The sequence below is a fragment of the Malaclemys terrapin genome, unplaced genomic scaffold (assembly GCF_027887155.1).
Source record: "Malaclemys terrapin pileata isolate rMalTer1 unplaced genomic scaffold, rMalTer1.hap1 scaffold_82, whole genome shotgun sequence".
Taxonomy (NCBI): domain Eukaryota; kingdom Metazoa; phylum Chordata; order Testudines; family Emydidae; genus Malaclemys; species Malaclemys terrapin.
The window spans coordinates 1-67012 of record NW_026530228.1 but is presented as its reverse complement, the minus strand read 5'-3'; the positions used below and the strand labels follow the sequence as shown (position 1 = coordinate 67012).

Here is a 67012-nt window from a genome sequence, read left to right as displayed (position 1 = left end):
TCTGGTGGGCGGGGCTCACTCCTCTCTCTCCCCCCCTCGTGCAGGAGGAGCAGCGTCACATGAAGATCATCGATGAGACCATGGCCCAGCTGCAGGACCTGAAGAACCAGCACCTGGCCAAGAAATCAGAGGTCAACGACAAGAACCACGAGATGGAGGAGATCCGCAAGAAGCTGGGCGGGGCCAACAAGTGAGTGACAGCCAGGGGGTGGGGCCAGGGAGACCATTTCCATGTGGGGTGGGGCCACTGCACTGATAGCTCACCATTGGAGGCGGGGCCAGGGAGTGAGCTGTGCATGGTAGATGCCCATTGGAGGTGGGTCCAGTCAGTGATCTGGCTCCAGGGGGGCGTGGAAGGGGGCAGGGCCAGCACATGACAGACAGCCATTGGAGGCGGGGCCAGCAGTGACCCCGGGCCGCCCCCCTGCCCCGCAGGGAAATGACCCACCTGCAGAAGGAGGTGACGGCCATCGAGACGAAGCTGGAGCAGAAGCGCAGCGACCGCCACAACCTGCTGCAGGCCTGCAAGATGCAGGACATCAAACTGCCCCTCGCCAAGGGCAGCATGGACGACATCAGCCAGGAGGAGGTGGGGACGGGGGGGCTGGCCGCGACGCTTGGGGGGGGGGTTTGGGGGTACAGATGGGGGCTGGAGGAGTGGGGGAGACGGGGGGGCCGTGACGCTGTCGGGGGGGGGTTTGGGGGGGTATAGATGGGGGCTGGAGGAGTGGGGGAGGCGGGGGGGGCCGTGATGCTGTGGGGGGGGGTGGGGGGGTATAGATGGGGGCTGGAGGAGTGGGGGGGCGTGGTGCTGCGGGGGGGTTGTGGGGGTACAATTGGGGGGTGGGGGAGGAGGGGGTGTGGTGTTGCAGGTGGGGGTTATGGGGGTACAGATGGGGGTGGGGGAGGTGGGGGCGTGGGTGCTGCGGGGGGTTGTGGTGGTACAGATGGGGGCTGGAGGAATCGGAGGTGGGGGGGCGGGGAGCGGAGGGGGCTTCAAAGGATGAGTGGCACTAGGGGGAGGGGGAGGGGCTGTAGAGGGGGAGGGCTCTGTGATTCCTGGTCCCTCCTTTGCTCACCTCTTCTCCCCCCCCCCCCGTCTCCTCCCCAGGGCGGGGCGCACGGCGAGGAGCCCGTCAGCAGCTCCCAGCGCACCTCCAACATGTACGCCCGGGAGGCCCTGATCGAGATCGACTACAGCGACCTGTCCGAGGACCTCAAGGTGGGCGGGGCCTGCGGGACTCCCCAGCGCACAGGGCTTGGGGGCGGGATTTCCATGGGCGGGACCTGCGGGACTCCCCGGCGCACAGGGCTTGGGGGCGGGATTTCCATGGGCAGGGCCTGTGGGACCCCTCGCCACTGGAGATCCCGCTGCAGCAACCTTGCCCAGATTCCCTTGCGGGACTCCTCGCCACTGGGCAGGGGTTGGGAGGGTTCCTTGGCCAACGAGGGTCTCCATGGCGACGATCGGTTGGTTGTAAAACAGATGAGGGGTCTCAAGTCTCCGCCCTCCAAGGCATAAGCCCCGCCTCCCTAACTGATGGAGGTGGAGCCAGAAAGAAATGCTCCTCCCCCACCCCCAGTGTCAATTGCACCTTCCTCTGAGGCCCGTGAGATGGATCGGGGGGAGGTGAGCTATGGGGCCGGAGGGGCCCATGGAGGGAGGTGGGTGGGGCATGAGAGTGGCTGGCTCCACTCCCCCTTTCTGCCCCGCCCCCCAGGACGCCCAGGCGGAGGACGAGATCAAGCAGGAGATGAACCAGCTGCAGCAGAAGCTGAATGAACAGCAGAGCGTCCTGCAGCGCATCGCCGCCCCCAACATGAAGGCCATGGAGAAGCTGGAGAGTGTCCGGGACAAGTTCCAGGAGACCTCCGATGGTACCGGACGCCTGGGTCCCATCCCGGGGCGGGGGGGCTGGGAGCCAGGACTCCTGGGTTCTCTCCCGGCTCTGGGAGGGGAGTGGGGGGGTGGGGGGTTAGAGCAGGGGGGCTGGGAGTCACGACTCCTGGGTTCTCTCCCCGGCTCTGGGAGGGGAGTGGGGACTGGTGGTTAGAGCAGGGAGGGCTGGGAGCCAGGACTCCTGGGTTCTCTCCCCGGCTCCGGGAAGGGAGTGGGGTCTGGTGGTTAGAGCGGGGGGAGGGGGGTGGGAGACAGGAGCCCGGATGCCTGGGTTCCCATTCTCCACACCCCCACCCCGCAGAGTTTGAGGCCGCCCGGAAGCGCGCCAAGAAGGCCAAGCAGGCGTTTGAGCAGATCAAGAAGGAGCGATTTGACCGGTTCAACGCCTGCTTCGAGTCCGTGGCCACGAACATAGACGAGATCTACAAGGCTCTGTCGCGGAACAGCAGCGCCCAAGTGAGCTCCGTGCCCTCTCTGCCCCCCCGCCCTCGCCTTCCCTGCCCCATCTGGGACCCCCTGTGACTCCGTCCTGACCCCACCTTCGTCCCAGAAAGGCAGCATCTGTCCTCTGAGAAGGTAGCTGGCGCCCCCACCCCTCAGCCATGCTGGGTTGGGAGTTAACCCCCATTGAGATGCATGTGGCAGTTCACACCTCTGCGAGTGATCGGCTCAGGCTCTCAGCAGGCTCAGGCACCGTCGCCTTTTTGAGCTTTTCTCCCCAGTCACGAGGACTAGAAACTTTAGTATTATTGTAATCTGAAAATTGGGATGTGGGGCTGGAGGCTCCGCCTCATTCGGGCCCCACCCCTTACTGCCTCTCCCATCCCCCCTCTGTAGGCGTTCCTGGGCCCGGAGAACCCCGAAGAGCCGTACCTGGATGGAATTAATTACAACTGTGTGGCCCCTGGCAAGCGGTTCCGGCCCATGGACAACCTGTCCGGAGGGGAGAAAACTGTAGCAGCCTTGGCCCTTCTGTTTGCTATCCACAGGTAGGGGACGCTGGGGCCCAGTGGGGTAGAGTGGGGGGGCTGGGAGCCAGGACTCCTGGGTTCTCTCCTTGGCTCTGGGAGGGGAGTGGGGTCCAGTGGTTGAGAGCAGGGGGCTGTGGGGCAGGGTCATTGGCGAACTCCCCATCACCCCCTCGTCTCCGGTCCCTCCCCAGCTACAAACCTGCCCCCTTCTTTGTGCTGGACGAAATCGACGCTGCGCTGGACAACACCAATATCGGGAAGGTGTGTGGGGCTGATGGGGGGCCAATAGCGAGGGGCCTCCATGGGCCATGTGATGGGAGGGAAGCTGGGGGGCAAGGCAGCAGCTGGGGGTTGGGGTAGAGGAAAGGGAAGTGGTTTGGGGGGACGCGGGGGATTTGGGTGTGATGGGGCAGGAGAGTTTGGGGCTGGGGACTCTAGGGAGAAAGATTTGGGGGAGGTGGTCATGAAGGGGGTGCCCTGTTGACCCCCGGTAGATTAGAGGGTTTGGGGGGAAGATCTGGAGCTGGGTCTGGGGGGAGGGAGTGGGCTGGCGGTTTTAGGGGACCCCCATTGACACCTCCCCCTGATCCCCCTCACAGGTGGCCAACTACATCAAAGAGCAGTCCACCTGCAACTTCCAGGCCATTGTCATCTCGCTGAAGGAGGAATTCTACACCAAGGCCGAGAGCCTGATTGGGGTCTACCCTGAGGTATGGGGGGGGCTGTCCCCCACTTCTCTGCTGGGGTCCGGGGCGCTGGCCAATCCATCCAGCCCCTGGGGGTGGGTATGGGGGGCCTGTCTCTGCCTGGATCCGGGGGGCAGAGGTGCGGGGGGATGGGCAGGGCATTGGGGGGGCAGCACGGACCACCGGCCCTGCCTGGGGTGGGGGGTGCACACATTCAGTGGGGGGGTGCGGGTAAGTGACCCCCTTTTTTGATCCATCTTTGACCCCCCCCTTTCCCCCTCTCTCCACAGCAAGGGGACTGCGTGATCAGCAAAGTGCTGACCTTTGACCTCACCAAGTACCCCGACGCCAACCCGAACCCCAACGAGCAATAAGCCGGCTGGATGCTGCCACGGGGGGGTGGGGGGTGGGGGGATGTGATGGGTTAACCCCCCCCCCCATTTATTTTTAACCATTTCATTGCCTCTGCCAATGCCCCTGTCCCCCCGGACTGCTATTAACCCCCCGTCTCTAGGGTGGGGGCCACCTGACTCCACATCACTGGGGGGAGCGGTTTTATCCCCGGGGGGGCCTCAATTCCCTCCACCCCCTCCGATGCTATTTTTAGAATCGTGCTATTTAACTTGCTTTTTAAAACCAGCCCCTGGGGGATCAGCCTGGGAGGGCTGGAATTAGGGGGCAGTTGGGGGGCGGGAAGGGGGGGGGGTCACCAGGCTGCTGCTTTTCGAGTCGTGTGTGTGTGTGTGTGTGTGTGTGTGTGTGTGTGTGTCAAATGTGTCTTTTTGCAACAAAATAAACCAGATTTTCCCTTCCCTGGATGGCTAGTGGGTCAATCTTTGGGGGCTGGGGTGGTGTGGGCATGCGCCCCCTGCTGGCGGGGATCAGACCTGCTCTGTGTGGGATATCCCCCTGCCAGGGGGGCATGTGTCCTGGAGTGAGGCCCTGGGTACCAGCCAGGGGGCTGTGTTGGGAGGTGGGCAAAATGGGGGTGCTGATCAGATGGGGAGGGGTACTGGGGGCCTGGTCTGGGAGATGTGGGGCAGGCTGGGCCTGTGGGTCTGATTTCCGCCATCGCAGCCCTCCGGGCACGGAGCTGTGAACCGGGCATGGGACGGGTACCAGAAAGTGCCAACCCTGGCCTAGATCCGTGAGGTGGCAGGAAATCAGGTGAGACCGGCCAGGTGCTGCCAGCTCCCTGCTCATGTGACTTCCCCTACCGGCACCCCAGAGCGGCTCAGCCCCCCGTCCTCTGTCCTGGTGCCAGGGCAGCTTGGGGGCGGAGGGACCCAAATAACCTGCCTGACCCCTCCAGGCACCCGCCTGGCCCCCTGAAACATGAGAGTGGATTGGAGTCCATTATCGTCATCCCGAGCTGCGAGGGGTAGGAGCGTATGGGGCAAGCGGGGTGTCCCCAAAGATACGTTCCCCCAGACAGGAGCCCCTCGCGTGGTGGGATGTCGGTCTCTTCCCCGGCTGCCCCACCCCAGAGCTGGCTGCACTAGGCGAGCTGTCCCTCCGCAGTTAACTGCAGTGTTTAAGGGTTAAATCCCTAATTAGCAGTAAAGTTATTCGCATTTTGTTTCTGTGGTAACAGGGCCCCTGGGTGCCTGCATAAACTATTGGCTTGGGGGTGGGGAGGGGAGGGTATAACCTTTGAACTTACTTTTCCCGTCAGCCATTCCCTGATGTGTGTGTGAGGGGCTGGGAGCCAGGACTCCTGGGTTCTCTCCCCGGCTCTGGGAGGGGAGTGGGGGCTGGTGGGTTAGAGCAGGGGGGGCTGGGAGCCCGGACCCCTGGTTTCTCTCCCCGGCTCTGGGAGGGGAGTGGGGGCTGGTGCGTTAGGGTGGGGGGGCTGGGAGCCAGGACACCTCATTTTGCCATAAAATCCATAGGGGCACGTTCACCTCCTGTATTTGTGCCTCAGTTTCCCCTGGACTATGCATGGGATGAGTCTGGGTATATTTTTTTTGGGGGGGGGGTTTAGTCCTGGTGTCATTCCCCCCCACAAACAGCCACACCCCCTGCCTGCCTGACTCAGCTTCCCCCCCCCCCCCATGCACATGGCTGCTGGTGATTATAGGGTACCAGCCCCTGATGCACCGGGGGGGGGGCTGAATGTCGCTGCCCGCCCTCCCCCCAACACACAAACCCAGGCCGCTGGCTCAGGATGTTGGGAAGGGGGGCAGGGAGGGACACAGTTTGGGTGGGGTGAACGGTCCTGAGGGGTTGGGGCATTTTTGGCAGATGAGTTCTGGAAGTGGGCTGGCAGGAGGAGATTTTGGGGGAGAGAACCCCAGCGTCCTGGCTCCCAGCCGTACCCCGCTCTGACCACTTGACCCTACTTGGGGGGCAACAGGGCCCCCCTAAGATAAGGACAGAATGCAGCAGTGCCGGGGGAGGGAGTGCTCTCCCCTGGCAACCAGCAGTGGCTGCATCTCCGCACTGGGCGAGTCCTCCCTGTGGGGTGTTATGTGCCGCTGTTCCCTACCCCAGAGGTGGCTGCATCTCAGCACCGAGTGAGCCCTCTCTGCCCGGCGTGTATGGCTGTTCCCCAGTGGTGGTGAAGGGACTCGCTGCTGTGGTATGTGCATTGGAAATAGGAGACTGATTCATTCATTAGCCCAGATTAATCAATCAGTCCCTAGAGGGGGGTGGAGCTGGGTTCCCCCCAGGCCTGGCTGCTTTGCCCTCCTGCCCGGTCTTCACCTCTGACCCCTCTAAGCCATGCCCGGGCCCAGGCCTGGGACACCTGACATCTGGAAGGAGGGTCAGGACTCCTGGTTCTTTCCTGGCTGTGGGAAGGGAGTGGGGTCTGGTGGTTAGAGCAGGGGGGTGGGAGCCAGGACTCCTGGGTTCTCTCCCTGGCGCTGGGAGGGGAGTGGGGCTGGTGGTTAGAGCAGGGGGCTGGGAGCCAGGACTCCTGGGTTCTCTCCTGGCTCTGGGAAGGGAGTGGGGGCCAGGGGTTTAGAGCGGGGGGGGGGGGCTGGGAGCCAGGACTCCACCCTGCATCGTGTTTTTGGGCCCAATGCCTCAGTTTCCCCTCTCCATCCTGCCTTCCAATACTGCCCCCCACCGACCCACGCACACTATGGCAGTGGAATTCACCCGTTATCTAAGCAGGGAGAAGCCGGGTACCCCAGGGGTGACAGATCTGATCCCGACTAAGCCCCCCAGGTCCAGCCCTGTGTTCCTATCCCAGTCCTGTCTCCTCTCTGGCCGGCTGGCCCCAATCCATGAGGCCTGCAGGGCTGGGCCGACGACTCACCCCAGGAGCAGGGGACACCCCACAGGCTGGGGCTCCACCCCCAGGGCAGCCCCCTGACCCCCAGCTGCGGGCCCAGGCCCCTCTCCCTGGGCTGTGGGGCTCTCTGTTTGGATCAACTCTGGCCTGCCCCCCTGGGGATCCCCAGCTCCACCCCCCCCTACAGCTCAGGGCTTGCCCTTGTCCCCCCATCTCAATTGGGGGCTCCCCTCCTGCCCCCCCCACCCTCGGCTCAGTCTCCCCTCTCTCCCAGGCATGTCTCAGAGCACCCCCAGGCTTGCCCCCCCCCAGGCTCGCCCCCGGGCTCGCCTCAGTCCCCCCAGGCTCGCCCGGCTCGGGGCTCCCCCCCCCCGGCGGGGCTCGGGCTCGCCGGGGCTCGCAGGGCGGCGCGCCGCGCCGGCAGTGCGCAGTGGGTTGTGCGCTGCGGCGGGCGGGCGCTCCGGTTGCCGTCGCTCGGCGGAGGCAGCAGCCGGGGCGGCCCCCCCCCCGCAAAAGGCCCCTCCCCCCGGGGCTCCCCGCAAGGCTCCGGCGGCGGCCGGGACCCTGCAGCCCCCTGGGGGCTCGCCAGCCGGCCCGGGGGGAGAGGCAGAGCGGGGCGGGTCGAGGCCCCCCCCGCCCCAGTCCCTCTCCATCATTGCGGGGCGCAGGGCGCACGGCTCCGGGCGCAGCCTCCTGCGGGCGTCCCTCTCCATGGAGGGGGGACCGGGGGCGCCCGGGGCCGACAGCCCGAGCCGGGCCGTGGAGTACCTGCTCGAGCTCAACAACATCATCGAAAGCCAGCAGAAGCTGCTGGAGACCCAGCGGCGCCGGATCGAGGAGCTGGAGGGGCAGCTGGAGCAACTGAGCCAGGAGAACCGGGACCTGCGCGAGGAGAACCGGGAGCAGCCCAGCCGGGAGCGGGAGGGGCCGTGCCACCAGCACCCGGGCCGGGAGTACGAGAACCGGACACAGCGGGACGGGCAGTTCCAGAACCGGACGGAGCGGGAGGGCCAGTTCCAGAACCGGACAGAGCGGGACGGCCAGTTCCAGAACCGGACAGAGCGGGACGGCCAGTTCCAGAACCGGATGGAGCGGGACGGCCAGTTCCAGAACCGGGAAGGGCAGTACCAGAACTGGGAAGGGCAGTACCAGAACCGCGGGGAGCGGGACGGGCAGTACCAGAACCGGGAGGGCCAGTACCCGAAGCGTGGGGACGGGCCGTACCAGAACCGGGACAAGGAGCGAGAGCCGCACCCCGGGAACCGCGAGGGGCCCTACCAGAACCGGGACGGCCACTACCGAGACCAATGCCAGCTGCACCGAGACAGCGGCTCCCTCCGGGAGCGGAGCGGCCCCCACCAGAACCGAGACAAGGAGCGGGAGTACCCCCGCCCGCCCCGGGAGAGGGAGCGGGGCCCGCTGAGCCGGGGCGTGTCGCGGAGTTCCAGTCCCGGAGCCGGCGGGGGCCACAGCACCAGTGCCAGCACCAGCCCCGCCACCACCCTGCAGAGAAAGTAAGGAGTTGTGCCCCTGCTCTAGAACCCGCCCCTGGTCTAGATCCCAGGGGGTCCCCATGCCTGGATCTCTGCTTTGCTCTGCATCCTTGGGCCTCTTTTCTCTGGTTTCTGCTCTAGATCCATCCCCTCCCTGCTCTGGATCCCGCCCTAGATCTCTCTCCCCCCGCGCTAGGTCCTGGAGCCACCCTGCTCTAGATCACTCGGGAGATCTGCTTCGGATCAGTCTGTGCTCTAGGAGTCTGGAGTGTCCTGTTCTGGATCCCTCTCTTCTCTGATGTAGATCCTGGATTAACACTGTTCTGGGTCTCTGGATCTCTGCTCTGACGCCCGCTCTAGAGCCCTCTGCCTATGGCCTGGTTCCCTGTTCTGGCTATGATCCATGCTCCCTGTTCTAGATCCTTGGATCCGTCTCCCTCTGCTCTAGATACCTCTACTTTCCCCACTATTGCAAGTGTCACCTGCCCCATCTCTGGACTCCTCATCTCCACCCTGCTCTAGAGTCATCTCCTCCCAGCCTACTCTAGACCCTCCTCTGCTTTCTTCTATCCACCCCTCCACCTGATCCAGAATAGACCCCTTCCCTTTCCAATAGATCCCACCTCTCCCTCTCTATCTCCCTGGAACCTGTCCTGCTCCCCATCCAGGCTTCCTAGGGTCTTCCCTGAGCCTTGCAGCAGCAGGGGCTCTAGAGCTTCCCCTGATGTGTCTAGAAGCAAGGGGTTCTCCATGTCTCAAGGCAAGGGATTCTGGAGCCTGGTCTCCTGAAATCTAGAAGAAGGGGTTCCAGAGCCAGGATCCAGATGCAACAAGGAACAGTGGATTCTAGAGCCTTCTTTCCAGGACCTCTGAAAGTATGATGTTCTAGATCACACCCCAGACATGCCTAGAAGCAGTGGATCATAGAACCTGCCCCAGGTGTGCTCCTGGCAGCGGGGGGTTCTCAGGCCTGCTCCTGGAAGCAGGGGTGTTCTGGGCATCCCGCAGTGCATCTGGAAGCAACAGTTCTAGAGTCTCCTCTCAGCACTTCTAGCAGATGGGGGCTCTAGAACCTGCTCCTCTGACCTGTCTAGATGGGGGGGGGTCTGGTAGCAGGAAGTTATAGAGATGACACCCCAATGCATCAAGGAGCAGGGGGTCATGGAAGTTGAGGTTCTAGAGCCTGGTCCCCTTATATGGATGTTCTAGAGACACCCAGAGCATGTCTACATTCATGAAGACTAGTAACTGGTTTCTAGATCATGGTCCCAACCTACCTAGTACCATGAGGACTCTAGAGCAGCATGGGCCTTCTAGAGCACAGACTCTGGCACCTAGCAGCTGGGGTTTGAGAGCTACCTTTGCCACTCCCGGTGGTTCTAGATCATGATCCTGCCATGGCCATCTGCAGGTGGGTTCTAGAGCCGGCCACAATACTCCTGGCAACATGGGGGGGGGATTGAGACCTCGCATCAGGGACTTCAAGCCCCAGAGGGTTCTAGAGACACCCTGACAATCAGGGGATCTAGAGCCTGCTCCTGAAACTGCTAGCAGGAGGGAGCTAGAACGTGCTCTGGACTCTCTTGGCAGCAGGGGGGGTCTAGAACCTAACCCCGATGCATGTGTGGGAGGGTCTCCATCTGTAGATTTGCTTTGTCCTGGTACCCCTGGTCCCTTCTCCCTGCTCCCCCCCCCCATGAGTACATGGCTAATGGGGTGGAACAAGGCTGGATGATGGGGTAATGGAGCCTGGATTGGTTGGTGCACTTGGTGGGGGGGGGGAATGGCCAGATACCCCTCCTTCCCCTGGGAGTGGGGAGCAAAGTGTCACACGTAAGAGCAGGGGGCTTGGGTGATGGGCAGCTGGGGGATAGCAGGGCCTTGCGTGGGTTCTCCTGAACTCCTGGGTTCTCTTCCCAGCTCTGGGAGGGGAGCATGGTCTAGTGGTGAGAGCAGAGTGGGGGCTGGGAGTCAGGACTCCTGGGTTCTCTCCCTGGCTCTGGGAGGGGAGTGGGGTCTAGTGGTGAGAGTAGAGGGGGGCTGGGAGCCAGGACTCCTGGGTTCCATTGCTTTAGTGTCCAATTAGGAAGGAATCTGATTCCAGCTGCAGTTTGGTTTCTGAAGGGATCCCAGCCCCGCGTCGGCTCTTCCAAGGCCCGGATCCTTCCCCCTGCCCTGTCAGCCCTCTCCGGTCGGGGGGCCTGTCCGTGCTTCCGTTTGTCACTCCAAGACATCGCCCCGATAAAATCCAACCCCCCACTCCCACCACTTCTGAGTTGTAGGCAATCTCCTCCTAGGTTGGGCACAGTGTGAGCTGGGGGCAATCTGGTGATCCCCAGGGGCGGGGAATCTGGGGGACTTGGCAAGCTTGGGGGAGGATCTGGTGATGTTTGGGGGATCTGGGGATCTTATGGGGGATCTGGCAATGTCATGGGGATCTTGTGATCTTACAGGGGATCTGGTGATCTCAGGGAGGATTCTGTGACCTTGGGATGGATCTGGGGACCTTATGGGAATCTTATGGGGATCTGGTGATTGTAGGGAGGATTTGGCAAGCTTGAAATGGTTTCGGTGATCTTACGGGGGATCTGATGGCCTGGGGATGGATCTGGTGATCTTATGGGGGATCCTGTGGCCTAAGGATGGATCTGGTAATCTCATGGGAGATCTGGGGATCCTGGCAAGCTTGCGTGAGGCTCTAACGTCGCTTGCAGGGATTGGATGTGCTTCGTGAACTTTGGGGACGATCTGGTGAGCTTGGAGGCCCCAGGGGGATTTTGGGGGAGGCCTTTGGGAAGCTCTGCAGGCTTTGGGGACCCTCCCCGAGCCCTGCCGGCTGGGCTGCGCCGGGCAGAGCCGTGTGGGGCGTGCGAGGTGGGAATTGATGGCTCCAGCCGCGTGTTCTCTTCTCTTCCCAGCACCGCCTCCTCCCGCAGCTCAGAAATTAGCAACGTGGTTTGGATGCTGCTGCAAGTGACTTAAAGCAGCACAAATCTGTCTTGCTTTTACCGCCCACTCTGCACCGAGGTGTTCATCAGAACCCGGAGTGCGAGCGCTGAGGGGGCGGGCGGGGGAATGCAGGGGCCTGAGCTCCCCCCCTCCCAGAATCGGGGAGAGAACCCAGGCGTCCTGGCTCCCAGCCCAGCCCCCCGCTCTAACCACCAGCCCCCACTCCCCTCCCAGAGCCGGAAAGAGAACCCAGGAGTCCTGGCTCCCAGCCCCCCCCGCTCTAACCACCAGCCCCCACTCCCCTCCCAGAGCCGGAGAGAGAACCCAGGAGTCCTGGCTCCCAGCCCAGCCCCCCGCTCTAACCACCAGCCCCCACTCCCCTCCCAGAGCCGGGGAGAGAACTCAGGAGTCCTGGCTCCCAGCCCCCCCCGCTCTCACCACCAGCCCCCACTCCCCTCCCAGAGCCGGAGAGAGAACCCAGGAGTCCTGGCTCCCAGCCCCCCCCCGCTCTAACCACCAGCCCCCACTCCCCTCCCAGAGCCGGAGAGAGAACCCAGGAGTCCTGGCTCCCAGCCCCCCCCCCGCTCTAACCACCAGCCCCCACTCCCCTCCCAGAGCCGGGGAGACAACCCAGGCATCCTGGCTCCCAGCCAAGGCCTATTTCAGATGAGATCATTTGCAACCTTGTGGTCAGGCTGCGTCCAGTCTGGCCCTGGGGGAGCGGTGATCAGAATCCGGCCCAGGGGTGACGCTGCCCTTGGCTGTCGCCGACTTGATGTCACCTTCTCATTCCCAGCCCAACCTGTCCTGTCTGGGCTTCTTCACTTCCTCTGCCTTTCCCCAGGAGTACGGGGTGACCCCAGGCGTCCGGGCCAAGCCACACTCAGGAGATCCCTGCCTCCTCCCCTGCATTTTCATGGCGGGGAGGCAGGTTTCTTCTTCACTTTCTGTCCCAAACCACTGTGGAGCTGTTCCCCAGATGCCCTACCCCAGAGGTGGTGGGCGAGCCGTCCCCGTGCGACGTTATGTGTGGCTGTTCCCCAGCTTCCCCACCCCAGAGATGGCTGCATCTCAGCGCGGAGAGAGCCATCCCCAGGAGTCTGTTGCTATCCTACCATCCCACATGGCAGCCACTAATCTCCCAGCACGGAGGAGGTCTGTAAAACACCCTGACCCCACAGGGCCGGATCTGGAGGAGGGAGTGGGGGCAGGGGCGGAGACTGAGATATAGCGTGTGGACTGCTGGGTGCTGCAGAATCACACCCCTGCTCCCATCTGGCCCCAGGGCAGGGACTGGCTGGCTGAGGGGAGCAGGGAATGGGGTGGGGGGGTCCAGCCCCTCTGGGGGGGCGCCAGCCCCCATCCGGCCCCAGGGCAGGGACTGGCTGGCTCAGCGGGGGCAGGGAACGGGGCTGGGGCCTGTCCCCAGTAGGGGGCGATGGGTTCGAGGTTCAGATCTCAGGCTAATGGGGCCAGCTGGTCCCCCCACCCTGCCGGAGGATGGGAAGTGGCAGCAGATGGGGCGGGCGGTGGGAACTGTGGTCCGATGACGCCTGACCCCCGGCCCCTGCCGCCGCGCCACCTGTTCCCGGGAAAGATCCCCACTGGGCTCCGTGCGCTGGGGCAAGAGGCCAGAACTGCTGGTCCGGAGCCAGCTCATCCCATTCCCCTGCCTACAAGCCAGCCAGCCCCTGCCCCGGGCCCTGTTCCCTGTTCCCTGCTCCCCCGAGCCAGCCAGCCCCTGCCCCGGGCCTTGTTCCCTGTTCCCTGCTCCCCCGAGCCAGCCAGCCCCTGTCCCGGGCCCTGTTCCCTGATCCTTCGAGCCAGCCAGCCCCTGCCCTGGGCCCTGTTCCCTGCTCCCCCGAGCCAGCCAGCCCCTGGCCCGGGCCCTGTTCCCTGATCCCTGCTCCCCCGAGCCAGCCAGCCCCTGCCCCGGGCCCTGTTCCCTGTTCCCCCGAGCCAGCCAGCCCCTGCCCCGGGCCCTGTTCCCTGTTCCCCCGAGCCAGCCAGCCCCTGCCCCGGGCCCTGTTCCCTGCTCCCTGCTCCCCCGAGCCAGCAAGCCCCTGCCCCGGGCCCTGTTCCCAGCTCCCTGCTCCCCTGAGCCAGCCAGCCCCTGCCCCGGGCCCTGTTCCCTTTTCCCTGCTCCCCCGAGCCAGCCAGCCCCTGCCCCGGGCCCTGTTCCCTGTTCCCCCGAGCCAGCCAGCCCCTGCCCCGGGCCCTGTTCCCTGCTCCCTGCTCCCCCGAGCCAGCCAGCCCCTGCCCCGGGCCCTGTTCCCTGCTCCCTGCTCCCCCGAGCCAGCCAGCCCCTGCCCCGGGCCCTGTTCCCTGCTCCCCCGAGCCAGCCAGCCCCTGGCCCGGGCCCTGTTCCCTGTTCCCTGCTCCCCCGAGCCAGCCAGCCCCTGCCCCGGGCCCTGTTCCCTGCTCTCGTGAGCCAGCCAGCCCCTGCCCCGGGCCCTGTTCCCCGTTCCCCGCTCCCCCGAGCCAGCCAGTCCCTGCGCTGGGGCCGGATTGGGGCCGGCGCCCGCTAGAGCGAAAGGTCCCAGGTTGGGGGCATCTCTGCTCTGTCAGTCCTGTCCGGACGTCCGTCCCCCCTCAGCTGCAAATCAGCCGCTCTCAGATCCCACCTCCGGCTCCGCACGGGCGAGTTTATGCCAGGGCCTGAGCCCAGATCCCCGTCTGTGTGTCTTGCACATCCCCTCACCCCTGCCGCTCGACTGGACTCTTGGGTTCTTCCCCCGGCAAGGGGAGGGCAGTGGGGTCTAGTGGTTAGAGTGGGGGGGGCTGGGAGCCAGGACTCCTGGGTTCTCTCTCTGGCTCTGGGAGGGGAGTGGGGGCTGGTGGCTTAGAGCAGGGGGGGCTGGGAGCCCGGACTCCTGGGTTCTCTCCCTGGCCCGGGGAGAGGAGGGGGGCTAGTGGTTAGAGCAGGGGGAACTGGGAGCCAGGACTCCTGGGTTCTCTCCCCGGCTCTGGGAGGGGAGTGGGGTCTAGTGGTTAAAGTAGGGGGGGCTGGGAGCCAGGACTCCTGGGTACTATGAATCTTCCCCACTGTATCCTCTCTGGGTCCATACTTTTCTCTCATTAGTTAACGAGCAGTTTAATTTTGCCTAGTCTCTCCCCTAGGGTGACCAGACAGCACGTGTGAAAAATCAGGATGGGGAAGGGGGGTAATAGGAGTCTATATAAGAAAAAACCCCAAATATCGGGACTGTCCCTATAAAATCGGGACATCTGGTCACCCTACTCTCCCCCCTCCCATGTTACTCTCATATGAATTGGTGTCTCTGCTTGGTTCTGCCTGAAGGCCTCTCTGGCATTGAAAAGCCCCGAGTGTCTGCCAGACCCCGGACGCAGACTGTGTGCGCGTGTGTCGGGGGGTGGGGGGGAACACGGGGCCTGTCCCCTCTAGGGGGACACTGGCTCAGGGGGGCGTGGAATGGGGCAGGGGCCTGTCCCCTCTACGGGGGACCAGCTCCCATCCGGCCCCAGGGCTGGGACTGGCTGGCTCAGGGGAGCGGGGAATGGGGTCTGGGGCCTGTCCCCTCTGGGGGGCGCCGGCTCCCATCCGGCCCCAGGGCAGGGACTGGCTGGCTCAGGGGGGCAGGGAATGGGGTCTGGGGCCTGTCCCCTCTAGGGGGCGCCGGCTCCCATCCGGCCCCAGGGCAGGGCCTGGCTGGCTCAGGGGGGCAGGGAATGGGGCAGGGGCCTGTCCCTAAACCACTGAGTCCCCAGTGTTGTGTGACGCTGCTCGGCAGGTGTTGGAGTTACGTGCGCTTGATGCCCACTCCCTTCCCTTCCTCCCCCCCCGAAACAGAGTCTGGGGTGAGGGGCACCAGCAGGGGCTGGGGGGAGCCCAGGGCCGGGCTAGTGGGGGCTGCAGGTCAGGAGTGAGGGGCACCGGCAGAGCTGCGGGAGGCCAGGGCTGGTGTAGCTGGGGGCTGCGGGTCGGGATTCAGCTGCGGTTCCCCTCACTCCCTGGCTTTCACCTCCCCCCCATCCAGGACGCCTGGGTTCCAGCCGCAAAGAAAAGACACAGCGACTTTAATGATTCCCTTGTCCCGTTGGTGCTCAGGAGCAGTGGGACAGGGGTCTGACGGGGGGGCGGGGAGGGGGCTGGATCAAGGGGTGTTTGGGTCTGGGGGGGCCGCCCGTCGCTCATCCTGGTCTCTCTCTCCCTCTCTTCCGCAGGTCCGACGGCGACAACTCCCGAACCGTCAGGTCAGTGCTCGCTCTCCGCTTTCCGTGTCCTCTCGCCCCCACCCGGCCCCCCCACTCCAGGTGCTGTTTTATCCCCCTCCCACATCCGATCCCGGCCCCTTTTGGCCCATGGATCCCCCCCTCCCGACCAGATGCTGGCTGGGTCGGTCGCCCGACCGGCCCAGCTCATCTCTGGTCGTTCCCGGGCGGGCGTCTGGCTGGGGCCCCCCTCACTCTGGATCGGGCGGGGCTTAAGACTGGGTCCCCCCCCCGACCTTGGCGGTGAGGTTGGTGCATTTGTAGCATGCAGCGCGGCCTCGGCCAGCTGGGGGCGCCGTGGGGAGTGGGGTAGGGGGCAGGGCTGTGAGAGGAGCTCCCGGCCTCTCCCCGCAGGGGGCGCTGCATCCGGGGCTCTGCCTGTGTCCAGGAGTGGTGTGTCTGGGGGGTGCCCCCTTTCTGCCAGAGGCTGGGGGGGTGCCCGGGGGGATCTCACGTCCAGCGTGGCTGCAGTTTCGGGGGCCTGGTTCTGCTTGGCGAAGCGGGTCGCACGTTGGGGGCCAGCGGCTTGGGGCTGAGTGGCTGGGGAGGGGGCCAGATGATAGGGGAGGGGGCTGTCAGGACGACCGGCACGACGGGGCCCTGATCTCAGTCAGGGTCTGGGCGGCGCCCGGCCCAACGGGGCCCTGATCTTGGTTGGGGTCTGGGCAGTGCCTGGCACGACGGGGCCCTGATCTCGGTCGGCGACTGGGCGGCGCCCGGCACGACGGGGCCCTGGTCTCGGTCGGGGTCTGGGCAGCGCCCGGCACGACGGGGCCCTGATCTCAGTCACGGCCTGTAGGTGATGTGGCAGAGTAAACCCCGTTACTGATACATTTCAAGTCCTGAGCTGCCTGGCCGGCCCCCAGAATCTCTTCTGTAACGAATGCGTCAGTTTTGGGGCTGGTTCCCTCATATCGTGTCCTGTACGAATGGGAAACATCTAGAGAACCCAGGAGTCCTGGCTTCCAGCCCCCCTGCTCCAACCACTAGACCCCACTCACCTCCCAGAGCTGGGGAGAGAACCCAGGAGTCCTGGCTCCCAGCCCCCCCTGCTCTCACCACCAGCCCCCACTCCCCTCCCGGAGCCAGGGAGAGAACCCAGGCATCCGGGCTCCCAGTCCCCCCTTGCTCTCACCACTAGACTCCCCTCCCCTCCCCGGGCTGGGAATAGAATTATTTCCCTCTGCTAATTATGTAATTAGCAAAGCAATTATTTCCGATTTTCCCCTGTTCGTATATTGTACATAACACACACAACCGCTGCTTATAAATACAACCATATTGATACTGTGTGTGTGTGTTGTGTTAAAACAACACTGCCAGATCGGTGGATAGATATTGATGTAAATAACAGAGTGGTTAGAGTCCGGGGGACCAGGAGCCAGGATGCCTGGGTTCTCTCCCCGGCTCTGGGAGGGGAGTGGGGGCTGGTGGGGTAGAGCAGGGGGGGCTGGGAGCCAGGACTCCTGGGTTCTCTCCCCGGCTCTGGGAGGGGAGTGGGGGCTGGTGGGGTAGAGCAGGGGGGGCTGGGAGCCAGGACTCCTGGGTTCTCTCCCCGGCTCTGGGAGGGGAGTGGAGGTCTAGTGGCTAGAGCAGGGGGGGCTGGGAGCCAGGACTCCTGGGTTCTCTCCCCGGCTCTGGGAGGGGAGTGGAGGTCTAGTGGCTAGAGCAGGGGGGGCTGGGAGCCAGGACTCCTGGGTTCTCTCCCCGGCTCTGATGGGGGTGAGATGGGAGCTAGGAGTGTTCAGTGATGGAAATGGGTTCTGTTTCCAGAGCCGGGGAGAGAACGCAGGAGTCCTGGCTCCCAACCCCGCAACCTGCGCTCTAACCACTGGACCCCGCTCCCCTCCCAGAGCATGTTCCTTCCCCTGTATTGCAGGTGGCGGGGGGTTATCTGGCTGCGCTACGTTGGGATGGGAGGTTACTGCAGTATCACCACTTGGATGCCGCCTGCTGCCCGAATGCAAAGTCCCAATTGCTGGGCCCTCCCCTCCCCGTCTCGACTTCATGTGGGCATCCTGCTCCCCGGACAGCTGGTGCCCTCTTGCTCTGGCCCTCGTGCGCCGAGCCCGTGTCGAGCCAGGACTCGGGGGCGCTGGGAGACCCGCCAGCTTCGTGACGGGGCAGGGGCTGGTGGTCGTACCGTAACTTTCTCGCTACGTGCCCAGGGGAGCCGTGCCCCCTCCGCTGTCGTGCAAACAGTGCGACGCGACGGGCTGTCGTGCAAACAGTGCGACGCGACGGGCCGTCGTGCGAATAATGCGACGCAACGGGCAATCGTGTGCGCCGCGGGGTGGGAGAGGCCGGCGGGTGACGGGCAATCAGACGTCACGCGACGGGTCGTTATCCAATCTCAGGGACTTTCCCTTCTCAAAGGGGTTGGGGGGACCCTGGGTGCTTCCGTCTCGCCACGATACCCCTGGGGAGCGGGAAGGGAGTTGGCACAAGATTGTCCCCACCGCGGGCTGGGTTGGGGGAGCGTGTAGCCCCTGGAGCTGCCTCCCTCCCCCATGATGCCAGGGGGCCCCGTCGCCCCGGCCCGGGGCCAACACGCCCGAGATGGCAGTATTCGGCGGACGCCTCTCGGTCCCACCCCGTCCCCACAGCTGGGCAGGGGGCCAAGCCCCGCTGCCAGCTGGCAGGAGCAGCAGAGCTGTCAGGCAGGGGTGGAGACGCCAAGGCCCCCCCGGCTCTGACCCACCAGCCCCCACTCCCCTCCCAGAGCTGGGGAGAGAACCCAGGAGTCCTGGCTCTAACCTAGTCCCTCCCCCCAAGAGTTTGGAATACAATCATGACTTTGGACTGGGAGGCCAGGGTGTCAGGACTCCTGGGTTCTCTCCCTGGCTTTGGAAGGGGAGTGGGGGCTAGTGGTTAGAGCAGGGGGGGCTGGGAGCCAGGACTCCTGGGTTCCCTCCCCGGCTCGGGGAAGGGAGTGGGGGCTAGTGGTTAGAGCAGGGGGGGCGGGAGCCAGGACTCCTGGGTTCTCTCCCCAGACAGTGGCTGGGAGCTGTGTTGCTAGGGGTGCGTGGTAGTGGAACCTCGAGGTTCATGTAGCAGGACGTTGCTAGGAGACATGGGGGCGAGGGGGGGGGGAGCTGACAGCTCGGAGGAGGAGTGACAATGTTGGGCTGCCAGGATACATTGCCATGGCAACCAGAAACATACACAGCGCCAGCCTCCCAACAGCTGTTTCTACGGTAGGCGAGATTCACGTGGTGCAGCCACCTCTGGCCTGGGGCAGCTGGGAACAGCCGCATATAACGCCGGCTGGCCGGGGGATGGCTCGCTCAGTGCTGAGATGCAGCCACCTCTGGGGCGCGACAGCTGGGGACCAGCCGCACATAACACCGCATGGGGAGGGCTCCCACGGCGCTGGGGTGCAGCCGCCTCTTCCCTCCTTCATCTGCCTCTGCCTCAGTTTCCTCACGACCCCCTCCTGTGTCTGGCTTTGTTTGACGCCGCCCCTCCAGCACCGGGTGTGGGGTGGAGAACGGGGCCGGGGCTGGGGGGGAGTTGGAGCCTGGGGCATCATCAGCAAAGGGCACCCTACAATAACAAACCAGCCTATGGAAGGAGACCTGATAAAAACTAGGGCCCTACCAAATTCCTGGCCATGAAAAACGAGTCACGGACCGTGAAATCTGGCCTCCCGCCCGTGAAATCTGCCTTTTGGGTGCTTTGACCCTATACATACTCGACCCTCTGTATACTCACGGGGGAGACCAAACGGGGGGTAACAAGGTTATTTCAGGGGGGGTCACGGTATTGCCACCCTGACTTCTGCCCAGCTCTGAAGGCAGCGCCTCCCCCAGCAGCAGCACAGACGTAAGAGCAACCCCACCCCCCCAAATAACCTCGTGACCCTGTCATGGAGTCCCCGGGCAATGCTCCGGAGCGGCTCCCTACAAAGTCAGGGAGGACTCGGGGGAGCCCCCTCTCTCGGAGCAGACTGTCCCCGGGCAAGAAGCTGCCACAGCTGCCACCTTCCCGGGTCTGACCCCGGAGCATTCGGCCTCCCCTGCCCCCCCGTGCGCTTCCCCCGGGTGGGGTCCTGGGGGGCCAGAGGGCCCTGCCCCCCAACTCCGCAGCCAGACGTGATTCTCCGCCCGCCGGGGACACAGAAGGTTTATTAGACGATAGGATCACGGTCTGACACAGACAACGGGATCCCCTCAGTCAGGTCCATCTTGGGGGGCAAGGAGCTGAGACCCCAGCCCCGGGGCTCCCTCCGTTTCCCCAGCCAGCTCCAAAGTGAACCCCCCCAGCCTCCCCCCCCAGCCCCTCCTCTGGCCTTTGTCTCTTTCCCGGGCCAGGAGGTCACCTCATCCCTTTGTTCTCCAACACCTTCAGTTGGCACCTTGCCGGGGAGGGGCCCAGGCCATTAGTTGCCAGGAGACAGGGCGTTGGCCATTCTCTGTGCAGACACCATCGCACTGGCCCTCTCGGGCTCTGCACCAATCACCCCCCCTTATCCCCCCACCTAGAGACTTGAGAAGTGCATAGGGGAAACTGAGGCACCCACACAGTATTCAGAGAAAATATTAAGAACATTCCCCCATCGTCACAGACTCCCCCCCCCACACACACCTCCTTTTTGGGTCAGGACCCTGACAGTTACAGCACCCTGAAATTTCACATTTCAACAGCCAACATCATAAAATTGACGATTTTTAAAACCCTGTGACCGTGAAATTGGCCAAAATGGACCTTGAATTTGGCAGGGCCCTATAACAACAAACCAGAGAGACCGGCCTAGAATAATAAACCAGTGAGACCCTACAATAACAAACCAGAGAGACCGGCCTACAATAATAAACCAGCGAGACCCTACAATAACAAACCAGAGAGACTGGCCTACAATAATAAACCAGCGAGACCCTACAGTAACAAACCAGAGAGACTCTAATAACAGACAGGGAGACACAGAGACTCTACAATAACAAACCAGAGAGACACCCCCCCTTCTCAAAATAGATTGGCCCGTGTTCCTGGTGGCTGGGGGAGATCCATGGAGGGTGGTAGGTGAGGTCGGGTGAATTTTCCAGGTGGGGGGAGGGTATACGGGGAGTCCCTGGTTGCCATGACAGCCGGGGGGGCCCCCCTCTGGAATCAGCGTTGTTACTAAAATAAATTTTCCCCCATCCCCCCCTGGTTTCCTGGATTAATTAATAGCTAGAGCTTGAGTCATCATTGAGCAGCTGGAGGGATGCGGGTGTGTGTGAGAGAGACTGTGTGTGTGTGTGTCCCTGCCGCCCCCCCTGCTGGGGCGGGACCTGGCCTCGAGCTGTTGCGGGGCCGTTACCCCATCATGGCAGAGTTTTCCCCTTCCTCAGGGCAAGCTGGTGCCAGCCACCACCGCCAGAGACTGGATACTGGGGTAGATGGGCCCATGGGAATGACCTGAGGTAGAGGAGGCGGGATGCCAGAATAGATGGGCCCGTGGTCTGATCTGTGGAGAAGGAGGCAGGCTACCGGGGAAGATGGGCCCATGGTCTGATCTGGGGTGGAGGAGGCGGGATACCGGGGTAGATGGGCCCGTGGTCTGATCTGGGGTGGAGGAGGCGGGATACCGGGGTAGATGGGCCCGTGGTCTGATCTGGGGTGGAGGAGGCGGGATACCGGGGTAGATGGGCCTGTGGTCTTATCTGGGGTGATGGAGGCGGGATACCAGGGTAGATGGGCCCCTGGGTCTGATCTGGGGTGGAGGAGGCGGGATACCAGGGTAGATGGGCCTGTGGTCTGATCTGGGGTGGAGGAGGCAGGATACCAGGGTAGATGGGCCTGTGGTCCGATCTGGGGTGGAGGAGGCAGGATACCAGGGTAGATGGGCCCGTGGTCTGATCTGTGGAGAAGGAGGCAGGCTACTGGGGTAGATGGGCCCGTGGTCTGATCTGGGGAGGTGGAGGCAGGATACCAGGGTAGATGGGCCCGTGGTCTGATCTGGGGAGGTGGAGGCAGGATACCAGGGTAGATGGGCCCGTGGTCTGATCTGGGGTGGAGGAGGCAGGATATTTTTGTGTTATCATTTGAAAAAAAGTTGCCCGGAAAAAAAAAAATCCAAGGTAGTTACGCCTGCAGGAAGAATTAATCATTTAGGGGGGAAAAAAATCAAAGGCGTGCTCTCTGTGGGTGTATTGTCTCGGAGACGGGTTGTGAGATGCGGTGTTACAATGGGAGCTCACCCGTGCGTCTGGCTGGGGAAAGAAATATAACCAGGTGCTGCAGGCAGGTGAAGAATCAGCTATAAATGTAATACAGACACATAGCAGGTCTCAGCCCCTGCGGCAGGGACACACGGACACACTCACACAGACACACACACACACACACGGACACACTCACACACCAAATTTAGCAATGATTTCAGTGGACATCTGGGTGAATCGTGTGTATGCGAAAAACTGGTGTGTTACCTTGTATTTGAGAGGTCGCTTTATAGATCTCTAATTAAGAGAAATTTCTAAACATTATGATTATTCTGCATAGCGAAAGGGACAGAGTAAAGGGTAGATAATCATTTGTCCGTACTGGGTTAATATTAGATGATATAGGTTATGTATAGAGAGATTTCTATCGTCTCTTCTCTTGTATTTATATTTCATACTATAGGATATTTCATTATCTATACATGGAAATATTCACACATAACTAGGAATCTTACAAATTCCTAGCTATATGTGTATATATGAATTTAATATAACATTCACCTTGGAACAGGCATATACACAAATAGCTCTGAGTACTGTATTACAATCAAAAATGCATGTGTATACTTCTCTTGCTAGCTATGAATAATGTAATATTAATAGATATTAGCTACATGTGGATATGAATATCATATAATATTCATAGGTATTATATGTAGAGAGAGACACAGAAATATACACATCTATCTATTAGGGCTGTCAAACGATTACAAAAATGAATCATGTTTCACTGCAGTTTTAATCAATAAGAGAATACCAATTGAAATTGATTATAAATATTTTTGGATGTTTTCTACATTTTCAAATATATTGATTTCAATGACAACACAGAATACCAAGTGTCCAGTGCTCACTTTATAGGATCATTTTTATTACAAATATTTGCACTGTAAAAATGATGAACAAAAGAACTAGTATTTTTCAATTCACTTCATACAAGTCCTGTCGTGCAATCCCTTTATCGTGAAAATGCAACTTACAAATGTAGATTTTTTTTTGGTTACATAACTGCACTCAAAACCAAAACAATGCAAAACTTCAGAGCCCACAAGTCCACTCAGTCCTACTTCTTGTTCAGCCAATCGCTAAGATGAACAAGTATGTTTATATTTACGGGAGATCATGCTGCCGGCTTCTTGTTTACAATGTCACCTGAAAGTGAGAACAGGCATTTGCACAGCACTTTTGTAGCCGGTGTTGCAAGGTATTTACGTACCAGATTTGCTAAAGATTCGTCTGCCCCTTCATGCTTCGGCCACCGTTCCATGCTGACGACGGGTTCTGCTTGATAACGATTCAAAGCAGAGCAGACCGACGCATGTTCATTTTCATTATCTGAGTCAGATGCCACCAGCAGAAGGTTGACTTTCTTTTTTGGTGGTTCGGGTTCTGTAGTTTCCACATCGGAGACATCTGAAAGCATGCTCCACACCTCGTCCCTCTCAGATTTGGGAAGGCACTTCTGATTCTTAAACCTTGGGTCGAGTGCTGTAGCTACCTTTAGAAATCTCACATTGGTACCTTCTTTGCGTTTTGTCAACTCTGCAGTGAACGTGTTCTTAAAACGAACATGTGCTGGGTCATCATCCGAGACTGCTATCACATGAAATATATGGCAGAATGCAGGTAAAACAGAGCAGGAGACATACAATTCTCACCAGTCACAAATTGAATTAATGCATTCTTTTTTAACGAGTGTCATCAGCACGGACGCATGTCCTCCGGAACGGTGGCCAAAGCATGAAGGGGCAGACGAATCTTTAGCAAATCTGGCACGTAAATACCTTGCAACGCCGGCTACAAAAGTGCCATGCAAACACCTGTTCTCACTTTCAGGTGACATTGTAAATAAGAAGCCGGCAGCATGATCTCCCATAAATGTGAACACACTTGTTTGTCTGAGCGACTGGCTGAACGAGACGTAGGACTGAGTGGACTTGTAGGCGCTAAAGTTTCACATTGTTTTGGTTTTGAGTGCAGTTCTGTAACCAAAAATAAATACATTGTAAGTTGCTCTTTCACTATAAAGAGATTGTGACAGGACTTGTATGAAGTGAACTGAAAAATACTCGTTCTTTTTTACAGTGCAAATGTTTGTAATAAAAAATAATCCTATAAAGTAGGGTTACCATATTTTGTGCCTCCTAATGGAGGACACTCCCGGGGGGGCCGGCCCCGCCCCCGCCCCCGCCCCAACTCCGCCCCCTCCCCTGCTTGAAGCCTGAAGCAGGTAAGGTAAGGTAAGGTAAGGGGCGGGGGAGGGAGAAGGAGGCGCGGCGCGGCCCAGGCTGGCCCCCGGTGGCTCCAGCCTGGGTCGGCTCGGGCCCTGGCCGACCACCCCCGGCGCACCCCCCGGCTCCCAGCCCCGCGGCCCGGCTCCCGGCTCCCCGACCCCGGCCCGGCTCCCAGCCCCGGCCCGGCTCCCGGCTCCCCGACCCCGGCCCGGCTCCCAGCCCCGGCCCGGCTCCCGGCTCCCCGACCCCGGCCCGGCTCCCGGCCCCGCGGCCCGGCTCCCGGCTCCCAGCCCCGCGGCCCGGCTCCCGGCTCCCAGCCCCGCGGCCCGGCTCCCGGCTCCCCGACCCCGGCCCGGCTCCCGGCCCCGCGGCCCGGCTCCCGGCTCCCAGCCCCGCGGCCCGGCTCCCGGCTCCCAGCCCCGCGGCCCGGCTCCCGGCTCCCCGACCCCGGCCCGGCTCCCAGCCCCGGCCCGGCTCCCGGCTCCCAGCCCCGCGGCCCGGCTCCCGGCTCCCCGACCCCGGCCCGGCTCCCAGCCCCGGCCCGGCTCCCGGCTCCCCGACCCCGGCCCGGCTCCCGGCCCCGCGGCCCGGCTCCCGGCTCCCAGCCCCGCGGCCCGGCTCCCGGCTCCCAGCCCCGCGGCCCGGCTCCCGGCTCCCCGACCCCGGCCCGGCTCCCGGCCCCGCGGCCCGGCTCCCGGCTCCCAGCCCCGCGGCCCGGCTCCCGGCTCCCAGCCCCGCGGCCCGGCTCCCGGCTCCCCGACCCCGGCCCGGCTCCCAGCCCCGGCCCGGCTCCCGGCTCCCAGCCCCGCGGCCCGGCTCCCAGCCCCGGCCCGGCTCCCAGCTCCCCGACCCCGGCCCGGCTCCCAGCCCTGCGGCCCGGCTCCCGACTCCCCGACCCCGGCCCGGCTCCCGGCTCCCGGCTCCCAGCCCCGCGGCCCAGCTCCCGGCTCCCAGCCCCGCGGCCCGGCTCCCGGCTCCCCGACCCCGGCCCGGCTCCCAGCCCCGTGGCCCGGCTCCCGGCTCCCCGACCCCGGCCCGGCTCCCGGCTCCCAGCCCCGCGGCCCAGCTCCCGGCTCCCAGCCCCGCGGCCCGGCTCCCGGCTCCCCGACCCCGGCCCGGCTCCCAGCCCCGTGGCCCGGCTCCCGGCTCCCCGACCCCAGCCCGGCTCCCGGCTCCCAGCCCCGCGGCCCGGCTCCCAGCCCCGGCCCGGCTCCCAGCTCCCCGACCCCGGCCCGGCTCCCAGCCCCGCGGCCCGGCTCCCGGCTCCCAGCCCCGCGACCCGGCTCCCGGCTCCCGGCTCCCAGCCCCACGGCCCGGCTCCCGGCTCCCCGACCCCGGCCCGGCTCCCAACCCCGCGGCCCGGCTCCCGGCTCCCCGACCCCGGCCCGGCTCCCGGCTCCCGGCTCCCAGCCCCGCAGCCCAGCTCCCGGCTCCCAGCCCCGCGGCCCGGCTCCCGGCTCCCCGACCCCGGCCCGGCTCCCAGCCCCGTGGCCCGGCTCCCGGCTCCCCGACCCCAGCCCGGCTCCCGGCTCCCAGCCCCGCGGCCCGGCTCCCAGCCCCGGCCCGGCTCCCAGCTCCCCGACCCCGGCCCGGCTCCCAGCCCCGCGGCCCGGCTCCCGGCTCCCAGCCCCGCGGCCCGGCTCCCGGCTCCCAGCCCCACGGCCCGGCTCCCGGCTCCCCGACCCCGGCCCGGCTCCCAGCCCCGCGGCCCGGCTCCCGGCTCCCCGACCCCGGCCCGGCTCCCGGCTCCCGGCTCCCAGCCCCGCGGCCCAGCTCCCGGCTCCCAGCCCCGCGGCCCGGCTCCCGGCTCCCCGACCCCGGCCCGGCTCCCAGCCCCGCGGCCCGGCTCCCGGCTCCCCGACCCCGGCCCGGCTCCCGGCTCCCGGCTCCCAGCCCCGCGGCCCAGCTCCCGGCTCCCAGCCCCGCGGCCCGGCTCCCGGCTCCCCGACCCCGGCCCGGCTCCCAGCCCCGTGGCCCGGCTCCCGGCTCCCCGACCCCAGCCCGGCTCCCGGCTCCCAGCCCCGCGGCCCGGCTCCCGGCTCCCAGCCCCACGGCCCGGCTCCCGGCTCCCCGACCCCGGCCCGGCTCCCGGCTCCCAGCCCCGCGGCCCGGCTCCCGGCTCCCAGCCCCACGGCCCGGCTCCCGGCTCCCCGACCCCGGCCCGGCTCCCGGCCCCGCGGCCCGGCTCCCGGCTCCCCGACCCCGGCCCGGCTCCCGGCTCCCGGCTCCCAGCCCCGCGGCCCGGCTCCCGGCTCCCAGCCCCGCGGCCCGGCTCCCGGCTCCCCGACCCCGGCCCGGCTCCCAGCCCCGTGGCCCGGCTCCCGGCTCCCCGACCCCAGCCCGGCTCCCGGCTCCCAGCCCCGCGGCCCGGCTCCCGGCTCCCAGCCCCACGGCCCAGCTCCCGGCTCCCCGACCCCGGCCCGGCTCCCGGCTCCCAGCCCCGCGGCCCGGCTCCCGGCTCCCAGCCCCACGGCCCGGCTCCCGGCTCCCCGACCCCGGCCCGGCTCCCAGCCCCGTGGCCCGGCTCCCGGCTCCCCGACCCGGCTCCCGGCTCCCCGACCCCGGCTCCCGGCTCCCGGCTCCCAGCCCCGCGGCCCGGCTCCCGGCTCCCCGACCCCGGCCCGGCTCCCGGCTCCCAGCCCCGCGGGCCCGGCTCCCCGACCCCGGCCCGGCTCCCGGCCCGGCTCCCGGCTCCCCGACCCCGGCCCGGCTCCCAGCCCCGCGGGCCCGGCTCCCCGACCCCGGCCCGGCTCCCAGCCCCGCGGGCCCGGCTCCCCGACCCCGGCCCGGCTCCCAGCCCCGCGGCCCGGCTCCCGGCTCCCGGCCCGGCTCCCGGCTCCCCGACCCCGGCCCGGCTCCCAGCCCCGCGGCCCGGCTCCCGGCTCCCAGCCCCGCGGCCCGGCTCCCGGCTCCCCGACCCCGGCCCGGCTCCCAGCCCCGCGGCCCGGCTCCCCGACCCCGGCCCGGCTCCCGGCTCCCGGCTCCCCGACCCCGGCCCGGCTCCCGGCTCCCCGACCCCGGCCCGGCTCCCGGCTCCCAGCCCCGCGGGCCCGGCTCGGCTCCCAGCCCCGCGGGCCCGGCCCCGTGGGCCCGGACCGGCCCGGCACTGCGACCCTGGCCCGGCCTGGCCCCCGGCCCGGCTCCCGGCCGGGCACCATGCCCCCGGCCCCGCACAAAGAGGCCCCGGCCGAGCCTCCCGATTTTCCCGGACATGCCCGGCTTTGGGGGATTTCCCCCCGGACGGGGATTTGAGCCCCCAAAAGCCGGACATGTCCGGGAAAATCCGGACGTATGGTAACCCTACTATAAAGTGAACCCTGCACCCTTTCTATTCTGTGTTGTCATTGAAATCAATATATTTGAAAATGTACAAAAACATCCAAAAATATTTATAATCAATTTCAAGTGGTATTCTATTGCTGTTTAACAGTGCGGTTAAAACTGTGATTAATCGCAATTCATTTGTTTTAAAGTGATTAATTTTTTTCAGTCAATCACATGAATTAACTGTGAATAATTGACAGCCCTTCTATCTATCTATCTATCTATCTATCTATCTATCTATCTATCTATCTATTATCCCCATCCACTCCCTCTATCTATTGCATCTATCTGTCTACCCCATCCACCTCCTCCACCCCATCTATCTATCCCCACACACCCCCTTTCTCTATCTATCTATCCCCACACATCCTATCTATCTATCTATCTATCTATCTATCTATCTATCTATCTATCTATCTATCTATCATAGAATCATAGGACTGGAAGGGACCTTGAGAGGTCATCTTGTCCAGTCCCCTGCACTCAGGACTATGTATTATCTCTAGACCTCCCCAACAGGGGTTTGTCCAACATGCTCTTAAAAATCCCCAATGACCGAGATTCCACAACCTCCCTGGGCAATTTATTCCAGTGTTTAACCACCCAGAGAGCTAGGATGTTTTTCCTAATGTCCAACCTAAACCACCCTGGCTGCAATTTAAGCCCATTGCTTCTTGTCTGATCCCCAGACATTAAGAACAATTTTTCTCCCTCCTCCTTGTAACGATCTTTTATGTAGTTGAGAACTGTTCTCATGTCCCCTCTCAGGCTTCTCTTCTCCAGACTAAACAAACCCCGTTTTTTTCAATCTTCCCTCTATAGGTTATAGACCTTTAATCATTCTTGTCGCTCTTCTCTTGACTTTCTCCAAGTTGTCCACATCTTTCCTCAAATGTGGTGCCCAGAACAGGACACAATCCTCCAGCTGAGACCGTATCAGCGCGGAGCAGAGCGGGAGAATGACTCCTCGTGTCTTGCTCACAACACTCCTGCTAATACAGCCCAGAAGGATGTTCGCTTTTTTTGCAACAGTGTCACACTGTTGACTCATATTTAGCTTGTGATCCACTATGACCCCCAGATCCCGTCCCGCAGGACTCCTTCCTAGGCAGTCATTTCCCATTGTGTGTGTGCGACTGATTGTTCCTTCCGAAGTGGGGTACTTTGCATTTGTCCTTATTGAATTTCATCCTATTTACTTCAGACCATTTCTCCAGTTTGTCCAGATCATTTTGAATTTTAATCCTGTCCTCCAAAGCGCTTGCCACCCCTCCCAGCTTGGTATCGTCTGTAAACTTTATCAATGTACTTGTGACGAACTGGGCCTGTTCTCACGGTGGTCTGTGAATGCTGACAGGGGAGTGTGACTAGGATGGTCTGCATTGCAGGATGGGATCTGCCCGAGGGCGCATACCTGAGTGTGTAACATGAGAACCCAGGAAGGGGTTGAAGGGGAGGCGACTCCTTAGCCCGGGAAACTGAACAAAGGCTGTGGGAGGGGTCGCTGAAGGCAGAGTGCTGGAAGCAGGCAGGGAGAGAGGGCTGGGGGGCATAGATGGCTCTGACCTCCCAAGGGGGGCTGGGCTTGGATGCCCGGGGACCCCAAGATGGACCTAACTGAGGGGGTCCCTGTTGTCTGTGCCTGCAAGACCTGTCTTGGACTGTATTCCTGTCATCCAAATAAACCTTCTGCTTTACTGGCTGGCTGAGAGTCATGGTGAATCGCAGGAAGCCGGGGGTGCAAGGCCCTGAGTTCCCCAAAACTCCGTGACAACTGGTGGCAGCGGCGGGATCTACTGCACCCCGTGGACGGCGCTTCCTGCAGTAAGTGACTGGGGAGCAGTAAAACGAAGGGGGATTGACGGGGACCAGGCGTGCTGAAGAGTGAGAGAGAGACGGTTATTACCCCTGGGAGTGTGTGACCAGCGAGAAGGACTTTTGCAGTAACAGGGTCCCCCGAGGGGATCGCAGCGAGTGGTCCCAGGGGCGGAGGAGTCTGCAGCTCGACCCTGGCAGAGAGGCGGTGACCTCGAGAAGGGCTGGCACACTAGGGGTCCCCCTGGGAACTGTGGGGAGCTGTGAGCACACAGGCCGGTGAGTGGGCAGCAGGAAGATGTATGCCAAGCGGCTTAAGAGCGACCTGGTGGAGCTATGCAAGCAGAGGCGGCTGCGCAGTGGGAGGCTCACCAAAGAACAGCTCATTGCCCAGCTGGAGGCGGAAGATCGCGCGAATGAACTGATCCCTGTGTCTCAGGGAAGCAGCCTGGCAAATGCAGCGCAGGCACCAGTGTCTGTCCCAGCTGGGAGTGGTCAGCCGGCTGCTGAGGGCTTCCCGAGACCCCTCCTTCCTATGCCTAGGGGAAGGGTGGGGAGGAGCCCAGCAAATACCGAGGGCGCCGTGACCCCCCCGGCCAGCAGGGGATCCCCCCGGCGAAGCCCGCCGGCCAGCAGAGGATCCTCCCGGCGACGTTCGGCATCCGGGGAGCGGAATTGGCTGGAATGGGAGAAAGAGCTAAAACTGAGAGAGCTGGAGGATCGTGAACAACAGAGACAGCATGAACGGGAGGAGAAAGAGAGACAGCATCAGCGTGAACGGGAGGAGAAAGAGAGACAGCGTCAGCATGAACGGGAGGAGAAAGAGAGACAGCATCAGCGTGAAGAGAGACAGAGACAGCATGAACGGGAGGAGAATGAGAGACAGCGTCAGCATGACCTGGAACTGGCGAGATTGAAGGGCAGCGAACCCCCGGCTGCGGTGAGTGAGGGGGGACCCAGGACTGCACGGAGCTTTGATAAGTGCATCATGGCCCCATACAAGGAGGGGGAGGACATGGATGACTTCCTGGAGGCCTTTGAGACGGCCTGCGAGCTGCACCGTGTGGACCCCGCGGACAGACTCCGGGTCCTTACCCCCTTACTGGACCCCAAATCCGTGGCATTGTACCGCCAACTGGGAGAGGCAGAGAAAGGGGACTACGAACTATTCAAAAGGGCCCTGCTACGAGAGTTTGGGCTGACTCCTGAGATGTACCGGGAAAGGTTCCGGAGTCAGGATAAAACCCCTGAGATCTCATATCTGCAACTAGCCGCCCGCATGGAGAGATACGCCAGCAAGTGGGCTGGTGGGGCCCAGACGAAGGAGGACCTGATTAAACTGCTGGTACTGGAGCAACTGTATGACCGGTGCCCATCCGACCTGAGGCTGTGGTTGGTGGACAGAAAGCCAGAGAACCCGCGACACGCCGGGCAGCTGGCTGATGAGTTTGTAAAGAGCCGGTCAGGAGATAAAAGGGAGGAGTCCCAAAGGAACAGTCCCACCACAACGCAGAGAGAGAGTCACCATGGGACCTCCCCATGGGAAAATACAGAAAAAACCCATCAGAGGGGAGCATCCGGCATCAGGACCATCCGACCTACTCAAGGGGACCCATGGGACATGGGCTGCTACCACTGTGGCCAAAAGGGCCACATACGGGCCCAGTGCCCTAGGCTCAGGGACAGACTGAGCAGACCGAACCCACAGAGGGTTAACTGGGTAGAGACCCAGCCCGGCGAAAGGCAGCATTCCCAGGGAAGAGGGGCTGGCAGAGTACCACCTGCTAAGGAGGGAGGAGAGCTCCAGGCCAGCTCCTCTAGGGGGCTGGATGCTCCAGACTCAGGGTTTTTGGTTTATATGGTAGGCGCGGGGCTGTCCCTCCGGAGAGAGTACCTTGTTCCCCTGGAGGTGGATGGGAGGAAGGTCAGTGGATACTGGGATACGGGCGCAGAGGTGACGCTGGCCCGGCCCGAGGTGGTGGCCCCAGATCAGGTGGTGCCCAACACCTACCTGACCCTGACGGGGGTGGGCGGAACACCAGTCAAAGTACCCGTGGCAAGGGTACACCTGAAGTGGGGGGCCAAGGAGGGCCCCAAGGATGTGGGGGTACACCCGTATTTGCCCACTGAGGTATTGATGGGGGGGGACCTGGAGAACTGGCCAAGCAACCCCCAAAAGGCACTGGTTGTGACCCGCAGTCAGAGCCGGCGAGGGGCACTGCGCCCTGGCCTTGGGGGGGGTGCCTTGCCTGAGGCGCAGGACCCTAACCTGGTGGGGAGGGAACGCCCAGGGACACGGCTCAGGGAGGCTGCAGCTTCAGGCCCAGCGGGCGAGGAAGAGCAGGTGGCCATCCCTGTCCCAGCTGCTGAGTTCCAGGCCGAGTTACAGAGAGACCCCTCCTTGCGGAAGATAAGGGACCTAGCCGACCTCAAGGCGGTACAGACCATGGGACGAGGTGGCCGGAAAAGGTTCCTGTGGGAGAAGGGGTTCCTGTACCGAGAATGGGCTCCCCCAGGGGAAATGGAGTCAGGGGGGATCAGGAGGCAGCTGGTGGTACCCCAGAAGTATCGCCGCCAGCTGCTGTGCCGGGCCCATGATATTCCCCTCTCAGGGCACCAGGGAACCTGGCGTACCCAGCAGAGGCTGCTACGGAGCTTTTACTGGCCTGGGGTCTTTGTTACTGTCCGACAGTACTGCGGATCCTGTGACCCCTGTCAGAGGGGGAGGAAGGCCTGGGACAAGGGGAAAACAGCTTTAGGACCCTTGCCCAGCATAAAGGATCCTTTCCAGAGGGTGGCCAAGGTTAAAAGGGCGGCTCTAAACCAAGAGAGCCCAAAGCACAGACCTCCAGACTGGAGCGCTGGGAGAAGACCACAGCCCAGTTGGAACCCCAGAGGTATGGGGGTGGGAAAAGGGCACAGGCCGCATAAACCTTCCCACATGCGAACTGCGAGTGCCATCAAGCACCCCGACCTAAGGGGGGGCGTGAAACTGAAGGGGCCTGGTGTAATTCCCACCAAGGAACTGGAGGGATGCGGGGGCATCCATGGGAACGGGGGTAGGTTCGAACTTCCCCGGGTCACTGGCTAAAGTGACCCTGCTCAGTTCGGTCTCGAAGGGGGGAGAGATGTGACGAACTGGGCCTGTTCTCACGGTGGTCTGTGAATGCTGACAGGGGAGTGTTCTGGGATAGTCTGCATTGCAGGATGGGATCTGCCCGAGGGCGCATACCTGAGTGTGTAACATGAGAACCCAGGAAGGGGTTGAAGGGGAGGCGACTCCTTAGCCCGGGAAACTGAACAAAGGCTGTGGGAGGGGTCGCTGAAGGCAGAGTGCTGGAAGCAGGCAGGGAGAGAGGGCTGGGGGGCATAGATGGCTCTGACCTCCCAAGGGGGGCTGGGCTTGGATGCCCGGGGACCCCAAGATGGACCTAACTGAGGGGGTCCCTGTTGTCTGTGCCTGCAAGACCTGTCTTGGACTGTATTCCTGTCATCCAAATAAACCTTCTGCTTTACTGGCTGGCTGAGAGTCATGGTGAATCGCAGGAAGCCGGGGGTGCAAGGCCCTGAGTTCCCCAAAACTCCGTGACAGTACTCTCTACGACGTTATCCAAATCATGGATGAAGATATTGAACAGAACCAGACCCAGAGCCGATCCCTGCGGGACCCCACTCGTTATGTCCTTCCAGCCTGACTGTGAACCCCTAATAACTACCCTCTGGCAACGGTTTTCCAACCAGTTTTTCACCCACCTTATAGTAGCTCCATCGAGGTTGCTTTTCCCTAGTCTGTCTATCTATCTATCTATCTATCTATCTATCTATCCATCCCCACACCCCATCTATCTATCTATCTATCTATCTATCTATCTATCTATCTATCTATCTATCTATCCCCACACCCCATCTATCTATCTATCTATCTATCTATCTATCTATCTATCTATCTATCTATCCCCACACCCCATCTATCTATCTATCTATCTATCTATCTATCTATCTATCTATCTATCCCCACACCCCATCTATCTATCTATCTATCTATCTATCTATCTATCTATCCCCAGACACCCCTCTATCTATCTATCCCCAGACACCCTTTCTTTCTTTCTTTCTTTCTTTCTTTCTTTCTTTCTTTCTTTCTTTCTAAAAATGTTAGCTGTAAGTGTATCTGAGTATAATATGAGTAGTATGTTCCCAACTTTATAATATGATTATACACAAGAATATATAAATCTATTCATATAATATTAATTATCAATAATGCAATAACTAGATGAGTATCAATGATTATCACTATATTATTAGGTATATATATAAGAATATACATGTATCTAGTAATATAATATGATATAATTAGTAATAGCTGTAACTATATCTATGAGTATCATCATATTCTTAGGTATTTATAAACATGTCTATACACACAATGCAGATATATCCTCTAATGCCAGACTGTACTGCAATAAACTAGCTATATGTGTATATCTGCTCATAGAATATTCATATCTATTTTCATAATATAATAACACGTTAATATGACATGTATGTGAGCCATATGTGTGTGTCTAGGAATATAATATTTTATATACACAAGAATGACCCATATCTAGGCATAGATGTTAATGATGTTATATTAATAACATTACTTGTTACTCAATTATATTTTATCATTTATAATATATTCCTAGATATGGGTATATTCTTGCATGTATATCCCTATCATTTATATTCATAGCTGTACACGTATAGCTAATGTAAAATATTATAGTACAATATAATTAGTATCCATGCTTGGCTGTGTGGTATCTAGGAATATAATATGCTACAATATATATTATAGTCTGTGGATTCCCTGGTTCTTTCCCTTTTTTCATGCGCTTTGGGGTCTACAGGATCACCTATATTGCTCTTAACTGGCTCCTAACACTTGCAGCTCTGTGTTATGATAATTTACTCTAACCCAATCTCATGCTTCAGGGCTGAAGCCAGGCACCTGGAGGGGTCAGGAAGGATTTTTTCCCCCTAGTGGGAATCAATCTTGTTGTTGTCATCCCCCCCGCCGCCTTTCTCTGAAGTATCTGGGGCTGGTCAAAGCTGGAGTCAGGATACTGGCCAGGGGTGCTCCGAGCTAGCAGGGGTATAGATCATCTGGTCACCTCTCAATCGAATACCTGTCATGGCAGGGACCATGGGCATTGGTGAGGTCTCGGTTTCCCCCGTTCTCAAGAGTTTAGTTTCCTGAGCACTGAAAAGCTTTACTCTAACAAGGGAGGCAAGGAAATATCTTTTATTGGACCAACTTCCGTTCGGGAGGGAGACAAGCTTACATGATGGAGCTCTTCTTTAGGTCTTTAGGCTCAGTACATGGGTGACTAGATGGAATTCTCTGGCCTGTGACTCAGGAAGTCAGACTAGACGATCTAGTGATCTCTTAAACTCTAGGAAACTATCATATTCATAAACACATGTAAATAAATAGACTGTGATCATATATATAGAAATAGACACATATAGCTCCTATATTACATTATATTCCTAGATATGTATAGATCTATGCATATAGTATAATAAGTAATATAATTAATACAAATTCCTGGTTGTATTTGTAGATCTAGGAATATCACAGTTGCAGATTTCTGTGTAGATTTCTGTATATACCTGGGTCTATATTCGATTATATTCTTAGATCTACACATACCTATCAGGATTATATAATATGCACCAATATTTTCATAGATCTAGGAATACACTATCATAGATTTCTGTGCATATTTCTGTAGCTATTGAATCTGTAAAAGGTACATCTGTATGTATGTCTGTGAAATCTATACAATTAATAGCTATAGTGCTGGAGAGATCTGTGAAATACATAATATGTAGTTATGAAATCGATGATGTTCCTAGCTATATGGGTATGTGTCTGTAGAGATTTCTGTACATTTCTGTAGACAGTGATGAAATCTATAATTAACCAAGGAAGGATCAGATTTTTGTCCATAAATGTCGATTTCACCACACACACAAACCAATGGAAAAAAATTTCCCTTGGTGGTAATCGAAATTGACAGATAGGCAAAGTAAGAAACTACCTTTCGGGAGATTTATTTTTTTGGATATTTTGACACACGATATTGACGAGTTGTTTTAATGGTTTCAAAGCTTTAGCTGTTTGCATCTCAACACCTGCTGCCGTTCAATCATTATTTATCAGGCTCCTCCCTTATCTGACCTTCCCCACAACCATGACATTTTAAATTGATAAAAATTGGTGGTGGGGGGGAATGCGTAAAAATAAACAAGATGATTTGTCAGATTTTGGGGGGAAAATCCTACCCCACCTAGCTATAATAGTCCTGGCTATAAATATATATTTCAGTATGGACTATGAAATCTGATCTATTCCTAGCTGTATGGGTCTATTTCTCACTACAGCCGTGACATTGACATGTATAGCTGTATGTGTATATTTGTGTACACAGCTCTGAAATCTATAAGATCCCCAGCTATACGTGTCTGTTTCTATAGGGAGCTGTGCAGATACTGTGCAATCTTTGGGCAGATATACGTGTTTATTCCCCCTCACTTCTATTGTGTATTAACACACTCGCTCTTAGACAAGTATTAGCAATCCACAAACAATTTGCTCCCAAAAGCGGAGCAGGTTGCTAAGGAACTGCAGTGTTTCTATACCTATTACTTGTACAAACCCGAGGACTTAAATGCAAGAGAATTAATAGCTGTGGCTATTACCGGTTGTATGCTGTCTCCTGAACAGCCCACCCTCTGCTCTAACTGCTACATCCCACTCCGCTACCAGAGCCAGGAGAGAACCCAGGAGTCCTGGCTCCCTGCTCTAACCACCAGCCCCCACTCCCCTCCCAGAGCCTGGAGAGAACCCAGGAGTCCTGGCTCCCAGCCCCCCTGCTCTGACCACCAGCCCCCACTCCCCTCCCAGAGCCGGGAAGAGACCCCAGGAGTCCTGGCTCCCAGCCCCCCTGCTCTAACCACCAGCCCCTGCTCCCCTCCCAGAGCCAGGAGAGAACCCAGGAGTCCTGGCTCCCAGCCCCGCCTGCTCTAACCACCAGCCCCCACTCCCCTCCCAGAGCCAGGAGAGAACCCAGGAGTCCTGGCTCCCAACTCTAACCACCAGCCCCCACTCCCCTCCCAGAGCCAGGGAGAGAACCCAGGAGTCCTGGCTCCCAGCCCCCCTGCTCTGACCACCAGCCCCCACTCCCCTCCCAGAGCCAGGAGAGAACCCAGGAGTCCTGGCTCCCAGCCCCGCCTGCTCTAACCACCAGCCCCCACTCCCCTCCCAGAGCCAGGAGAGAACCCAGGAGTCCTGGCTCCCAACTCTAACCACCAGCCCCCACTCCCCTCCCAGAGCCAGGGAGAGAACCCAGGAGTCCTGGCTCCCAGCCCTCCCTGCTCTAACCACCAGCCCCCACTCCCCTCCCAGAGCCGGGAGAGAACCCAGGAGTCCTGGCTCCCAGCCCCCCCTACTCTAACCACTAGTCCCCACTCCCCTCCCAGAGCCGGGGAGAGAACCCAGGAGTCCTGGCTCCCAGCCCCCCCTGCTCTAACCACTAGCCCCCACTCCCCTCAGTGATGCTTGCATGCTAGTTTGTTATTGTAGGCTGTGCTGCGCAAGGTGGTTTGTTATAGTAGGGTCTCTAGCTAGGGGGAAAGAAGCTACAGACAGGAGATAAACTTCAGTCAAATATACGGTGTGAAATTTTCTGCGGCTAGCACCGCCCTCTAGTGACCATTTCCATCTCTGCAGTTGAAACGGTCACAGTAACAGAGTAGGGAAGAGAACCCAGGAGTCCTGGCTCCCCCAGCCCCACCCTGTGCCAACCGCTACACCCCACTCCCCTCCCAGAGCTGGGGAGAGAACCCAGGAGTCCTGGCTCCCAGCGCCCCCCTGTTCTAACCACTAGATCCCACTGCGCTCCCAGAGCCAGGGAGAGAACCCAGGAGTCCGGGCTCCCTCCCCCGGCAGCGGGCTCAGAGGTCTGGGGAACGCATTATCCATGCTATTGGCCTCCCTTCCTGTTGACAGCCCAGTTGTGTATTAGCCAGCTGTCAGAGGGGAGTGGGGTCTAGTGGTTAGAGCGCGGGGGGGGGGGCTGGGAGTCCGGACGCCTGGGTCCTCTCCCGGCTATGGGAGGGGAGTGGGGTCTAGTGGTTAGAGCAGGGGGGGCTGGGAGCCAGGACGCCTGGGTTCTCTCCCTAGCTCTGGGAGGGGAGTGGGGTCTAGTGGTTAGAGCAGGGTGTGTCTGGGAGGCGGGACGCCTGGGTTCTCTCCCCGGCTCTGGGCAAGGTCCCTCCCCTGGCACACCGGGAAGAAGGACTGTTCCCAGCCCTCACAGGGTTAACCCCCCCCCCCCTCCGCCCCCTTTGGGTGCCCCACGGAGCTCGGGTTTCCGATCAGCTGATGGCAGCGCGGTGACACCCTTCCCCTTGGGCGCTGCTAGGGCGCCCTGCCCGGCCCCACGGCCCAGCTCCCTCCCGCCGGGGGGTGCCTGCGCGCCAGGGCAGGGGGAGCCCCCCAGCCCCCCAGCCAGGGGATCGGGGGCAGGAGAAGCCAGGAGGCGGCGATGGACTTTGCCCCAGGAAGCCCGTGAGTGGAGGCGGCGGCAGTGCTGGAGCGTGGCAGAGAGCGGGTGGCCCTGGGGGGCAGGGTGACTGGCCATGGGGGGCACCGTGGGGCAGGGGGGCTCGGCAGGGGGGCGCCCTCCCCTGGCCGTGGGACCGGGCGCTGGGGGTCACCGTGCGGGGGGCTGGGCGGGGAGCTCCTGTCTTTGATGCCATGAATTTTGCGGATACAGACTAACACGGCTGCTACTCTGAAACCAGCGGTGACTCAGTTTCCCCCTAGACTCCGAATTTATCTCCCCCCCAACTCCCCCCCCCAACCCGGAACTGACTCCTGGGGCTTCATGAGCAGAAACTTTCCGTAAACATTGACATGGATGTTTTTATAAAGAGGCAATAAATAGACAGTGAAGGTATTTGCTTCCATTCCCAGCTGTGGGGGCTGGTGGTTAGAGCAGGGGGGGCTGGGAGCCAGGACTCCTGGGTTCTCTCCCCGGCTCTGGGAGGGGAGTGGGGGCTGGTGGTCAGAGCAGGGGGGGGGCTGGGAGCCAGGACTCCTGGGTTCTCTCCCCGGCTCTGGGAGGGGAGTGGGGGCTGGTGGTTAGAGCAGGGGGGGCTGGGAGCCAGGACTCCTGGGTTCTCTCCCAGGCTCTGGGAGGGGAGTGGGGGCTGGTGGGTTAGAGCAGGGGGGGCTGGGAGCCAGGACTCCTGGGTTCTCTCCCCGGCTCTGGGAGGGGAGTGGGGGCTGGTGGTTAGAGCAGGGGGGGCTGGGAGCCAGGACTCCTGGGTTCTCTCCCCGGCTCTGGGAGGGAAGTGGGGGCTGGTGGTTAGAGCGGGGGGGCTGGGAGCCAGGACTCCTGGGTTCTCTCCCCGGCTCTGGGAGGGAAGTGGGGGCTGGTGGTTAGAGCCGGGGGGCCTGGGAGAACGGGGGGCTCTCAGGTGCTGGGGCGTTGGGGCAAGGGCGCGGTGTTCGTCTCTGCGTCTCACGGCCTCGGTGCCCGGTCATGGAGTCGGGTGTTGGCGTCCGGTGCTGCTCTTTGGGGTCCTGGCAGCAGCGGGGGAAGTCGTTGGAGCCCTTTGCCAGTGGCCCCCTTTGTGACCGGATCTCCTGGCTTCCAACCCGCCCGTTCTCTCCTGCCTGCTCGATCCGTCCCGCCGAGCCTTCTGCAGCCTTCCCCTCCGCCCCCCTTGATCCCCTCCGGAAACCTCTCCAGATTCCCTACCCCTCCTGTCCCAGCCACTCAGCCTTCGTCTCCAGCACCCCCAACGGACGGCGGGCGGGGGGCTGGCTGGCCGGTGCCCCCTTCCCTGCGGTGTCTGTGATCCTGGCCTTCTCCCGCGGGCCCCTCTCTCTCCGAGGCTCGCTGCCCAGTGGGAACCAAGCCCAGCGCCCTCCACTGCCCGTCCCAGACAGCCAGTCTCTCTCCGGGCCCCCATGGGCCTTCTCCCCATGGCTCCGTGGCTCAGCTACGCGGCTCTGTGGCCTGCCTCCAGCTTCTCTCTCTCCGGGCCTGTGATCTCCTGGCGCTCGTCCCAGGGGTGCAGCCTGTCTCTCTCCGTGGCCCCGTGTCTCTCCGTGCCGTGGTGTCCCGCCGGGCCCTGCCCAGGCCCCTTGCTGTGTGTCTCTGCGTGGCTGCTCTCAGCGTCCAGCTCCGGCGCGGGGGGCTCTGCTCCCCCCCTCGCTGGGCTGGGGTCTCTGTGTGGTCAGTGCTGTCCTGCTCCTCCTTGACTTGGTGTTTTTTCTTCTCTTCCCCCCTTTTGTCTGTCGTTCGCTCTGCCCATCTGGCTGACCCCCTGCTCTGTCTCACTGCCTGTCCCCGCGAACTCCCCCTGCCCCACCGGCGGCCTATCTATCGCATCTATCTGTCTACCCCATCCGCCTCTTCCACCCCATCTATCTACCTATCTACCCCATCCGCCTCTTCCACCCCATCTATCTACCTACACCATCCACCTCCTCCACCCCATCTATCTACCTATCTATCTACCCCATCCACCTCCTCCACCCCATTTATCTACCTATCTACCCCATCCACCTCCTCCACCCCATCTATCTACCCCATCCACCTCCTCCACCCCATCTATCTACACCATCCACCTATCTACACCATCCACCTCCTCCACCCCATCTATCTATCTATCTACCCCATCCGCCTCTTCCACCCCATCTATCTACCTATCTACCCCATCCACCTCCTCCACCCCATCTATCTACCTACACCATCCACCTCCTCCACCCCATCTATCTACCTATCTATCTACCCCATCCACCTCCTCCACCCCATCTATCTACCTATCTATCTACCCCATCCACCTCCTCCACCCCATCTATCTACCTATCTATCTACCCCATCCACCTCCTCCACCCCATCTATCTACCTATCTATCTACCCCATCCACCTCCTCCACCCCATCTATCTACCCCATCCGCCTCCTCCACCCCATCTATCTACACCATCCACCTCCTCCACCCCATCTATCTACCTACACCATCCACCTCCTCCACCCCATCTATCTACCTATCTATCTACACCATCCACCTCCTCCACCCCATCTATCTATCTATCCCATCCACCTCCTCCACCCCATCTATCTATCTACCCCATCCACCTCCTCCACCCCATCTATCTATCTACCCCATCCACCTCCTCCACCCCATCTATCTACCTATCTACCCAATCCACCTCCTCCACCCCATCTATCTACCTACACCATCCACCTCCTCCACCCCATCTATCTATCTATCTACCCCATCCGCCTCTTCCACCCCATCTATCTACCTACACCATCCACCTCCTCCACCCCATCTATCTATCTATCTACCCCATCCACCTCCTCCACCCCATCTATCTACCCCATCCACCTCCTCCACCCTATCTATCTATCTACCCCATCCGCCTCCTCCACCCCATCTATCTACCTACACCATCCACCTCCTCCACCCCATCTATCTACCTATCTATCTACCCCATCCACCTCCTCCACCCCATCTATCTACCTACACCATCCACCTCCTCCACCCCATCTATCTATCTACCCCATCCGCCTCTTCCACCCCATCTATCTACCTACACCATCCACCTCCTCCACCCCATCTATCTATCTATCTATCTACCCCATCCACCTCCTCCACCCCATCTATCTATCTACCCCATCCGCCTCTTCCACCCCATCTATCTACCTACCCCATCCACCTCCTCCACCCCATCTACCTACCTATCTATCTACACCATCCACCTCCTCCACCCCATCTATCTACCTACCCCATCCACCTCCTCCACCCCATCTATCTATCTATCTACCCCATCCACCTCCTCCACCCCATCTATCTACCTACACCATCCACCTCCTCCACCCCATCTATCTATCTACCCCATCCACCTCCTCCACCCCATCTATCTACCTATCTATCTACCCCATCCACCTCCTCCACCCCATCTATCTACCTACACCATCCACCTCCTCCACCCCATCTATCTACCTATCTATCTACCCCATCCACCTCCTCCACCCCATCTATCTACCTACACCATCCACCTCCTCCACCCCATCTATCTATCTATCTATCTACCCCATCCGCCTCTTCTACCCCATCTATCTACCTATCTATCTACCCCATCCACCTCCTCCACCCCATTTATCTACCTACACCATCCACCTCCTCCACCCCATCTATCTACCTATCTATCTACCCCATCCACCTCCTCCACCCCATCTATCTACCTACACCATCCACCTCCTCCACCCCATCTATCTATCTACCCCATCCACCTCCTCCACCCAATCTATCTATCTATCTACCCCATCCACCTCCTCCACCCAATCTATCTATCTATCTACCCCATCCACCTCCTCCACCCAATCTATCTATCTATCTACCCCATCCACCTCCTCCACCCCATCTATCTACCCCATCCACCTCCTCCACCCCATCTATCTACACCATCCGCCTCCTCCACCCCATCTATCTACCCCATCCGCCTCCTCCACCCCATCTATCTACCTATCTACCCCATCCACCTCCTCCACCCCATCTATCTACCCCATCCACCTCCTCCACCCCATCTATCTATCTATCTATCTATCTATCTATCTATCCCATCCACCCCTGTATCTATCTATCGCTTGTCTACCCCATCAACCTCCTCCCTCTCTCTCTCTTTCCCCATCCACCCCCTCTCTCTCCCCCTCTCTCTCCCCCTCTATCTATCTATCTATCTATCTATCTATCTATCTATCTATCTATCCCCATCCACCCCCTCTATCTATCTATCCCCATCCACCCCCTCTATCTATCTATCTATCTATCTATCAATCCTGTCCCCATCAAACTGTTCTGTGTCTCTCTCCCCCCATTCCCCCCCGTCTATCCCCCCCATCTCTCCCCATCGCTGTCTCTCTGCTGCTCTCTATAGGTCCTCCGCGTCTCCCACTCTGCACCAGTATTGCTGTCCTGCTCAGTCGCTCCTCCACTCGCAGCTAGCTCCCCCCGCCCGGCAGGCAGAGTGCAGGTAAGCCAGGCAGCCACCCCCCAACTCACCCCCTGCCCCCAGCACGTCCCCTGCACCCCCTCGCCCCTGCACCTCCCCGCCCCGACACCTGCAGCTCCGTAGCTTCCCCTCAGCCAGACACCCAGCGTCTGCCAGGACGCCTGGGTTCTCTCCCCAGCGCAGAAAAGGGAGTGTGGTCTAGTGGTTAGAGCAGTGGGGTCCGGGAGCCAGGACGCCTGGGTTCTCTCCTCGACTCTGGCAGGGCAGTGGGGTCTTGTGGTTAGAGCAGTGCGGGAGGGGCTGGGAGCCCGGACACCAGGGTTCTCTCTCTGGATCTGGGACATGAGTTGGGGCTAGTGTCTAGTTCCCCTCTCCCCTTACACCTCTCCTCCCTCCAGTCCCCTCTTACACTCCCGCCATCCTGTGCCCCCATGCCCCTCCCCTGGGGAAGGGGAGGGGTACGGTGCCCCCTCCCCCGATGGGGGCGTGTTCTGTCGTGAGTGCTCTGGGTCTAACCTGTCTGTCTGTCCCTGTCTCTCTGTCTCCCCCCCAACCCCCCAGGGATGATTTGGAGGGTGAGGACGTCCACCAGTTCTGCTGCCCCGCTTCAGAGTGCAGCAGCCCGTCCTCTAGATAACCTGGAGGGGGCGCTGCTGAGACCTCCCTGCCATGCTCTCCTGCAGCCCCCACGGCTTCCCCCTCCCCGCCCGCCCCAGCGCCCGGGGTAAGGAGGGCTGGGGTCGTTCCAGAGACGCAACCGTCCCCCACATCCCACCTAGCTAGAGCCAGCCAACTGCCCCCGCACTTCCATTTGACCCTTTACCCCCCACAGTACCTTTGACCTTTCACCTCCAGCTTCTCTGACGTGACCTTTTGCTCCAAGAGTTTGATTTGACCTTTAACCTCTCCCAGAGATGGTCTTGGCCTTTGACCGTCCGTTTGTTGGCGTGACCTTTAGCCGTGTGACTTTTGTTTGACCCTCCTGCGTTGGGTTTGACCTTTAACCTCTTGTTCTTGAACATTCCCGTTCGCACGTAGAGTTGTGTTCGGGCGTGGTGAGTCGGTCAATTGACGGTCAACAGAGTCTATTGGGCGGTCCACTGGCTTGTCAAACAGTAGCAATCGACCGGTCCAACAGTGTCATGTGGTTGGTCAATTGGTTAGTCCAACAGCGTCAATTAGTTGGTCAAGGGACTGGTCAAACAATGTCAATTGGTCAAATAATGTCAGTTGGTTGGTCAAATAATGTGAAATGATCGGTCAGTTTGGTCAAACTATGTCAATTGGTCGGTCAGTTGACCGGTCCAACAGCGTCAATTGGTCGGTCAGTTGACTGGTCCAACAGTGTCAACCGGTTGGTCAAACAATGTCAACTGATCAATTGATTGACTGATCAAACAACATCAGTTGGTCAGTCAGTTGACTGACCGACCAACTGATGTTGTTTGATCAGTCAATCAATTGGTCAGTTGACTGACCGGTCAAATAACCTCGATTGGTTGGTCAGTTGACCACATATTATTTGACCACGGTCAAATATTGTCCCATATACCATCCGGAGTGGTCGGTAGGTGGTGGCCAATCTTTCTAATTGCGTCGCAGTGTCGCTCTTTCATTTTGTAGCTCTTTCTTTCATTGCGTTTTGCATTTTACTTAGTTAAAATAACGCGTCTGAGGCACGTGTGCTTGTGGAATTAGATGTAAATGGCTACGCTTAGGCTATGGGAGACCATGAAGTCTTACGCTTTTTTCTTACTCTTCTAATAAGTAAACACATCCAAATATTTGACCATATTTTGACGTTATTTGACTGGCCAACTGACTAATCATTTTTTGAATGGTCAAATGCCCAAATCTAGTTTTGTTTGAGCTTTCACTCCAACATCGGCTTTGACCTTTAACCTCATGCTGTTTGGGCATGGCCATTGGCTGCAGCATGGGGTTGACCTCTAACTTCCGCTGCTTGGACTTGACCTTTACGCCCCCGGTGGCTTGATATGATCTTAAGAACCTTTTCCTTTTTTTGGCTTGACGTTGACCCCTATATTGAATTTGACCCTTAACCTCTCGCTGCTTTGGCTTGAATGCTAGCACCAAGAGTTTTGTTTGACCTTTAGCTCCTTGTAGATTCGAACTTCGACCTTTCGTTCAGTTGTATTACCGTTAGCGCCTAGTCTACTTTGACCTTTAGTCCCCACGTTGGGTTTGACCTTTAACCTTCTGTTGCTTTGACATGGGTTTTAACCCCATAGGGGCATTGACCTCTGACCCCGTGCCATTTGCTTGCCCTTTGACCCCTTCGTTGACCTTTAACGTCCTGCAGCTTTGTTGTGACCTACAACTCCAATGTTGAGGTGGATCTTAAACCGCTCACTCTTTTGATATGAGTAGGTTTGTTTGACCTTTAACCCCCACCATTGGGGTTTGACCTCTGACCTCCTATATCTTTGGGCGGAGCTTTAACCCCATAAATTCTGTTTGCTTCTTATCACTGCACATTGGGGGTCAATCTTTGGCCTTCTCTGGCTTTGAGATGTCCCATAGTGTCATGCATTTTTCCGACCTTCAGCCCCCACTTGGGTTTGACCTTTGACCTCGAGCAGCCTTGTGGTGACTTGCAACTCCATGACAATTGTTTGACCTTCGACACCATTTGGGTTTGACCGCTTGACCCCTTTCCATTTCATGACTGCTGATCTTTGACCTCTTATCAGTTGTGTTTGACCTTTGACCCTGTGTGGCTTGTTTTTTGCCTGTGGACCCCAGCAATTTGAGACTGACCTTCGACCTCTCTGATATTGACCTTTAACCCTATCGGCTTGACTTTCAAACTCTGACCTTTGGCTACTTGATTTGACCTTGAAATGCCAGCAAGCCCCAGTTCGGGATTGGACCTTTGACCTCTGTCTACATCTGGAGTATTGCGTTCAGTTTTGGGCCCCCCACTACAGAAAGGATGTGGAGAAACTGGAGAGAGTCCAGCTGAGGGCAACGAAAATGATCAGGGGTCTGGGGCACATGACTTACGAGGAGAGGCTGAGGGAACTGGGGTTATTCAGTCTGCAGAAGAGAAGAGTGAGGGGGGATTTGATAGCAGCCTTCAACCACCTGAAGGGGGGTTCCAAAGAGGATGGAGCTCGGCTGTTCTCAGTGGTAGCAGAACAAGGAGCGATGGTCTCACGTTGCAATGGGGCAGGTCCAGGTTGGATATTAGGAAACACTATTTCACTAGGAGGGTGGTGAAGCACTGGAATGAGTTCCCTAGGGAGGTGGTGGAATCTCCTTCCTTAGAGGTTTTAAGGCCCGGCTTGACAAAGCCCTGGCTGGGATGATTTAGTTGGGGATTGGTCCTGCTTTGAGCAGGGGGTTGGACTAGATACCTCCTGAGGTCCCTTCCAACTCTGATATTCTATGTTTCTATGATACATTAATGACTCAGAATCTAGTCCTGTCCCCACTGCAGTCAGGGAGTGACTCTGGATTGAATCATAGAATCATAAAGAAACCTACGATTGACCCCGGTGGGCTGGATTAGAATCCAGCTCTGTCCCTGTTGCAGTTAGGAGTGACTCCAGATTGACCCCAGCAGGCTGAGATTAGGATCCAGCTCTGACCCCACTGCAGTCAGGGAGTGACTCTGGACTGACCCTGGCGGGCTGAGATTAGAATCTGGCCCTATCCCTGTTGCAGTTAGGAGTGAGTCTGGATTGACTTCGGATTGACCCTGGTGGGGTGAGATCAGAATCTGGCCCTGACCCCACTGCAGTCGGGAAGTGACTCCGGATTGATTTTGGATTGACCCTGGTGGGGTGAGATTAGAAATCCGTCACTGTTCCCTTTGCAGTCAGGAGTGACTCCGGATTGACCCCAATGGGCTGAGATCAGAATCCAGCCCTGTCCCCACTGCAGTCAGGGAGTGACTCTGGATTGACCCTGGCAGGCTGGATTAGAATCCGGGTCTGTCCCCGTTGCATTTAGGAGTGACTCCGGATTGACTCCGGATTGACCCCGGTGGGCTGAGATTAGAATCCAGCCCTGACCCCACTGCGGTCAGGGAGTGACTTTGGACTGACCCCGGCGGGCTGAGATTAGAATCTGGCCCTATCCCTGTTGCAGTTAGGAGTGAGTCTGGATTGACTTTGGATTGACCCCGGCGGGGTGAGATCAGAATCCGGCCCTGACCCTGTTGCACTCAGGAGTGACTCCGGATTGACCCCAATGGGCTGAGATCAGAATCCGGCCTTGTCCCCATTGCAGTCGGGGGGGATGACTTCAGATTTGCCTGGGGGGCTGAGATCCGACTCAGCGGCTGCTTTCGAATCCCTTGCGTCTCTGGAACAGACCCTGATGTCTCTGCCCCCCAACCTCCCTCCCCCAATCACGGTTTACACATTTTTCTATGCAGAAGCATAAGCCTTAATTCCCAGCGCCCCCCCTATGCCCCCTGCCGGAGGACAGCGACGGAGCTGCAGAAACCAGCCCGCCCCCCTCACCCCCAAAATCTGGACAACCCTCCTATGCTTCTATGGGGCCTCCCCCCCCCATTCTTCATCATGGCTGTGCCCTGAAACAAATGAACCTTTGAAACCTACGACGCTTCCGCCTGGCTCTCTGGATCTGTTTTCTGGATTTTGCTCCTCCCCGTCTGGACTTGCTACGGCCTCCTCCTCTGCTTCGTACCTGCCCGAGTGCATTGGGATCGCAGGTTCGGGGCGTGGGGGTGTGTGGAGCGGACAGGAAACCTGGATCCCGGACCCGCCCCCCAAGCCCTGCTCTTCAGGGACTTTGTGCCTCCAGCGGGGGGCCGTGGACAGGGCCGTGCTAATGCCGGCTGGCGTCTGGGACTTCGTGTGTGTGTGTGTGTGTGGGGAGGCGGGTGTGCACGGATCCGTGCGAAGCGGGCGTCTCTGGCGCCTGCCCACCAAGCAGCCTGGATGCCCCAACAGGTCATGCAAATTGAAGGGGGGGGGTCCCCGGGGTAGGAGCGGGGGCATGTGCAAAATGGGTGGCTTGCGGAGGTGGGGGTGTGGAACAAGTGTGATTTGCATGTAGCTGATGACCAAAATGGGGGGAGGGGAATTGGCATAGATCTCCCAAGCAGCAGGTGTGCAAAATGAGTGTGTCTTGGGCTAATCTGCTGCTTAGCCAGCGTGCTCAGTCATTGAGGCTGGTGTGCAAAACGGGGGTGATTCGTGCTAATCTCCCAACGCATTGGAGGTGCAAAATGGAGGCAACTTGCACAGATTTTCCCTGCGCTGGGTGTGCAAAACAAGTGTGCATTGCACCGATCAACCATGCAGTGTGCGAAACGAATGTGACTTGCGCTGAATTCTCAGGCGATCGTCGTTCAAAATGGGTGTGATTTGCACTAATTTGTTGGGTCATCAATTTGCAAAGCCGGGGGGGTGCATATGTCCCCCCTGCTGTGGGTGTGCAAGGCAAGTGTGATTTGCACTAATCTGCCTTGGTGCAAAATTGCACTGGTTTCCCATGCAGGCAGATGGGCGTGCAAGATGGGTGTGAGTTGCACTAATTTGGCCTGTCCCCGATGTGCTAAAGGAGTGCGGTGTCCCCTGATTGGTAACGAGGCAGCCGTGCAAAATGAGTCTCGTCGGCACGAATCAGCCGTGCAGCCACAGAGCTGGGCGGGGGATTTGCACGGATTTCCCCAGTGGTGGGTGTGCAAAATGAGTGTGCTTCACCCCGACGCGCCACCACGGCCGGCGTGCCGAACACCGGGGCTCACGACAGAGCGTGTTCGCACCATGGGTTCTCCAACCTGGGCACAAATATTTTGGGGGGAGGGCAGAGGGGAATGCACAGGGATCTGGACATGGGGGTCCCCCCGCTGCGCCCCCTCCTCCCCGTCTGCCCCATAACCCATCCCCCCTGTAAATATAACCCCAGGGGTCTTTCTACCAGCTGCTGTATGTACTGTACGAAAGGACGCCAGCTTTGGCCGACAGAGAACCATATGGAATAAAAAAAACCATGCAACCTGTCGCTGATTCTGTAGCCCCTCTGTGCCGTGTACCCCCCGACCCTCCCACATGCCAGCCCTGTGGATAACCCCAGCGTTCACCAGGACTTGCTCTGCTTTGTCTGGGAGAACTGCAGTAGGGGGCGCTCTCGCCTGGCAGGCAGGGCCGGGCACTGGGGGGCTGGGCAGGGGGCGCTCTCCCCTGGCAGTCAGGGTCAGGCTCTGGGGGGCACCGTGCTGTGGGTCAGGAAGCTCAGTAGGGGGCGCTCTCCCCTGGCAGGCAGGGCCGGGCACTGGGGGCACCATGCTGCAGGGAGTGGGGCAGGGGGCTGGGTAGGAGGTGCTCTCCCCTGGCAGTCAGGGGCAGGCTCTGGGGGGCACCGTGCCGTGGGTCAGGAAGCTCAGTAGGGGGCGCTCTCCCCTGGCAGGCAGGGCCGGGCACTGGGGGCGCTGTGCTGCAGGGAGTGGGGCAGGGGGCTGGGCAGGGGGTGCTCTCCCTTGGCAGGTGGGGCTGGGCACTGGGGGCACCGTGCTGCATGGAGTGGGGCAGGGGGCTGGGCAGGGGGTGCTCTCCCTTGGCAGGCGGGGCTGGGCACTGGGGGCACCGTGCTGCATGGAGTGGGGCAGGGGGCTGGGCAGGGGGTGCTCTCCCTTGGCAGGCGGGGCTGGGTGCCGTGGTGCACCTTAGGATGAGACCTGATGAGGATGAGACTTTTTCTACAAGAGCTGGGCATGAACCCCGGTGTCTGGATCAAAGCCCAGCTCCAGTGATCTTATTCGACTTCCCTAAACCCAGCTGCCCCCACCCCAGAGGTGGCTGCATCTCAGCACCGAGCGAGCTGTCCCCATGCGGTGTTACGTGCGGCGGTTCCCCAGCTGCCCCGCCCCAGAGGTGGCTGCATCTCAGCACCGAGCGAGCCATCGCCGTGCGGCGTTATGTGCGGCTGTTCCCCGGCTGCCCCGCCCTAGGGGTTGGCAGTGGTTGAGCAATGGATGAGGCCAATCCAGCTGGTTTGGCCAGGCGGTGGGTGAAATACGCCCTGGTCTGGGGGGGAGGAGAGGACAGACGGGAAGGCAATTCTGGCCTCCAGCCCTGGGAAGAGCCGAGACCAGCAGGAGGTGCAGTACTGAGCGTGACCACCGGGTGGCAGCACCAGCCCAGCTCGGCTGTAGCGCGACTGTCCTCAATGGAACCAACCAGTGAGTGCTGGGAAGGGAGTGGGGTCTAGTGGTTAGAGCAGGGGGGGCTGGGAGCCAGGACTCCTGGGTTCTCTCCCCCGCTCTGGGAGGGGAGTGGGGTCTAGTGGTTAGAGCAGGGGGGGTCGGAGCCAGGACTCCTGGGTTCTCTCCCCAGGTCTGGGAGGGGAGTGGGATCTAGTGGTTAGAGCAGGGGTTGGTGCTGGGCACCAGGACACCTGGGTTCTCTCCCCAGCTCAGGGGGTCCTTTGCTGCTGTGACGCAGTCACTGGCTGCTTGTTTGCTCCTAGCATTTGCACACACAGCTACAGCCCCCCCCCCGCTCACACTTCCCTTTTGCACAGCCCCCTCCCACTGATGCACAAGCACGGGGGAGGAGTTCCGCACTGACCCCCCCCCCACTGTTCCTGAGCATGGAAATGCCCCCAGCCCCTGCGCTGTCCCTCCCCCCCGCCTCACTGTCCTGGTCACCCCTCCCTTTGTCTCCCACTTCCCACTGCCTGGATATAAAAAGCACCCTGTTGTTGCCAGGCAACCCCACTCCCTGTCTCTTGGCAACAGGCAGCATGGGGGGGGGAGAGACAGGCCCCTTTGCCTGCCCTGCTTGGGGGGGTGGGGGGTGGATGGGGCCTGGGATATGTGCACTGCCCCCCCTCCCGCACTAGTCGTGCACAATGGGACAGCCACTTACGTGCAAGCCCTCCCCCCGGCGTGCATGGAAATTGAGCAGGGGCACGACTTCCCCCCCCACTGGTGTGTGCAAATGCCCCCTTGCACACACCTACGAGGGAGCCAGTGATGCCCAGACACCTCTGAGCTGCCCAAGCTGTGCCCAGCCACAGGTATTTGCATCCTGCCTTTGCACATTTAGCACACCAGCTCACAAGTATTTGCACACGCACACACACCACATTCACATTTTTGCACACCCCAGTCACAAGCATGCACAGCCAATGGTATCAACGTGCACACACACCCCTTCACTTGTACCTTTTGCACCCCCGTGCACCTGCATGCACAGCCAATTATATTTGCACGTCTACCATTACACTTTTTTACACACATGCACAACCCATGGTATTTGTACATCTACATTCACACTTGGTGCAGGCCCAGTATCCTGGCAATGGCATTTGCTCGCAGCCACGTTTGCTCACACGTCTGCATTGGCACACCTGCTCACAAGTGTATTTCCTGGGCTGGCTGGGCCCAGGGGTCTGACCTCGGGGCGGGGGGGACTGGCACATCTATGCCTCGTTCTGTAGCAGTGGTGGGGACGCTTGCACAGTGCTAGCCTCTTGTGCTCCCCATCCGCCAGAGGGAAGGGGGGTGAGCTTGTGGGGGGGGGGCGCACAGCCCCCCCCCAGCCCCACACCTTCTGGCTCAGGTGCACTGGTGGAGGTAGAGGTGGCTGGAGGAGCGGCTTTGGGGTACCCCCCACCCCCCTCCAAAGGCAGGGGCATGAGAAGCAGGAGCCCTGGTGCAGAGGATTCTGGGAGACGAGGGTGAACACAAAGGATTCTGGGAGACTGGTACAGGTGCAAAGGATTCTGGGAAATGCATGGGCTCCCAGGATTGTGGGAGATGCCTGGGTGCAAAGGTTTCTGGGAGAGGTGTGGACACAAAGGATTCTGGGAGACTGGCACGAGTGCTGAGGATTCTGGGAGAGGGAGAGACACAGGATGATGGGAGACGCGAGGGTGCAAAGGATTGTAGGAGGTTGCTGTGAGCAGAGGATTCTGGGAAACAGGTGAGCACCAAGGATTCTGGGAGAGGCGTGGGCGCAAAGGATTCTGGGAGGCTGGGCTGAGCACAAAGGATTCTGGGACAGACCGGTGTGCAAAGGATTGTGGGAGAGGCGGGAGCACAGGGGATTCTGGGTCGCAGCACGCCCGCCCGGAGTCATGCTAACACTAGGGAACACGGCCTGGCTCCCAGCCCCAGTTCTGGGGGAAGGGTGGGGCGCGGATGGGGAAGGGGGGGAACCCCCCCATTAAAAGTGTTCCAGCACCGCTGATGGGGGGGCAGGGGGCGCTCTCCCCTGGGAGTCAAGGCCGGGCGCCATGGGGCAGGGGGCTGGGCAGGGGGCGCTCTCCCCTGGCAGCCGGGGCTGGGCACTGGGGGGCAGGGAGTGGGGCAGGCGGGGGCGCCGGGGCAGGGCTCGGCACCGTCGCCCCATGGGGAGGAGCCGGGAAGAGGAAGTGGCTGGACCAGCCCAGAAGTTGCGGCTGTCGGGGTTGGGGAACCCCCAGCGGAAATAACGTCCCGCACAGCCCAGGGCACGGACACAGCCGGCAGCGCAGGGTGAGCTCCTGGGATGGGGCTGGGGTGGGTGGGTGGGGGGCACTCAGGAAACAGGTGCTGGGGACATTGTTACTGGCCACGGCTGTTGTGTCAGCGTTACAGGCAGCCAGGACAGGGACTGTCTGATGCTATTTGGACCAGGGATTACAGGTGGCTGGGACAGCGACTGTTCTTATGTAGAGGGGGTTACAGGCAGATGGGATGGCCATTGTTGCTGGTCAGGGGTACAGGCGGCCAGGAGAAGACTGTCACTATGTGGTGGTGGGGTTACAAGCAGACAGGATGGTGAGTGTTGCTATGTGGTCAGTGGTTACAAGTGGCCAGGAGAAGGACTGTTGTTGCTTTTTGGTTGGGGGCTAGAGCCAGTTGGGATGGCGACTGTTGCTATGTGGTTGGGGGGTTACAGGCGGCTGGGATGGTGACCGCTGCTAGTTGGAGGTTACTGGTGGCCAAGATGAGGACTGTCAGTATTTGGTTGGGGGTTACAGGCAGCCAGGACAGGGACTGTCGCTATTTGATTGGGAGTAACAGGCGGCTGGGATGGTGACTGTTGTGATGTGGTCGGGGGTTACAGGCGGCCAGGACAGGGACTGTTGCTATTTGATTGGGAGTAACAGGCGGCTGGGATGGTGACTGTTGTGATGTGGTCGGGGGTTACAGGCGGCCAGGGTTGGGGCACACACACACTGTTTTTCCACAAGATCTGCTCTAGTTCATACCGGGATGAATTCGAGCCATGCCATGGCCCAGGTTAGCCACGTCATAGGGGTCCCTTCTGGCCTGAGAGCCTGTGAAAACACACACACACGCACACACACACACACACACACACACACACACACACACACACACACACACACACACAGCAGGGCTCGTCCCCTCCAGCAGGGGGGTGAAGGGACACACACACACATATGCACACACACAGGCAGTCCCAGCCCTGGTCATGGCAACCCCCCCCCCGGATTGTGCCAGGCGCTGCACGTACCCAGATCAACCCTCGATCTCCCTTTCGCTACAGATTTTGGGGGGAGGCCCTGGCGGCACCAGGGGGACCCAGGACCAACCCGGGTAACTCCCTGCTGGGAACCTGCCTAGGCGGCTACTGGCTTTACAGAGCAGGGCTGGGCTGGTAGCCTCTGGGAGAGGAGTGGAGTTGGGTGATTAGAGCCGGTGGGGGAGGTGGGCTGGGAGCCAGGACTCCTGGGTTCTCTCCCCGGCTCTGGGAGGGGGGAGCCCTGAACAGCCCCCACTCCCAGCCAATGAGCAGTTGCTATTTTGGAGGCGTTGCCATGGTGACGGCCCTGCATGTCACGGGGACTCCGGCTGGCTGTGCTATTTAGGGGCTGGGGGGGGCGCGGTGCAGGAAGGTGTGCATTGGAGCCGCTGTGGAGTGGAGGAGACAGGGATAGGACCCAGGAGTCCTGGGTTCCACACACACCCACCAGCTCTACCCACTAGACCCCACTCCGTTCCCAGAGGACCCAGGAGTCCTGGTTCCTGGCACCCCCGCTTTTCTCTACCCACTAGACCTCACTCCCCTCCAGGGGACGCAGGAGTCCTGCCTTTCCCATCCCCTGTTGTGCCTGAGTCTATGACGGGGCTTCTGGCTTGTGGGGAGGGGGGGGTGCAGGCCGGTCGTTGGTCCCCCCCACCCCTCAGGGCAGTAGGGGGAGGTTCCCCCCCAGCTCCCCCTCCCAAGTCCCTGTCACTCCTCCAGCCTCCCTTCCTTTGCGTCACCATGGCGATGGTACCCAGCCCTCCCTCCTCCAGAATCCATAGCAACCCGGCATCCCCCCCCACCTGTCCCCATAGCAACCGTATCCCTGGCCTGCTGGCCTCATCAATAATTCCCTAGCTGTACAGTTGTTGTCCGTCGTGGAGGGGTGGAGGGAGGGGGGTGAGAAGGCAGAGATGGGGGGGTGACACCCAATTGACCTTGGATGTGTTGAATTCTGTGCAATTGTGAGTGTGTGTGTGTGTACAGGTCCGTGTGTGTGTCCATGTTTGTGTGTGCATGTGTGTACATGTGCGTGAGCGTGTGTACCTGATCCATGTGTGAATGTCTGCTTGCGTTTGCTCGTGTGTGTGCATGTGTGTGTGTGAATGCCTGTGTATATGTGTGTTTGTGTCACTGTGAACGTCTGTATGGATGTATACGTGTGTGTGAATGTGTTACAGCGTGTGTCACTGTGGGTGTGAATGTGTGTGAGTGCATGTACATGTGTGTGTGCATGTGTGTAGGTGTACGTGAGTGTGTGTACATGATCCGTGTGTGAATGTCTGTGTCTGTGTATCTGTATGTTTGTGTCGCTGTGGATGTTGATGTGTGTGTGAATGTGTTACAGCATGGGTGTGAATGTGTGTGCGTGCATGTGTACATGTTTGTGTGCCTGTGTTTCTACTGTGTGTGTATGTGTGTCAGTGTGTGTGTGGATGTGTTTGTGTCATGTGTATATGCTTTTGTGTGCAAATGAGTGTGTCAGTGTAGACAGGTGTGCATCTGCCTGTCTACCTGTGTGCATGTACTTGCCTGTGTGTGCATGAGGGTGTCTGTACGCAGACATGTGCGTACACACGTCTGGGTGTGTGTGTCACTGTGCATCACCGTGCGTGCAGTGCCCTGGAGTTCACGGCCGGATGGGACCAGCTCATCCGGTCTGACCAACCCCCGCCCCCTCCAACACAACAACCACAGTGATACCCGGGGTCACGGGCCACAGGGACTCGACTGACACCGAGAACAGCCTGGGGGGAACTGGCTAAATGAGACACACCCAGACAAGGCTGGTGAGTGACACACACCCCGCACTGCACAGGCCAGGGCGGGAGCTCACCAAGCTCCCGGCCCCCTGCCCTGGGAGGGAAATTACTCCCCTGCCCCACACGTGGTGCGCCAGACGAGGGGCTGTTTGTGTGTCTCCAGGTGTGCTTGTGTGTACATGCGTGTGAGTAGTCGTGTGTGTCTGCATATGCGTATGTTTGCAAATACGTCTGGTGAAGGTGAATGTGTTTGTATACGTGTGTACACGCGTGTGTATCCATGTGTTTGTGTGTAGATGTGTGTGTATCCAGGTGTTTGTGTGTAGATGTGTGTACACGCGTTTGTATCCAGATGTTTGTGTGCATATGTGTGTGTGTGTATTCATGTGTTTGTGTGTATATGTGTGTACACATGTGTGTATCCATGTGTTGGGGTGTGTGTGTGTATGTGACTGTGTGGTTGTGTATGGGTACACATCTGTGTTCACGTTGGTATTTATGTTGTTTTGTGTGTGCGAATGTCTGTGTGTGTACATGGGTGTCTCTGTGTACAACCTTGTGAGTGTGATTGTGTGAGCGGGTGTATGTGAGTGTGTACCCGGGGGATGCCGTCTCTATGGGCGTGGACGTGTTTGTGTCGACGTGCTTGTGTGCGTGAACACGGGTGTGTGGGTGTGCGTCCAGCACTTGGGGTGTGTCCCTGTCTCTCACTCCCCCACCCCCCCGCACTCTACTGGCTGCGGGGGGGGGGGGGGGGGGATGATCCCAGACCCTCATGCAAGAAACACCAGGGGAGAGAACCCAGGAGTCCTGGCTCCCATCCCCCCCTGCTCTAACCACCAGCCCCCACTCCCCTCCCAGAGCCAGGGAGAGAACCCAGGAGTCCTGGCTCCCAGCCCCCCCTGTTCTAACTCACCAGCCCCCATTCCCCTCCCAGAGCCGGGGAGAGAACCCAGGAGTCCTGGCTCCCAGCCCCCCCTGCTCTAACCACCAGCCCCCACCGCCCACCCAGAGCCGGGGAGAGAACCCAGGAGTTCTGGCTCCCACACCCCCCCCGCTCTAACCCACCAGCCCCCACTCCCCTCCCAGAGCCGGCAGAGAACCCAGGCGTCCGGGCCCCCACCCCCGCTGCCGGTGGGGGGGATTCCCCCGCTGCTGTCGGGGCTGGGGGCGGCCCCACGTCCCGGCTCCGCCTCCCAGCTCCAGCCCAGCGCCGGGGATGGAGGCGCCGCGCCGCGGGCCGGGCTGCTCCGGGCCCCGGAGCCGCCGCTGAGCCCCGGGGACCCCCCGAGCCCCCGGCCGGGCCCCGCCATGTGGTGCCTCCGCTGCGCCTCCGAGCGCCGCCGCGGGCAACTCCAGCGCAAACTGCTGCACTGGTGAGTGGGGGACCCGGGCCCCCCGATTTAACCCCACCCCCTGGTACCCCTTAGCCCGCCGGCCTGAACCCCGGCCCCCCCGCCCCCCCGATTTAACCCCGCCCCCCCGGCCCCCGATTTAACCCCGGCCTGAACCCCGGCCCCCCCTGCCCCCCGATTTAACCCCGGCCCCCCGGCCTGAACCCCGCCCCTCCCGCCCCCCCGATTTAACCCCGGCCCCCCGGCCTGAACCCCGGCCCCCCCCGGCCCCCCGATTTAACCCCGCCCCCCCGGCCTGAACCCCGGCCCCCCCGGCCCCCCGATTTAACCCCGGCCCCCCGGTCTGAACCCCGGCCCCCCCGGGCCCCCGATTTAACCCCGCCCCCCCGGCCTGAACCCCGGCCCCCCGGTCTGAACCCCGGCCCCCCCGGGCCCCCGAATTAACCCCGGCCTGAACCCCGGCCCCCCCTGGCTCCCTGATTTAACCCCACCCCCCCGGCCTGAACCCCGGCCCCCCGATTTAACCACGGTCCCCCCGGCCCCCCGATTTAACCCCACCCCCCCGGCCTGAACCCCGGCCCCCCCCCACCCCCCGATTTAACCCCACCCCCCTGGCCTGAACCCTGCCCCCCCGCCCCCTCATTTAACCCCGGACCCCCGGCCTGAACCCCGTCCCCCCCCCCGGCCTGAACCCTGGCCCCCTGGAAACCCCCGATTTAATCCCGGCCCCCCCGGATCCCCTTCTGCCCCCCCCAGATCCTCCCAGTCCCCCGGCCCCCCCCCGATTTAAACCCCCCCCCCGGTACCCCTTAGCCCCCTGGCCTGAACCCCGGGGTGCCCTGGATCCCCCAGCCCCTCCCTCCTGAACCCCGCCCCCCCCGATTTAACCCTGGTCCCCCCTGGATTCCCCTAGCCTGAACCCCGGGCTCCCGCCGATCCCCCCGCCTGAAACCTGCCCCCCGGATCCTCCCAATTTAACCCCAGCCCCCCATATCCCCCTGATTTAACCCCACCCCCGGCCCCCCTGATTTAATCCCGGGTCCCCTCAGATCCCCCCATCTGAACCCCACCCCCTCCGGATCCCCCCGTCTGAAACCCACCTCCCCGATTTAACCCTGGATCCCCCAGCCCCCCCCGGATGCTCCGCAGCCCCCCAATGAACCTTGGGCCCCCCGGATCCCCCCAGCCGCCCCGGGGCCCCTGACTGCCCCCAGTTACCCCCCCCCCGCCTGAACCCTGCTCCCCCACTTTCCCCTGGGTCCCCTGCTGGCTGCCCTGAGTGAACCCCGGCCCCCCTATCAGCCCCCCAATGCTCTCTGCCTGCCCCCACCCCTCGCTGGCCCCCCCGCCTGAACCCAGCCCCCCCTGCAGCTGTACCCCCCCCGCCCTCCCCGAAAGCCTCCTGACTGCCCAATCTGTCCCCTTGTTCCCCCACCTGTCCCCGGTCCTCCCACCTTTCCCACTGATCCCCCAACTGCCCCCCAGCCCTGGGTCCTCCCTGCCTCCCCCCACCAACCCCCCAACACTCTCTGCCTGACCCCACCCCCACTGGCCCCCCCCGCCTGAACCCAGGCCCCCCTGCTGCTCCCCGGTTCCCCCAGGCCCCTTGCCTGCCCCCAAGTGCCCCCGGAACCCCAGGCCTCCCTGACTCCCCTCGAATGTCCCCCCCACCCTCCTGGGCCCTCAGCTGCCCCCCCGACAGCCCTCGTCTACTCCCTTGTTCCCCCACCTGTCCCGGATCCTCTCTGCCTCCCCCAACTGGCCCCCACCTGCCTCCCACCCACTAATTCCCCCCCCAACTACTCACTGCCCCTCAACTGCCCCGGGCCCCCCAACTGCCCCCTGGCCCTGGCCACATGGTGTCTGCCGTGTGCATCAGCCCGGTACCGCGGGAATGAACCCAGCTGTCCCTGGGCGCCCCCCCAACTGCCCCCCAGGCCCTAGTCTGTCCCCAGACTCCCCTGGGCCCCCCAGTCTGCCCCCAGACCTTCCAACTGCCCCCTAGTCCTTCCGGCCTCCCTGTCTGCCCCTGAGTCCCCGATCTGCCTTCTGCCCCCGACTGCTCCCGGAGCCCCCGCCCTGAGCTCCCCAGAGCCGTCTGCCTTCGGGTGCTGGAGAGAATGAACCCTGCTCTGGTTCTGTGTGGGGTGGGGTTCCAGCTCTCCGTCCCCTTCCCGTCCCCTGCACCCCGTCCCCCAAGCCGCCTAGAAACATGGCCAGGCCCCAGGTGCAACACAGGGGGCCCTGCCCCCAGCGCTGTACGTGGACGGCTCGCCCGGTGTGGCGATGCAGCCGTCTCTGGGACAGGGCGGCTGGGGAACAGCCACATAGAACGCCGCTCGGGGACTGCATTGGGCAACAGAGCGTGAGGTTCTAGAGCAGGGGGTGTTATCTGGGTAGAGGAGGGCACTTGCATGCTCCAGGTTCTAGCTCAGTGCGTGATGCCATCGTTCTAGACTGGGACAGGCTCTTGCTGTTCTAGAGTCGGTGACCAACAGGCCTAGAGCTGGCAACACAGGCTGCTGTCTGGGCTCTAGACCGGGGGGAGGCTATTGATGTTGAGTATGGCAGAGCGGCCAGTGGCGGGTGTTCTAGATCAGATTGTATTATTGGTGTTTTAGAGACAATCACACAGCAGGTTGGCTGGGTTCTAGATCAGGATAGGCCCAGAGCTGGCAATACAGGCTGCTGTCTGGGCTCTAGACGGGGGGGGGGCAGGCCATTGATGTTCTAGAGGGGGTGATGCAGCCAGCGGCCGGTGTTCTAGATCCACCTTCATCCTCGGTGTTCTACAGATAGTGCAGCGGATTGGCCGGGTTCCTGATCGAGACAGGCCATGGATGCTCTAGAACCGCCCGGGCAGAGTTCTAGAGCAGGAGGGGGAACCAATCCGGATTCTAGAGCTGGCGTGGGCTGTCTGGGTTCTAGACCCGGCTGCCCTCTCCGTGTTCTAGAGTGGCCAGGACACGGGGGTGTCTGGGTTCTAGATCAGGGCCCGCTCACCCCCTGCCCCGTCTGCTCTCCCCGCAGCGTGGAGGGGGACCCGTCGGGCAGCGAGGCAGGGCCGACGGTGGACAGCCCGGGCAGCCAGGCGCCCTACCGCTGCGGGCCCGAGCTGCCCAAGGCCGGGGAGCCCTACGACCTGGGCCCCCTGACCGCCACCGTCTCCGCCTGCCACCCCCCGGCCCCTGGGCTGCCCTGGGCCCAGCGGGCGCGGCTCCAGCCGGCCAGCGTGGCCCTGCGCAAGCAGGAGGAGGAGGAGAACAAGCGCTCGAAGGCTCTGTCGGACAGCTATGAGCTGTCCACCGACCTCCAGGACAAGAAGGTACCATGCCTCCCCCGCAGCCCCCCCGGGATCCCCCCTCCCGGCCTGTGCTCCCCCCCACATCCCCCCCGGGATCCCCCTTTCTGGTCTGTGCCACCCTGTGACCACTACCTCCCGGCCTGTGCCCCCGCCCCCGCGGCCACACTGGGATCCCCCCTCCTGGCCCATGCCCTCCCCATGCCCCCCCCGGGATCCCTCCTCCTGGTCCCCCTGGGACTCCCCCTTTCCGGCCTGTGCCCCCCCATGATCCCCCCTCCCGGCCTGTTCCCCGCCCGTGACCCACCCCCGGGACCTACCCTTCTGGCCTGTTCTCCCCTCCACGGCCCTCCCAGGATCCCCCGCTTCCAGCCTGTGCCCCCCTCCACGGCCCCCCCAGGATCCCCCTCTTCCAGCCTGTGCCCTCCCCACAGCCACCCCAGCCTGTGCCCCCCGGGACCTCCCCGGTTGGTGACCCCCCCCGGCACCCCCTCCCAGCCGGTGCCCCCCTCAGTGCCCCTGCCCCGCAGGTGGAGATGCTGGAGCGGAAGTACGGGGGTTCGTTTCTGAGCCGGCGGGCGGCCCGCACCATCCAGACGGCGTTCCGCCAGTACCGCATGAACAAGAACTTCCAGCGGCTCCGCAGCTCGGCCTCCGAGAGCCGCATGTCCCGCCGCATCGTCCTGTCCAACATGCGCATGCAGTACTCCTTCGAGGAGTTCGACAAGGGGCCGCCCGCCGCCCCCTACTTCGAGGGCAAGCCGGCCTCCCTGGACGAGGGCACCATGGCCAGCGCCCCGCCCCCACCTGCTGGAGCGCGGGGGGCTGCCCTACGGGGGCTCCTGCCGGGCCGGCCTGGACAGCGGCTCGCTCCACGCCTCCTCCGGCGACTTCTGCAGCGAGATCACCGAGCTGGAGGACTCCTTCGCCAAGCAGGTGTGGGGGGGGGGCGGGGACCCCCTGCCCTCCCGGGACTGGGGAATGCCTCTCCCCCCATCTTAGCTCCTCCCCCTGGGACAGGGGATCCCCTCCCCCCATCTTAGCTCCTCCCCCTGGGACGGGGGATCCCCTCCCCCCATCTTAGCTCCTCCCCCCTGGGACTGGGGAATGCCTCTCCCCCAATCTTAGCTCCTCCCCCTGAGACTGGGGGATCCCCTCCCCCCAATCCTAGCTCCTCCCCCTGGGACGGGGGATCCCCTCCCCCCAATCTTAGCTCCTCCCCCCTGGGACTGGGGAATGCCTCTCCCCCAATCTTAGCTCCTCCCCCTGGGACTGGGGGATCCCCTCCCCCCATGTTAGCTCCTCCCCCCTGGGACTGGGGAATGCCTCTCCCCCAATCTTAGCTCCTCCCCCTGGGACTGGGGAATGCCTCTCCCCCAATCTTAGCTCCTCCCCCTGGGACTGGGGGATCCCCTCCCCCCATTTTAGCTCCTCCCTCTGGGACTGGGGGATCCCCTCCCCACAATCTTAATTCCTCCTTCCCCAGGACTGGGGGATCCCCCCTCCCCCAATCTTAGCTCCTCCCCCCCAGGGACTGGGGGATCCCCTCCCCCCATGTTAGCTCCTCCCCCCTGGGACTGGGGAATGCCTCTCCCCCAATCTTAGCTCCTCCCCCCCAGGGACTGGGGGATGCCCCTCCCCTCCCAATCTTAGCTCCTCCCCCAACCTTCGCTCCTCCCCCCCGGGACTGGGGGATGCCTCTCACATCCCATTCTTAGCTCCTCCCCGCCAGGGAGGGGCCTGCTTAGGGGGCAGGGCTTGTACAGAGGAGAGGGACTAATAGGCCACTCGGCATAGGGGGAGGGGCTTATTAGGAAGGGAGGGGTTTATGGGAAGTTTTGCAGAGGGGTGGAGCTTGTACAGAAGGGAGGGGCTTACGAGGAGGGGTGAGGCCTCGCCTCTCACCTGCTCCCCCGCCCCCCGGCAGGTGAAATCCCTGGCAGAGTCGATCGACGAGGCCCTGAACTGCCACCCGCTGCCGGCACCGGAGGGGGGGGGGCCCCGGCCCACTGGAGAAGAGCGAGTCGAAGGAGCAGCAGGGGGACAGCGCGGCCACCTCCTTCAGCGACGTCACCCTGTACCTGGACGAGGGGGTGCCGGCCTCCCCCCTCTCCCTGGAGCGGCCCCCCAGCTCGGAGCCCCCCGAGCCCGGCCCCCCGGCGGCCCAGCCCCGGCCCGAGTTCTGGGGGGGCCCCGCCGCGAGAGGACAGCCGGGAGAACGGGGCCGGCCGGCGCGGCCCCCCCTGCCTGGAGTGCCGGGACTTCCGCCTGCGGGGGGCCCACCTGCCGCTGCTCACCATCGAACCCCCCAGCGACAGCTCGGTGGACCTGAGCGACCGCTCCGAGCGCAGCTCGGTCCACCGGGGCCTAGCCTACGAGCCAGACGGCTGCGGGGCCCCCAAGCACCCGCCGGCCCCCCCGCCCCCGGCTCCCTCGCCCCACCCCCTGCGCCACTACCGCCCCGAGCCCGCCCCGCCCCCGCCCCCGCCGCCCGGACGCCTGGGTCCCGAGCACTCGGACGGCGACAACGACAGCCTACAGAGCAGCAGCAACTCCAACGAGACCATCAACTGCAGCTCGGGCTCCTCCTCCCGGGACAGCCTGCGGGGCCCCCCGCCCCCGCCCCCCCCGGCGCCCCCGCCCGCCGGCCCCGGCCCGGGCCTGTGCAAGCAGACGTACCAGCGGGAGACCCGCCACAGCTGGGACTCGCCCGCCTTCAACCACGACCTGCTGCAGCGGCGTCAGTACCGCATCGGCCTCAACCTCTTCAACAAGTGGGTGGCCCGGCGCGGGGGGGGGGGGGGCGGTGTTCCTGGGGGCGGGGCCTCCTGGGGGCGGGGCTTCCTGGGGGTAGGGGTTGAGGGCATGCGGGACCCCTGTTTCCCAGAATTCCTGTTGGAGGGAGGGTTGGGCCCGTTGGGCCCCCCCCGATAGCCCTGCCCCCCCAGCCCTGCCGCTGCCCCTCACTCACAACCCGCAGCCCCCCTGCTAGCCCAGCCCTGCCCCCCCCCAGCCCCACCAGTGCCCCTCACTCCCTTCCCGCAGCCCCTGCTAGCCCAGCCCTGCCCCAACCCCCCAGCTCTGCCGGTGCCCCTCACTCCCGACCCACAGCCCCTGCTAGCCCAGCCCTGCCCCAACCCCCCAGCTCTGCCAGGGCGTTGGCACGGGTGGGGCCGGACGCTGCATTCTCTGGTGTGGTCACTGATTTAATTACTACTAAAGGACACAGCAGCTGCTTCCAGGCTGGGCCATGTCTGCCCGGGCCTGGGCGGCGGCCGTAGGGATCCAATTAGCCAGCTGAAGCCATGATTCAGCCGCGCCTCCGGGGCGGATCCAGCGCCTGCTCGAGCGGGCTCCGGCCTTTATAGCCTGCAGTGGGGCCCCCTTTCCCCCTCCCCCGTTCTGGAGTTCTAGAATTCCGGCCAGGTTCTGGATCGGCCCTCTAGAACACCCTGGAACCAACCCTTCTGGGGGCGTGAGGGTGCTGCCTGTGTTCTGGATCAGTTTATCTCGTCTGTGATAAAGCCGAATTGGTCTCGAGCCACTCTAGAACAGCAGTCGGTCTTCCTGGGTTAATGATGGGCTTAATCGGCCATGTTCTAGAATGGCTAGGTTCTAGAATTGCGCTGCTCTAGAACAACAAATGCCGTACAATTTTGTTTTGCTGTAGGGTGACTGGCTTTCCTCTAGAGCAGCTGAGTTATGGAATAGTATTGAGGGCTTCAAGGAATCCAGAACCACACAGCCATTAACACTGGATTAACACTATATAAACGCTAGGTGGTGTCTAGATTGACTATAATTTGTTCTGGAGTATCCCTTTTAGACTCTTTAATACTTCTACATAATCAGTAGCAACACTATCTCAGTTCTAGATTCACACCAGGAAGTGCTTGAGTATGCATAGCAAATGTACATTGTGTTCTAGGTAACCCTCAGTTGGCCAGGCATGTCTGTCCCAGAACATTTGCTGAAGACCTGCAAAAGCCCCCCTGAGACCCAGGTGTCCGGCACTCTTAGCTAAGACCTCAACAGGCAATGTTTTCTAGAATGAGCAAGTTCTTGACTTCTGCTCTGGAACAACAGAGACACTGCCCTGTCTGCAATGGTGGGGCTCTGGGAGGGCACTGTTCTAGATCATGTTGAAAATATCCTAGATCAACGGTGGTCTTGAATGACTTTCTTCTAGAACAGTGGTGATCTGGAATGGCCAGGTTCCTTCCAGAGGGGAACTGGCCCATGTTCCTGGTTTCTCACCCCCGTCCCCTTCTGGCTAGCATCTCCTCTCCGGTTCCTCTGGCCGTCTGCCCCAGGGCAGCGGCGTTCTAGACCCTTTCTCTCCACGCCCACAGGAAGCCGGAGAAGGGGATCCAATACCTCATCGAGAGAGGGTTCCTCTCGGACACGCCGGTCGGGGTCGCTCACTTCATCCTGGAGCGCAAGGGCCTGAGCCGGCAGATGATTGGCGAGTTTCTCGGCAACCGGCAGAAGCAGTTCAACCGTGACGTTCTCGAGTAAGGAGCTGCCGGGGGGGTGTTCTGGAGCAAGGGGGGGGCATGGAAGCAGGTATCCAGAGCAAAGACAGCAAGCACAAATTGATCTAGATCACGTGATCTAGAGTAGGGTGCATGTGCTGTCTAGAGAGGAACAATTGCGGGCAGCCGGTGGGTTCCCGACCCACCTTCCCGGGGTGGTGGAGCTCTGGCGTCATCCTGCACGTTCTCCCACGAGACTCTAGAGACTACTGGAGCATGGGGAGATCTCTGAGCAGGTTCTGGGAGGGGACCCCAGTGCTGACCTGCGTTCCCCCTTTCCAGCTGCGTGGTGGATGAGATGGATTTTTCCAACATGGACCTGGACGATGCTTTGCGGAAGTTCCAGTCGCACATCCGGGTGCAGGGGGAAGCGCAGAAAGTCGAGCGTCTCATCGAAGCCTTCAGGTCAGTTCGAGAACCTTCCAATGCGTCGGGGTATGCTGGGGATGGGAGGTAGGGGTGGTTGGCTCAATCGCTGTGGAGTCTGACGTTCTAGACCGGGGCGGGCATCTTACAAAGCAGCTGGTGTTCTGGAGCACGGACGCCTTTATGGGCTCGGTGAAAGCCTGAGCTGTTCTGGAGCAGGATTGGCCTGATTGCCACTCCAGAACCCACGTGGCCCTCTAGAATACAGCCCATCTTGGTGGTCTTTTGGGATGCCCTGTAGAAGGCTGCAAGCATTGGTAGGGGCCTAGGACGTGGCCACATTCCACGTTCTAGATAGATGTTCCACATTCTAGATCCACGTTCTAGATAGATATTATTCCAGGCTGCACCTGTCCTTCTAGAACAGGGTCTGTGCTGATGACACTCCAGAGCGCCCCGGTGCCCTCGTAGGCTGGCTGCGCTGACAAGACACGAATGCCGATTTTCGGTTGATTATAAATAGGTTTTGGGTATTTTTCTACATTTTCAAATCCATTGATGTCAAACACAGAAGACACGTGCACAGAGCTGACTTCATGTTGTTATTTTCGCTTGGATGTTTTTTTTACCTTTCAAATCCGTTGATTTCACTTACAACACGGAACGCAAAGCGTACTAGGGTTACTTTTTAGGGTTGTTCTTTTTGATTGCAAATATTTGCCCGCTGAACAAGAGAAACAAAAGAACTCGAATCACTCACGGGAGATAATGCCGCCGCTACTTCTCTGCAGTGTCACTTGAAAGGGAGAACAGGCGTTCGTTCGCCTGGCACGGTTGTGAGCCTGTGTTTCCCTGCAGATACGCTAAACATTCGTATGCCCCGTCCGGCTCCGACTTTCTCTTCTTTATCTTTTTTTACAGTGCAAATATTTGCGACCAATAAACCATCCTGTAACGTGAGCTCTGTGCGCTTTGCGTTCTGTGTCGTGATCGAATCGGTATGTTTCAGAATGCAGAGAAATAGCCAAAACTGTTGGTAATCGGTGGAAAGTGGCATTCTGGTCTTGTTGAACGGGGCGATGAAACCGGCGAGGAAGCACGATTCGTTCTTTTCATAGTCTGTCTGCCCTAGATCATTGGCCGTTTGATGCAGTGGCAATCTCATATCTGCTCTAGAACAGGCAGGGATCTGGACGGCTGTGATATGCCGCGGGAGCCAGAGAGCCAGGGCCCGGATCCTTTGCTCTAGAAACAGGCTGGGATCTAGAATGCCGGGGTTCTGCAAACTCTGCATCAACAGGGTGTGCGTTGTTCTGGAGGGCAATCTAAAAGGCACCCCGGTGTTGGTGGTGATCTAGAACACATCGCTCTGGAATGCAGCCTGTCCGCGGTGTCCAAGAACCCAGGCCACGTGGGCGATGTTCTAGAGTGGTCTAGAAGGCGCTTCTAGGCTGCAGTGGAGGAAGGGGAGGAGGATCTTTCACCCTCTGCTTTCCGGTGCAGCCAGCGCTACTGTGTCTGCAATGCCCCACTTGTGCGCCAGTTCCGGAACCCGGACACCATCTTCATCCTGGCCTTCGCCATCATCCTCCTCAACACCGACATGTACAGCCCCAGCGTCAAGCCCGAGAGGAAGATGAAGCTCGATGACTTCATCAAGAACCTCAGAGGTAAGCGGGGGGGGGAAGGGTGCTCAGGAACCCGTGGAACCCCGCGTTGGTACCGGGATATAGCTTGGGGGCGGGGGTACTCTGGAGGAAAGCAGCTAGGTCCCGGGTCTAGAAAGAAACGGGATCCAGAAACAGCTGGTTGATGGGGGGAACTGTGAGCAGAGCTGCTCTAGAACCTGCTCCTAAACCCCATCGGCATCCAGACCACGGGAGCCCAGGCTTTGAGTGGCTGGGGCCTGCGCCAGATGAGATCTTTGCCAGGGATCTAGAACAGATGGGGAGAATCATCTGCTCTAGAATGAGCTCTACAACAGACTGGGATCTAGAACAGCTGTGATCCACCAGGGGGGGCTAGAGCCACCGGGCCCCGGGTATCTGCAGGGATCTAGAATGGCTGAGATCCGCAGCGGGAGCCAGAGCCCCAGGGCCGGGACCCTCTGCTCTAGAACAGGCTGGGATCTAGAAACGCCGAGACTGCAGCCTCTGTTCTAGACTTGCTGGGGTTCTGGGTCGAGGGGGGGACTGGGGACAGTGTTTGCCCCCCGCCCCACCCATCGCCGGGGTCCGTCTGCCCCCAGGGGTGGATAACGGGCAGGACATCCCCCGTGACCTCCTGGTGGGGATCTACCAGCGCATCCAGAGCCGTGAGCTACGAACGAACGACGACCACGTCTCCCAGGTCCAGGACCGTCGAGCGCATGATCGTGGGGAAGAAGCCGGTGAGTGGGGTCGGGGGGGTGGAGCCTGCTGGGGATGGGGCGGGGTTTCCAGGGAGGGAGGGGCCTTATAGGGAAGGGGTGGAGCCCTGGGAAGAGGGCATTGAGGGTGAGGCTTCTTTGGGGGGGTATGGCCTGTTAGGGGAGGGGCTTTTCAGAGAAGGAGGTGGAGCCTATGGGGAGGGGCTTGGCTGGGTGGGGTCTCACAGAGGAAGGTGGGGTCTGAGGAGTGGGAGGGGGCACTGGGGATGTGTAGGGGAGGAGCTTGATGAAGAAGAGGGAGGAGCGGGGCCTCGGAGGAAGGGAGAGGCCTTTTGGGGGCTCCACCCTCTCTGGTCCCACTGACCCCTCCCCCCCGCACGCCAGGTGCTGTCCCTGCCCCACCGTCGCCTGGTCTGCTGCTGCCAGCTCTATGAGGTGCCCGACCCCAACCGGCCCCAGCGGCTCGGCCTGCACCAGAGAGAGGTCTTCCTCTTCAACGACCTGCTGGTGGTGAGTGGGGGCAGCCCGGACACCTGGGTCCCAGCCTCATCTAGTGGGCTAGAGCTGGGGTGGGGGGAGCTGGGAGCCAGGACTCCTGGGTTCTCTCCCTGGCTCTGGGAGGGGAGTGGAGTCTGGTGGGTTAGAGCGGGGGGGGCTGGGAGCCAGGACTCCTGGGTTCTCTCCCCGCTCTGGGAGGGGAGTA

At 60.8% G+C, this 67012-nt stretch overlaps 3 protein-coding genes across 3 annotated transcripts; all 3 read left to right on the top strand.

Moving 5' to 3' along the window:
- The first annotated feature begins 41 nt into the window (after positions 1 to 41).
- Positions 42 to 4369, top strand: LOC128829781 (structural maintenance of chromosomes protein 1A). The gene is made up of 9 exons (XM_054015186.1): positions 42 to 190; positions 436 to 589; positions 1112 to 1222; positions 1722 to 1878; positions 2202 to 2356; positions 2738 to 2889; positions 3063 to 3132; positions 3471 to 3581; positions 3848 to 4369. Exons 1-9 carry the CDS (start codon positions 60 to 62, stop codon positions 3929 to 3931), a joined length of 1125 nt encoding a protein of 374 aa, XP_053871161.1. The 5' UTR covers positions 42 to 59; the 3' UTR covers positions 3932 to 4369.
- A 3105-nt stretch (positions 4370 to 7474) lies between these two features.
- On the top strand, positions 7475 to 17621 carry LOC128829780 (IQ motif and SEC7 domain-containing protein 2-like). Its single transcript, XM_054015185.1, has 3 exons — positions 7475 to 8312; positions 15426 to 15455; positions 17507 to 17621. The coding sequence occupies exons 1-3, from the start codon at positions 7510 to 7512 to the stop codon at positions 17619 to 17621; spliced, it is 948 nt and encodes a 315-aa protein (XP_053871160.1). The 5' UTR covers positions 7475 to 7509.
- A 19868-nt stretch (positions 17622 to 37489) lies between these two features.
- LOC128829782 (IQ motif and SEC7 domain-containing protein 2-like) lies at positions 37490 to 66819 on the top strand (the record flags this gene model as incomplete). The annotated part of the gene is given in 13 exon segments (XM_054015187.1): positions 37490 to 37675; positions 58770 to 59064; positions 59571 to 59837; positions 59839 to 59976; positions 60968 to 61030; positions 61032 to 61228; positions 61230 to 61814; positions 63393 to 63554; positions 63858 to 63980; positions 65445 to 65611; positions 66190 to 66296; positions 66298 to 66330; positions 66694 to 66819. Coding segments are annotated over 13 exon segments (2286 nt in total), but the record flags the coding sequence as incomplete, so codon positions are not given.
- Between the last annotated feature and the right edge of the window lie 193 nt (positions 66820 to 67012).

Bases quoted from the DNA above. Each gene is read 5' to 3' on its own strand.
- LOC128829781 (XM_054015186.1), top strand. From the start codon at position 60: ATGAAGATCATCGATGAGACCATGGCCCAGCTGCAGGACCTGAAGAAC. The intron at 2,357-2,737 runs GTGAGCTCCGTG...CCCCCTCTGTAG, and splicing joins CGCGGAACAGCAGCGCCCAA to GCGTTCCTGGGCCCGGAGAA. The intron at 2,890-3,062 runs GTAGGGGACGCT...GTCCCTCCCCAG, and splicing joins CTTCTGTTTGCTATCCACAG to CTACAAACCTGCCCCCTTCT.
- LOC128829780 (XM_054015185.1), top strand. From the start codon at position 7,510: ATGGAGGGGGGACCGGGGGCGCCCGGGGCCGACAGCCCGAGCCGGGCC. The intron at 8,313-15,425 runs GTAAGGAGTTGT...TCTCTTCCGCAG, and splicing joins GCCACCACCCTGCAGAGAAA to GTCCGACGGCGACAACTCCC. The intron at 15,456-17,506 runs GTCAGTGCTCGC...CTCCCCGGACAG, and splicing joins GACAACTCCCGAACCGTCAG to CTGGTGCCCTCTTGCTCTGG.